General features: G+C 44.2%; 1 protein-coding gene across 2 annotated transcripts; it reads right to left on the reverse strand.

Moving 5' to 3' along the window:
* Positions 1–6,097: 6,097 nt before the first annotated feature.
* On the reverse strand, positions 6,098–43,538 carry LOC128843802 (phospholipid scramblase 1-like). Of its 2 annotated transcripts, XM_054040921.1 has the most exons (9): positions 43,447–43,538; positions 28,606–28,635; positions 27,473–27,574; positions 24,128–24,297; positions 22,430–22,472; positions 20,739–20,959; positions 16,785–16,946; positions 15,407–15,568; positions 6,098–7,437 (listed from the first exon to the last, which is right to left on the reverse strand). In XM_054040921.1, the coding sequence occupies exons 2-9, from the start codon at positions 28,613–28,615 to the stop codon at positions 7,378–7,380; spliced, it is 930 nt and encodes a 309-aa protein (XP_053896896.1). In that variant the 5' UTR covers positions 28,616–28,635; positions 43,447–43,538; the 3' UTR covers positions 6,098–7,377. The 2 variants fall into 2 exon arrangements, with proteins under 2 accessions (XP_053896896.1, XP_053896895.1); XM_054040920.1 differs by lacking the exon at positions 43,447–43,538 and having other exon boundaries at positions 28,606–29,268.
* Positions 43,539–72,089: the final 28,551 nt, after the last annotated feature.

The following is a 72,089-nucleotide window of genomic DNA, read 5'->3' on the forward strand; positions in this document are numbered from 1 at the left end:
TCCTCTTCCCTTGGACTGAGCATTCATTTCTTGAGAACTCCAATGATTACCAATGACTCGCAGCTGTCTTAGGTGAGTCAGGCTTCATTGGGATCTAGCTGTTTCCTTTCTACTTCCCTGGCCTGACAGAGCAGTTTCTCTGGGTCCAAGTTTCCCCTAGATCAGCTTTGATTCTTCAGCTTCTGCTATGACATGATCAGCTTGGCGAAGCTTTCTCTTACTAGGAACACAGAGACAGGGAGTGTCATGGCCACAAGGGTTCCCTCTTGGGGCTAAAAAAAGGGACTTGGTTTATTTCCTCAAAATTCTCTCATAAGAACTGACATGTTCTTGCTCTTAATAGATGCCCTCCTATAATGTACACTATCTAAAAAAGTACACTTTCCCCCATGCCAATCAATTAGCAATAAAGCTGATCTTGCTCAAGCCAAAAAGTTAACGAGGTTTAACCTATTTCCTTATAATGCATTGATTGTCTTTGCTGAAACTGAGATTAAGGATATTTTCTGGGGGGGGGAAAAATCACACCAGATATCTTTCCAGGTACTTTACAGAGACTGTGGTTCCATTAAATGATTGCATTTTGGCCTATACAGCTGGAGATAAAAGTTTACACTCATGATACAGCTGGAGAGGTCATTAAAAGATCTAGAGAAATCCATCTGTGACTCTCACTCTATAAAGGTTTTATGTAACAGTTTTATCTAACCAAGATGGAATTGAATAACACATTGCAAGCTGAAAATCTTATAATGCTTTCCAAAGCCTGGATTTATGAACAGGGAGATAAAATGGATTGCCTTATGGTCTGGCTGATAAGAAAGAGAAGAGCTCTAGATTTGCTGCTGATATATTATAACTAGATGTGGTTAAGGGTTTTCCCCCCAAATGAAGTTTGTAAAGCATGATAGTGTGATACCTGGGATGAATTTGACCTATTACTTTCACTGGAGTTATGTCAAGGATGAATTTGGCCCTTTTTGCTACCAAAAGGTTCTGGAAGAATTTAAGGAATGAGTATGTTTTAACAAAATTATTGGAGACCAAAGGGTGATTAAGAAATAAGCATTGTGGAGAACTGTCATTTCTGCTTCTGAGAGTCTTCACACAGGGAAAACCCAAATACTGATTTGTCATTTGACTAAAGAACTGTTCTTTGTCTATTTGCAATATACAGGAAATAAGTAGAGACTCATTTCTTAGGTAATTTAGTAGGCTCTTAGAACAGCTTTGATGATGCCGTTTGCGGTTACACATAGGCTTCAAAGCCATGGCTACTATAATCCAGTTGAAGTCAAGGGAGTTACACCAGAGATAACTTTTACCTCTGATATCTTCCAAGAATGTTGGGTAGTAATAAATGTATCAATCATTTATATTATAATGGTATGAATAAATGTATTCTTGTCTATATATGTATGAGTTCAATAAATGTTCTTGATATTAGCCTAATATAGCTACAGTGGTCTAGCTAGGAACTTGGATATTTGGGCCCTTTATTCTCCTTATATGGAAAAGCCATTGCCTACGTTGTATATGAGAGGATATTCTGCTGCCAGCTGCATCCCCCATATAGAATTAGGAATATTCTAACAACATAAGCATCTTGAGCAAGTGTTTCTGCAGAATAGGGTCCTTAGCTGCTGTTATTTAGGGTCTGATTGTAATACCCTTATTTATATGGAGTAGCACTTCACTCCACAAGTAGTCCAGTAGGGCTAGTTATGAGGTAAGGTGTTAGTCAACACAAGTAAGGGTATCACAGTCTGGTCCTTAGCAAACTTATTTAGCCAATGTTCTAGCAGGCATAAACAGAATTCCAGTGAACAGAACTAAGAATATAGCAGCAGAACAAATTTAGAAGACAATAAAGGATTTAATTAGATAATGGATGGGATTTTCAAAGGAGCCTAAGGGAGTTAGGTACCAACCCTCGGTTCCTCTGAAAATCCTAGCCCTTGACTACTTTCTTGGGGTATAAAAGGAACTGAAGCAGTTGGATGTTAGCGTCTATGAAACGACACTGATGTATTTAGCCACATGAATCCCCCCCATAAGTCTGCCTGTACGTACATTTCCTTGTTCAGGCTGTCATAGAGATTGTGCCTACTCCCACTGAAGCAACTGGAATTTTTGCCATTAATTTCAATGCAAACAAGATTGAACCACTAATGTCCTTTTGCCAATTCATATAATACTTACAAATTATAACATCTCCTAAAACCAGTAATTTACAACAGAGTCAAAATATACCTCCCATAATATTATGTACAGATAAAACTACAGTATTATAGTATCACACCTGAATTTGCCTGAATTTACCAAAAAAGTAACTAACTTTAGAAGATATACTTCTCATCATTTAAAGTTCAAGCTATGCAAGATACTCGGCGAGAGCCACTTGCCCACAAAATGAGACCCTAAGTTTTCATGGTAGTTCATAGGGAGTGAGTGTAACTGGGTAACTTTCACTGATAGTTGTACCACTACATCTCTGTGCATTGCTTTGAAAATGTAACCTATTATAAAATTCAACATCACATCCTTTGTGCCATCATGTTACTATATCAAAAGAGAAGATTTTGTTATTTTATCACCATCTTGGGGTAGATAGCTTCCAGCATCCGGTGACTGGAGAGGATAGTTCTATTATTACCACCAGTCTCAATAATGTTCAAAAAACATCACGTCCTAGAAGGAAACATACATTAGAAAGGTATCATTAGATGTGTTTAGAGATACACTGTAGGTCCTTTCCCTGGACAGTTATATTATTTTAGCCATTGCCACATGTTGCTACTCCCAGTTTGATTGGCCATTGTTGGTATGTGTATTTGTAGTGATTGTGGTTATTACATAATGTTTGTACTGCTATCAGACACCATAAGTAAGTGGCAGTGGCATTCTGAACCCCCATGCAGGGCACAATTTTGCACGAGTTTGTGATTGCAACACAGGCTAGTGGAGATACTAAAGTGTTTGATCCTACATTCAGATACTTTACACCATGGAGGGCAATATACGTCCCAAGATTGGAAAGGTAGGACCAACACAGCATTTGAAACCTTTATTAAATGACTCTGAGTTCAGATTGTAAGATTTTTTGGGGCAGGGACTCCCTTTTGTGATGTGTTTGTATAGTTCCTAGGACATTGGTGCCCCGATGTACGACTGGCATTACCACTATATAAATGAATAATAATGGGATATAATTATTAGGGTGAATATTCTGATGTAATAGAGTCATTTGCATTGCACTGACAACATAAACCAGCCCTGACACCTGCTTAACCAGGGACAATCTCCTCACTGTCAGAGCCAACACACAGCTTCATATACCTCTCAATTTTGCTACTACCAGCACAACAGGGAAAGAGAAGAAAGGCTGGCACTCCCTGTGCTATACTGAAACTCATTGGGGTTTTGGTCCCTGTCACTCTTGCAGCCAGCATAAAGTGATGTAGTGGACCAGGCCAGGCAGGGCAAAGGTAAGCTTAAAGCCACTTTTGCATACACAACCCATGGTCCTCTACACAGCTTAGACATACTTCAGCATCGAGCTCTGGTGGTGTTGTGTGTGCGTGTGTGTGTGTGTGTGTGTGTGTTTTTAACAGTTTAAACCTAAACAGAAATAGAAAAGTTAGGAATCATTAAAGGGGACCAACACTGCTAAGGTAAAGAAACTGAAGTGTAAAGGCTGTAAAAACAAGTCAATTATATTGGGATGACAGCTGGCAGAGCTCAATAAAGATGTAATTCAGGTTGAAATTGAAAAGAATAAACTGGAGTTTGACTTTCATTTAACATAAAACAAATATTTATGAATATGATGATAAAATTGTAAAATTATTTGCTTTGGTGGTGCATTCAACAGGTGCTTCTCCACTTTATATTATGGGAGCAGTATCATCCACTTAGTTAAATAAAAAGGAAATAAATACCCTGTTAATTCAGAGAACAAGTGGAGGGAAAACATTACTGCATTCAGTAAACATTCTTTTCAATATTATCGATAATAGAAATCACAATCAAGAGAAATACATTCTTCTTTTAACTGCAGCATTTAACAAAAATGGATGAGCTACAGACGAATATTATGAATAGTCCTACTAGTGAACATGTAATACCAGGCATGATTACAGAATGATCATGCTGCAAACCACCTCTTGTGGCTTGCCAAATAGCTAGTTAATTTTTAAAAATATATTTAAAAGAAAATTTGCTACACCGATACTGGCACTAAATCAGAGATACATTAGTTTTATTTCCAGTTTGTTTTCCTCTTTCCCTCCTTCTCCTGAGATAAGCAAAATCATCATTTTTTCTAAAAGCAGGAGAAATCCAGCAGACCTAAATCCTGTTGCCCACTTCTGTTACTACTGAATAATGAATAAGAACAATTGTAAATAATATGAGCCAGGAACCTGGCTCTTGCCTCTATATTCTCTGTGGATGGAGAGTTACACTTGGAGGACAGCTAGTAATGCCTTGATGTAGAAAAAATTCCCAAGTGATGTAAAGCTGGTGTAGCACTCCTGGTTCCTTCACTCCTGGGAAGAAATGAACTGAGATGCAAGGCAGCGCACTCAGGCAATCCTCACCCAGCAGAATGATCCCTAGGGGAATACTCTATATGGAGTGATTTAGAACAGTCCTTAGGCTGCTAAAAATTATGAAGGGGAACATTTTGTCCTCCAGCTAACTCCAAAATTGAGAAGGCTTAAAGCCACATTTTCCCCCAACCTCTGTGGGTTGGCTCGACCCAAGTATCTGGTCCTATGATTTAAGCATCAGAATATATATTACATTGGATAATATAGCAGGCATGCTTTATTTTGGCAACATCAACAGCAATGCTGAAAGAGTTTATTACACGTTTTTAATGTGACAATGCTTGAAGTGATGCTTGTGCAGCACCTTCACTCAAAGAGGAAAAGACATCGGGGCAAGTTAGGTGTAGCTACCTGTTGGCTGTGTTAATCAGTAATGATTGTACGGAATATTTTTGTAAGTATACACTCTGGCGCTCATGCAGGAGTTAAAACAAATGTACACTCATCAGATGTAAACATCTGCAAAACTACTTCAAACCCCTTTATCCTACTTCAAAATCTTTCTAGAAACTCTTATTTACCATGAAGCCTACAAAGAATGGCTAGATTGTGGATGTGCTGAGATCACAACCTATCATGCTCATGGTTTCCTTGTACTCCCACCTCAGTCTGTCTGCATCTTTTGTGCCTTGTCTTATATGTAGATTGTCAGCTCTTTGGGGGCAGGGACTGTCTTTTTGTTTTGTGTTTGTATAGGACCCAGCCCACTGCATCCTGGTCCATGACTGGGACTCCAAGAGGCAAAGATAATACAAATAGTAAAAAATAATAATATGGGCACTATGCAGAGGAGTCCTTTGGCTCATCTGCCTTTTATTATTTCAGCAAAGTCATTGGCACATTTAAAAAGGTTGGATAACTAAACAAAAGGAATGTGGTTTGAGAAAAGTGAACAAGTAATTAGAATAGGCTTGTCACTAGTATCACATAGAAGGAGGCACTCACACAAAAATGCCACCCTTAGCATGTAATAAATATTTGGGACTGAGAAGCAAGTGTGTGCTACTCTGCCTGCCAGTGTTCGGGAAGAGGAGTAATGATATTACCAGAGCAAAAAGAGAGAGAAATCATTCATTGTTCCTAAATATATGGAGTCAAGTATCCGGGGGTAGCCGTGTTAGTCTGTATCTACAAAAACAACAAGCAGTCTGGTGGCACCTTAAAGACTAACAGATTTATTTGAGCATAAGCTTTCGTGGGTAAAAACCTCACTTCTTCACCATGGAGAGCAGGGAGTTACTTCGCAAGTGGAGAACCAGTGTTGACAGGGCCAATTCAATCAGGGTGGATGTAGTCCACTCCCAATAATAGATGAGGAGTTGTCAATTCCAGGAGAGGAAAAGCTGCTTCTGTAATGAGCCAGCCACTCCCAGTCCCTATTCAAGCCCAGATTAATGGTGTTAAATTTGCAAATGAATTTTAGTTCTGCTATTTCTCTTTGAAATTTTATATATATATATATATATATATATATATATATATATATATATATATATATATATATATATAAATAAAAATAAAAATAAAAATATATGGAGATATACCTATCTCATAGAACTGGAAGGGACCTTGAAAGGTCATCGAGTCCAGTCCCCTGCCTTCACTAGCAGGACCAAGTACTGTCCCTGACAGATTTCCCCCCCACCCCACTTTTTTCTTTTCTCTCTAAATATGTTTACCTATCTGCCTTGGTCCTAGGATCAACTGTAGTTATTGTGCAAATGAAAGTGGAGGATTCACTCTAAAAGTACAAGCTGCCAGACACGTATGTTTCCATTATACTACAAAGAATCAAAAGTTCATCAAAATAAGATGAGTTTAAAGGCCACTATATGATCTAACTTTTAAAACAGTTAAAAAGTGGTCTATCAATAACTGTAACAAATTTTAACCCAGAACACCAAAATCTCTCTCATGTTCTAGGTAAGTGGGAAAATGATACTTTTAAAAAGGGGTTATATCTGCTTTAATCTTGCTTGGGTAAACTTAATTTTGAAAGACCTCCAGCTGTATACAATGTCTTTAGGAATCACATTTGCCAGTATCACAATGACACTAGACAGTTAGCACACAGTTAAATTACAGTGAGGCACTCTACTCCTGTTGGGCAACTTTGCATCTGAATTGTGAGATGAAGATGAAGATAGTGGAAGAAATAGACCTTTCATTTATACCTCCGCTCTCATATAATGTTCTCTATAATATGATTATAAAATCATAGATTATAAACATCAAAATATGAATGCTGATATCTATTTTATCATAATTAAACAAAATATAGGATTAGTGTTTAATATACAATATATAGATATTACAGAGAACTGATTTTATATATATATAAAGCATTGCCAATGTTGAATATTAAAAAATCTGCCCTTGTTGTAGGATCAACTGTAGTTTTGTGCAAGTGACAGAGGATTACTCCCAATGTTTCTGTACTATAAAAGATCTTCTATGAAGTGCTCACAAGAATAAAGAAATCATTTTTGCAGTTTAAATTCCAGTCAGGGAAGATTCACAAACATTTCACATTATTTATACAGGATTTAATCTGTATTTATATCAGAGGTATAGAATTGTATTTGCAATATCAAAACAATAAAATAGGGCAATAGAAACCCTAAGTTACAAAAGAAACTAGCAATAAGCAAAAGATCCAGAGATGTTCTATATATACTGCACTTTTGTAATGTATTTTAGAAAAAGAGCACAAAGCAGTGTGAAACTTTTCTCTGTAAGCATGTTTTAAATCCAACAGTAGATTCTACTGCCACACTCCTGCTCGCTGGTTCTTGTCCCCAGTTTGTTCAAAAAACATGAAATCCTAAGCAGCAAAGAAAATGAACAAAGAATTAGATAGTTCTAAGAGGCCATTTATACAGATCAGAGTCATCTTAATGCTTTTAGAGATTATTCTGAGAACTAAAACTTCAGGGTTTTTTTTAATTCTATTCTGCAGAAAATACAAATTAATGCTTTCTTCCCCTTGGGTCACTTGATGCAACCTTCAAAGTTTACTTTCTTAAGAACACATGCTGTGTCAGTGATAAAAGTACTGATAAGGATTTCTGAACCAACATAGTTGCTGTGTGCTAAATAAAAGTAGCCAAACATAAAAAAGTTTCTTTTTAGTTGGGGGGCGGGTGGAAGGAGAATGCCCCGCCTCTTAATTTCTTTCTTGACGAGACAACTTTTACACAAGGATAATTCCATCTTTCTTTCCTAATTTACAGATGCTTTAATTATATTCGGTGTGTGGTGGTGATGGTGGTGGTGGTGAATTTCTCCTTGTAACAAGGTGTGTGTGGGGGGCCAGGTGGCCTAGTCGTTGGCGTGCCTGACGTCTGGCCCCTTATTTCCCTGGTTAAGGTGCCTCAGTCTTTCGGGCAGTGGGGATAGGAGGACCTGGGCACCCCCACTCCACCAGGTCCCAGCCCAGGGCCCTGTGTGAGCGGACCACTGAACAGGGGGTTCTCTGAGGAGGGATTCTAAATCCACTACTCTGGGCTACTTACTACTAGAGTCCATTTAGTTTGGCCCCGATAGTCCAATATGCTGGGGTGGCTTGCCTCCCGGGGCACCCTCTTATGGATCTTGGGTGGTGCCCTACCAGAGTTCCAGGCTCTTTCGGGAGGGGCAGCCATCAATTTGGTACTGCCAAACTCCACAATGTCTCTGGGCTGCAGTTACACAGTTACTTCAGATGCCGGAGGCTCCCAGGTCTCCTCCACCGTCTCCCTTGGCTAGGAGACAGAACATGCTCCCTGTTGGCTGCCTTGGCCAGCAGGCTAGTGCTCCTGTCAAGTAGGGCAGAAGCTAGCTTCTGCCTCTTTGCCAGTCAGCCCTGAACTAGACTAAACTCTCTCCTTTTTTACCCCCTCCAGGCCTGGCATTGGCTGCAGGTATAATAGGGCAGGGCTAGCAGGGCTCAAAGGTTCTCCTTAACTCCTGCTGTGCTGGCAGGCCGTATCTCTGCATGGTCACACATTCCCACACCCCTATAACCTCATTTGGAATCTGACCTCCCCAATCTGGTCTCCTCCACCTTGTGGAGGTGTGCTCTGCCAGCCTGGTGTTGTATGTGGAAAGAAAAGGGCTGGAGGGAGAGGTACCATCACATAATTCAGGGGTATTATCCTTCATGGCCTGTAGTCATTGGAGAGGGGAATGGTCAGTGACTAGCATGATGTGAGCACTCCGAAGGTAGTGGCAGAGTGAGTCGATAGCTCATTTTACTGCCAATGCTTCCTTTCCAATCATGGAGTAAGCCCTCTCCCTTGTGAACTGCTTCCAGCTGATATATAAGATGGGGTGCTCATCACCTTCCACTACTTGGGATAAAACGGTCGCTATGCCCACATCCGAAGCATTGGTCTGTAGCTTCACCTTGGTGAAGTTGAGGCTGTACAAGATGGATTCTCAGCAGAGCTGGGCTTTCAGGGTTTGAAAAGCCTCCTCACAACCTTTGGTCCTTCTTTGGACTGCCATTCTTGAGAAGATCGGTAAGAGGGGCCGCAATGGTTGAGAACTCAGGAATAAATCAGTGGTATCAGCTAGTCCTAAAAAACTGCACACCTGTTTCCTCGAGGAAGGCATAGGGCATGGTCTGGAGGGCATGAATCTTATTGACCAAGGGTTGCACTTTGCCTTTTCCTAAAGTGTACGAAAGGTAGGTTGTCTCATCCTTACCCAGGTGACATTTCCTTCTCTACTGCAAATCCAAGAACAATCTAAAGCAAAAGGGAAGAAGGGTGGGTAGTGAAATACAGATAGGGATCTCACATAGTGAAGAATCTCTCTTTGTCTTCGAGTGTTGGTCCCTATGTGTACTCCACTGTGGGTGACAGACAAGCAGTACTCAAGTAGGAGGAGGATGCAAGGTTGCAGGTGGCAGAGCTGTCTGAATCCCCACCATCCCAAAGGATGCATCAGTGGAGGAGTCCTGTACTAAAGCATATCACCTCACAAATGTGTGGATGGAACTCCAAGTAGCTGCTCTGCAAATGTGAAGCAGAGGTACATCCAGAAGCAACAGCACCAGTATTGCTTGTGCTCTTGTAGAATAAGCCCTCACCCCATGAGAAGGACAAATATTAGGCAGCTTATAGCAGGGTAAGAAATAGACCAAGATCCATTTAAATATCCTCTGAGAAGACATAGCTTGACCTGAAACTCTTTCTGCTACAGCAATAAACAATCTGGGAGATGTTCTGATTGGTTTTGTCTCTTGTAGGTAAAAGGACAAAGGCTGGTCTACACTGAGGCTAGGTCTACACTACCCGCCTGAATCGGCGGGTAGAAATCGACCTCTCAGGGATCGATTTATCGCGTCCCCTCGGGACGCGACAATCGATCCCGGAATCGATGCTCTTACTCCACCAGTGGAGGTGGGAGTAAGCGCCGTTGACAGAAAGCCGCAGAAGTCGATTTTGCCGCCGTCCTCACAGCGGGGTAAGTCGGCTGCGATACGTCGAATTCAGCTACGCTATTCACGTAGCTGAATTTGCGTATCTTAAATCGACTCCCCCCTGTAGTGTAGATGTACCCTGAGAGTTTACATCAGCATAACTACTTCTCTCAAGGGTTTGAAAAATTCACACCCTTAAGAGACACAGCTATACCAACCTAACCCCCGGCGTAGACAGTGCTAGGTCGACAGAAGAATTCTTCTGTTGATCTAGCTACTGCTTCTCGGGGAGGTGGATCATCTACAGCAATGGGTGAACCCCTCCCGTCGCTATAGCGAGTGTCTACACTGAAGTGCTGCAGAGGCAGAGCTGCATCACTGTAGCATTTTAAGCCTAGACATACCCTAAGGCTCAGCACATGTCGAGGGAATGAAGTCTCCTCTCTTCTTCAGATGCATGTGGGTTTTTGCGAGGGGAAAACAACCACAGGTAAGTGAACTGACTAGTTCAGGTGAAACTCTGAAACTACTCTGGGGGTGAACTTGGGATGTAAAAGCAATGGGACTTTGTCTTTAGGGAATATAGTGTAAGGCAGATCTGCCATCAGTGATCTGAGCTCAGCCAGCCTCCTGGCTGAGGTGATGGCTACCACAAATGCAATCTTCTCCTATCCATTAGACATGGATCACATATCTAGTGGTTCAAAGGGTAGCGAGCACTGAAAGAACAAGATTTAAAGTCCACTGAGGAGTAAGTTTCCTTACTGGCAGAAAGATTCTGAGTAGACCCTTCCAAAAACTGGTAGTCAATACGTGAGCAAAAATTGAGTAACCATGTGAAGGTGGGTGGTACACACTGATTGCTGCCAGGTGGTTTGTAAAGAGTTGTTGGAAAGACCCACTCTTGAGGGGGAGAGGGGAGTCCAAAATAAGGGGAATACCTGCAATCTCTGGGGTTATAAGTTTTTGTTGCTCCCACAAGAGAAATGCTTCCATTTTCAGTGTAGTATTTTCTAGTGCAATTTTTTTTTACTGGTAATAAGAATGCTTTGCATAACTTCAGAACACAAATGTTGTAGAGTTTACACCCATCTAAAAACCAAGCCCTGAGATGCAGTGCTTGGGAGATGGGATGCTTCATGCTGCCTTTCCTCTGGGTCAGGAAATTGGAAGAAGACTGAATGTTGATCAGCGATAGAAACAACATGAATCAGAGACTTGGGAACCAAAACTGTCCAGGTCACTGGAGGCTGATGATGATGACTTGTGCCTTGTCTTGACAAAATATCCCCTAAGACCTGAGGTAGGAGTGGTAAGGGAGGGAAGGCATAGATGGTCTGACCATGGAAGGAGGAGAATGTCTCTCTGAGAGTAGAAGTCTATGGCTCCTCTGGAGTAGTATATTGCAATTTGTTCATTTGAGAGGCGAACAGGTCCCTTGCAGGGGTTCCCCACAGAGCAAAAATACTGTCTACCATGGAGTCTTGTAACTCCCATTCGTGGTTGACAGCAAAGTGTCTGTTGAGGGAATCCACCAGCACATTCTGATCCCCTAGAAGGTAAGTTGCCAACAGGGTGATTTGATTGCTGGTGTGATATTTCCATAGGGTGACTGCTTCTGCACACAGGGGAATGGATCTCACTTGTCCTTGCTTGTTGATGTAAAAATCAGTTGTCATATTGTCGGACATGATGAGGATATGGTTATCTTGAATCAATGGAAAAAAGGCTTTGCAAGCTTTCTGGACTCACACTTCCAGATTGCTGATGTGAATCCTAGTCTCTTGTGAAGTCCAAGTGCCCTGCGCTGCAAGCCCTCCAGCCTAAAAGAGATGCATCCATAATGATATCCCGTCTAGTGAAGGGGAAAGGAATGGCATATCCATGCATTCTTCCTGGGGATTCCTCCATCATAGTAGAGAGGATGTTACAGTAACTCCTCGCTTAACATTGTAGTTATGTTTCTGAAAAATGTGACTTTAAGCAAAACAATGGTAAGCGAATCCAATTTCCCCATAAGAATTAATGTAAGGGGGGGAGGGGAAGGTTCCAGGGAAATTTTTTCACCAAACAAAAGACTATATTATATACTCAGTATAAGTTTTAAACAAACAATTTAATACTGTACACAGCAATGATGATTGTGAAGCTTGGTTGAGGTGGTGAAGTCAGAGGGTGGAAGAGAGTGGGATATTTCCCAGGGAATGCCTTACTGCTAAATGATCAACTAGCACTTGGCTGAGCCCTCAATGGTTAACACATTGTTGTTAATGTAGCCTCACACTCTACAAGGCAGCACAAATGGAGGGAAGGGAGACGGCATGGCAGACAGAGACAGAGAGACACACCGTGTGTGAGAGAGAGAGAGAGACAGAGATGCACATTGCCCTTTTAAGTACGCTGACACCACTCTAAGTACATTGCCTTTTTAAATAGATCAGCAAGTTGAGACAGAAGCTGCTGCCAGCAAGCTCCCTCCATCCTGAGCCCTGTTGTGTCCCCCCACCCACCCGCTCTATAGAGATGGGGTAAGCAGGGGGGAGGGAGACACCCTAACATTAGCTCCCCCACACAGCAAGCAAGAGGCTTCCGGGAGCAGCTCCAAGGCAGAGGGCAGGAGCAGCACATGGCAGTGGGGGGAGGGACAGCTGAACTGCCAGACATTGATAGCCTACTGGGTGGCTGCCGCACAGGGAACTTAGGGGAGTGGGGAGCTGATAGGGGGGCTGCCGGTCCACACTGGTTCCAAGCCCCTACCAGCTAGCTGCAATGGGCTGCTCTTTCTGCAAGCAGTGGACAAAGCAAGCAGCTGCCAAACAATGTTATATGGGAACATTGCGCAACTTTAAACGAGCAAATTGGCTGCTGGTGTTAGGGTTACCATTCGTCCGGATTCCCCCGGACATGTCCGGATTTTTGAACTAAAAATAGCGTCCGGGGGGAATTTGTTAATGTTCGGACTTCCCCCCACCTCCCCATGCAGAGCACACGCGGCTAACAGGGCAGCCGGATGGTGCCACTTACATGGGGCTCCGACAGCGAGAGAGAGTCCCTCCTCCACTTCCCCCTCCTCCCCCTGCAGCATAGCTCACTCCCTCCCTCCCTCCCTGCATTCGCCTCCGGCAGTCTGGAGCTCCTCCCCCGCTGCTGCCCAGCGTGCTGGAGAACGGCTCAGACAGTTCCTGAGCAAGCTCCCAGAGAGACCTTAGGCGAACCGAAGGCCAACGACAAGGGAGCCAGGGGGCAGGAGAAGGGGCAGGGAGATTTTGGAGGGGGCAGTCAAGAGACAGGGGAGTGGGTCGGGAGTTCGGGGGGGGGCTTTCTGGGAGGTGTGTGGATAAGGTTTTGGGCAGTCAGGGTACAGGTAGGGGGTAGGGTCCTGGGGGGCAGTTTGGGAGGGGGTCTTAGGAGGGGGCAGTTAGGGGATAAGGAACAGGGAGGCTTAGGTAGGGGGTGGGGTTGTGGAGGGCAGTTAGGAGCAGGTGTCCCAGGAGGGGGCAGTCAGGGGACAAGGAGCGGGGGGGGGGGTTGGGAGTTCTGGGGGGGGGGCTGTCAGGGGGCAGGGGTGGGGAGAGGGATCGGAGCAGTCAATGGGACAGGGAGCAGAGGGGTTTAGATGGGTCGGGAGTTCTGGGGGGGCTGTCAGGGGGTGGGGAGTGGTTGGATGGAGCATGGGAGTCCCAGGGGTCTGTCTGGGGGTGGGGGTGTGGATAAGGGTTGGAGCAGTCAGGGCACAGGTAGGGGGTAGTGTCCTAGGTGGCCAGTTAGGATGGGGGGGAGGGTCTCAGGAGGGGGCAGTCAGGGGACAAGAGGCAGGGAGGCTTAGGTAGGGGGTGAAGTCTTGGGGGGGCAGTTAGGGGCAGGGGTCCCAGGAGGGGGCAGTCAGGGGACAAGGAGCGGGGGGGAGGGTTGGGGGTTCTGAGGGGGGCGGGAAGTGGGTGGGGCAGGGGCGGGGCTAGGGCAGGACAGGGGCGGGGCTCCTCCTGTCCTCTTTTTTGCTTGCTGAAATATGGTAACCCTAGCTGGTGTAAGTTCTAGAGATCATCCCTTTTATTTGTCCTGGGCCTGCTGATTTGTCCAACCCCTGATACATTGAGTTCTAAAGCAGAAGGGAGGGGCAGCTGTAGCTCTAAAGTACTACTCTGGGTATCCACAGGCCTGAGCTTTTTTGTACCCTTATCAGCTTTTTCAATCCTGCCTCTCTCTTTAGCGTGGGGATAGAAGCAGAGGGGTCTTCAGCCAGAGTGGGCAGCTGTGACCAGTGCCTTCATTATGTCCATCATAACCAGGTTCCCTAATCCTTCCTGGCTCCTCTCCTGCCCAGGGAAGTTGCACTGTGACCCCACATATAATGGGCTAAGGAGAAAATTCACTTCCGGTCACAGATGTAGATAAACTTCCCAAAGAGAAACTTGATTAAGGAGACACTTGGAGAGAAAAGAATATGGGTTAAAGCAGGAGACTGACTTTTTTCTTTTTCGTCTTTAAGTTTCCTTGGCCTAGTTTTCTCTCTGGAGCCTGTAGGGGCACCAATCAATATAGCATCTCAGAAGGGGAAGTGAAGCTGAGGGGAAAAATTCACCAAAAGATGGAATAGTCCTAGGACATTGCTTGGAATTCAACTGAATTGTTAAGCAGAAATTTGAAATAAAATGTTGTTGGCATTTTCTCCAGGAAGGAAATCTAGTTAATCTTGCCTGTCACTCAGGAGGAGATAGAGAAAACTGGAGGAACTACAGGGGACAGGACATTACAGCTGCCCCCAAACTGAAGTGCCCACAATGAAGAAAAACAGCTTTTTTATTGGAGGGGGGAAGGTCTGTATCTGTGTTGGAGGGGGATTTAGTAGCTAAACAATAGCTGAGCAACAATCTTAAGAAGCCTGTGGATGAGGTATTGGAGTGGGCACTTCCTTAACTTTCCCTCACTTCACAGAAATCTGAAACCCTGTTCTTTGACATGGCCTGGAATTTAAACGTTGATTCCCATTCTTCCACCAACTTTTTTTTTTTCCCTTGCCCACCCACAATCAGAGAAATCGACTAGCTACACACATGCAAAACATAAAAACACAACAAAAAACAAAACAAAAAAACAGCACACACACACACATACAATTTGTTAGTGCTTTACAATTCCTTGTGCATTTTGGGTCCCATTCAGCAAAACACATAAGCATATGATTAATTCCAACCCTATACCAATGATTTGCGTAAGTCCCATAGAAATCAATGGGACTTAAAATACATGCTTACATGCTTTGCCAAATTGTTGTCTCTAAGCAGGGCTGCTTCCAGTATTTTTATCTGCATGACAATGTCACACAAAACAACATAGCCAAGTAAGAAATGAGCATATATTCATTGTTTTGAATTGTCAGACTTACGATGAGGAAGCAAGCACCAATCATAACAGCTTTCATCTTAACATCAAGATCCATTGGAAACTGGATTCCAAAATTATCAGCATCTGTAAATGCCTCTCTTACAAATCCAGACCACTGCTTAGAAATTCTTCCGACTACAGAACTTTCATCCATCGACTTCACCTAGTTTGAAATAAAACAAAGAAAGTCTGCCACCCATAATAAAAAAGATTTTGTGTGATCATTTTAAATGCTCATTCAAAAACTTCAGGATATTCACATTTACATGGGTTGTTATATGTCCTACAGCATGTGGTATTCAATATTGTGATAATCTCCACTCTACATCAGTAAATCATGGGCTCAAATCCTAGGCTAGAACTTGGACTCATATTAATGCTAACTACACAGTGCAGCACAGTAATGGAGAAGGTTGCAGGGCTACACTGTTAGAAGTGTTGTAAATGAAGGTTCCTTCACCCAGTGTCAGTGTCTACATGGAAATTAAAAGATTACATGATAAGTTTCCGAAGTAGGGGACAAGACCTATGTCAACATGATGTCTTTTGAAAACTGGTTTCTGTGTTCAAAGCCATGTAAAATGGCTATTCCCAAGAACATAATGGCTAGTAAGTTTGCTTAAATGATCTTGCAAACCTTTGCTTATGATTACTATACATTGTTTTAAAATAAACTAGTATCTGGAATATGAAAATAGGATTCATTAACTCTTCATTAGTTTAAGAATTAATTACAGAATTAAATAATTTATAATAAAATTACACGATCCACTTATGCTGATCCATTTTGATCATTTACATCAATTACTGGACAATTAAGTCAGTGGATCTAGAAAGTTGTAATTTAATTAATAATACTTAAATATACAGTACTAAGGGAAAATTATGTACTGAATTTATTCAAAAGTGTATACTGAATCTATTTTTACTACCTAAAGTAAGATAATGTAATGATATTTTCCACTGTTATTTCAATAAACATTAAAGAGATTTCAACACCACAACAGTGAAACAACTTCAGTATATTCAAGGTACACTCTAATTGGCACAAAAAGCTTCACTTCAACAGGAAGAAAGGGGGAAAAAGGACAAAATATTACCTAAACATTCAATATCTCATGGTTTGGTAATCTGAAAGTTGATTTATTATGACAATGGTTGAAACCTGGGTTATTTACTAAGATAATTGTTTTCAAAGATTTTCATATGCAAACAGTTGGACTATCTAAACACCAAATGTTATTACTGAAAGCATTACAACTTAGTTTTGTGGGAAATGGTCCATTAATAACAATAAGACCAGTTACAGATATTAAACTATTAGGAAAACCACTAATTAAAAATAGAAGAATACAAACACTTTAAACAATGTTACCTACCTCAAAATTAATATCCGCACAACAGCTGCATACAACGCATGGGCCAATGATTTTAAATACATCTATTTTTGCTTCATTTTGAACAGTAAATTTAGGCAGACAGGGGTGCCAGTTTTGTTTTATGTAGCCAACTGGTGTACCTGGAGGGGACTGAACTTCAAGCTTCAAAAGAAAAAAACAACACCATCACAGAAGTGGGATAAAAGTTAAGTATCTGCATAATTATTCCAATGTGTTTTAAATGCTTGTAAAATCATCTTCAGTATAGAGAAATACTGTAATGCAGAGGATGGGTTATATATCCTACAGGAACTGTAGCACTTTAAGATGTCGACATAGATTACATTCTAGATTACATTCTTGGTGTGCATGTGCCCCCATGCTCACAAAATCAAATTCTTTTGAACACCAGTGTCCATTGTGGCAGATAGATTACAAGTTGGCAAAATCATAACACTGTTCCTATAAATTTTATGCTCGGTCTCAGAGGGTCCTTGTTGATCATGAGTAAAGCTATGATTTAGCCAGGGGTATTTTTAGGAAAAGTCATGGGCTCTCTGAGTAACAGCTAGTGTGGCTGGCCCCAGGGACTGCCTGAGCAGCGACCGGTGCGACTGGCTGCAGGACCGCCCCACCGGCTGGCTGCAGAGCTGCTCCAGCAGCGGCCAGTATGGCTGTCTCTGGGGCCACCTGAGCTGCTGGCCCTGGAGCCAGCTGCTTGGGGGGCCCTTGAGTCGGCAAAACTGGCTGCTGCAAAGTCACAGAGGTCATGGAAGGTCATGGAATCCATGACTTTCGTGACCTCTGTGACAAACACAGAGCCCTAATCACGAGGCACAGGGAGGTGAAGTGGTTTAAGGTGTTCTGGCTAGAGTATGCTAACATATGGAAGAGACATGCAAACCACATGGTTCAACCTGAAGGAACTGTGAAGTGGTTGAGACCACCTTGCCTCTCATACTCTAAGCTACAGTAATTGCAAGGGCTCCCACAATAGACACTGCTATTCAAAAGAATCTAATCACATGTTCATGTGCACCAAGAGTGGAATCAGCATGGGAAAAAAACCCACTTGAAGACTACAACTGTTTCTTAAATGAATCAAGTAGATTTGTCTGAACATTCTGTGAGAACTGTCACACATGCTACCATAGTTTAATAAGAAAAAACAATGTTCCCACCCGCCACAACCTCCCAACCCCAAAAGCTGCTGGACCCATAATACTACAAAAAGCAGTGAGTTAAGTTAAGCCAATGGAAGCTTTAACTTTGTCCTAGTAGGAGATTTAATAATGGTTTAATTATAGGAATTTCAATATTGTTTTAATCTACCTGAACAGTATTAAAACTGAGATTTTGCTTAATATAAAATAATTTTACATTCCATACTCATGTAGAGTTTAACTGCAGATCACTTTATTTGCATATCTATATATAAACTGTATCTCTGTATCTCCAGGAGATGCATACAAAAATTTGTAGCAGAAATGGAGGGCAGATTGTGACTCTAAACAGAAGACCAGCTTACTGTGTAGCCCATTAGAGCTAGCTTAGCCTTTTATTTTACTTAGCAGTAACACAAGGAACCTATGGGCTTGTATCCTATAAGACACTGGCTTAAGCAAGTTAGCATAAGTAAAGTAGGCCTTGTGATTCTGTGTAAAAGAAAGGTGACCATTTATATCACTGTTACCACTAATACACAATTTCCGTAAGTCTTGTACAAAGTATGTCATGTAAGGTATCAATAGAAAAAGTTATGAATTGCTAAGTATGATTAACTTGTTTATATGCATATATCATCTTTGTAGCTGAAGTTCTGAATATTAGGTAAGTACTTGTATCTTACACATGTGTTGTATTCCTGGGTGACACCCCCCAGATCGATTTGCCCTTGTGATTCTGCAAAGCATGTAAGGACTTGTGATAAGGACTTGTGACCCTGGACTCCATGCACTTGGACTGTGGGCTTTGTTTGGGACAGTAAATTTCCATGCACATGACAAAGGATATAAAAGACCTCTGAGACATCTCCATTTTGCCTCTTTCCTACTCTAATTCGCTGGACTGTGGATTTACAACAAAAAGGAGCATCTTGAACTATGGACTGAGGACCTTCCAATCTTTTGGAAGTTACCAGAGAGACTTTACAAGCAAGCAGTCTATTCCATCACTACTACAGACCTGATATAAGGACTTTGCAATCATTTGTATGCATATGTTCTATTAACCATTTATAACTCTCTTTTTTATTATTATTAAATCTTTAGTTAGTTTACTAAGGATTTACTGACAGCGTGATATTTGGGTAAGATCTGAGATACATATTGACTTGGGATATACGTCTGAGCCTTTGGGATTAGAAAGAACCTCACATATGGTTAAATTCGTTTTCAATAACCTCTCACTATATTAGATTGGATTGTTTGGATGGGAGCCAAGTGCTGGAATGCCTAAAGGGGACTGTGATTGGCTTCTGGTTAACCAGTAGCGTACTGGCAGAAGCTTTTTTGTTACTGGTTTGGTGAATTTGATTATAGAATAAACCACCAATTTTGGGGGACTGTCTGTCTTATTTCTTGCAGTCTGCCCTGAGTGTGGCATTCTCAGTGTGGTCTATCCCAGGCACCTGGTCACAGGTCTATGACCCTTAGCATAGATAAAATAGCCCAATGGTTACCCTAGATTTTGGGGAACTGGGAATAGCTTGCTCAAGAGAAGGAGTTGGTACATAATGAAACAGGGTAACCACAGGAACACTGAACTGATACTGGTATTGGGTATTTTAGGATAGAATCATTGGTAGATGTTTAACCACAAACCTGCTTTAGCAATAGGTGACATATATGATAATGAGTTAAAAGGCATTAATATGTTAACCTATAGGACAAAGGCACCCCAATATTAGGAGTGTAAGGAAGTTAGATTTGGACATGGAAGGCTGGGCATCTGAATGAATATTCATGATAGCGCCCAGACCCTATAATAACTAAGCCACCATGTAGCTGAGGTAAGTTTTCCATCACTGATAACAGTGAAGAGCTGAAGGGTCAATCACCGACCTTTGGGGTTCTGGACCATCAGATTCATTTGGCATGTCAGGGACAAGGCTGGTCCTTTGTCTCTCACCACAAGGTTCCCAAGGAAGGATGTGAATATATACAAGTACATGAGCATATGCAGGAAATGACACCAAAGATATCCCTAATACTGTATTACTACTACTTGTGTATGTGGTTTAGAGCTGTCTTGTCTTTACGGATTGTTTTAATAGAAGTGGCTAAGGCTTTGCTTTGCCCTCAATGTGCTTTGCCATACATCCTGGGGTTCCCTACAAGATATTGAACTTGTTAGTTTTAATTCTGTGGAGCCTGATTCTGGGACGAGAACCCTATTATTCCCAGCTCATTAAATCAGTATCAATTGGCAATCAATACAATTGTTATTAATCATTAAAAAGGATCAGGCAACAACTATACATCATTCAATTAGTAGTGTCAGATTCCTACAATGAGGGTCAGGTCAATGGTTTATGAACCTGGTAATTTTTTGTCCTCCTTTACTTATTATCAATATTCAGAAAGCTAAATTCACTTATAATAATCAAAATTTTGAATTAAGTTGGTTCCTCATTAGGGTCCAATCCTAAAAAAGCATTGAACAACCACTTTTCAGGGAAGTCACTGATGTCTACAGGAATTTAGGTCACTTCCCTAAATGAAGGATACACAGCATTAAGCTAAGCCCATAGCAAAATGTCAAAAAAATCCATCAAAAAGGAGACAAAAGTCATGAGAGAAATTTTCAAAAACCTTCAAAGAACAAACAAATAAATAAATCACAGATTCCCACAAAATTACAGATGAAGCTAACCTTGTTCCACCTCACCTCTTGACACAAAAGAAAATCTCTGAAAACTTTTACAGGTGCAGGAAAGAGAAAGGAATATCTCACCTCTTGCAAGCAGCAAGGACAACAGCATGAAGAGCATCTGAGAGGTCTCTGCAATGTTATCACTTCTTGACCCATATTGTCAACGATCCTAATGGTGAAAGGTCGTGATGGTCCACAACAATTTCGAGTACAACAGTCATTTTCCTCCGCTGCAAAATATACTCTTTGCCCCAAGCTGTTTTTGATTTCATATTTATTGTTAGTTTCAAAACCGGTAAGAACTGAAAATTAACAACATTAAAAAGCTATTTAGTTGATACACTAAATACAAGTATTAACAGAAATTGCAGAGGCCTCAGTCAGGGTCAGGAACCCACTGTACTAATCCCTACATAAACACATAGGAAAACATGGCCCTTTCCCTGAAGATCTTACAATCTAATAAGATTACTAACATGGGGGAAGGGGGAAATCATATAAGAGATACATATATATTTTCAATGTATTATTTTATTGTATTATTTTTTCATTATGAATAAGTTGCTAACTATTCCCATTTTCCCTTCAAAACTAATTAATGTGAATGGTGAGTTCTTTTAGATATTATGGCACAGGTGAGACTTACGGTATCTCAGGATGGAGAAGGCCTTATGATCAGTTCAGAAAGGGTGTTCCACAGGTGAGATGCAACAGAGGTGTTTGTGTGAGAAGTGACAAATGAGCAGACAAGACAGACACCACTGTCACAGTGGATGTGGCAGTGGGGAGCAATGCAATAAAAAACAAAAGTAGACAGCTAGGGAGGGATAGAGTTGTGAATGGCCCTGACAATAAGAAAAAGAAGCTTTAAGTTGATGTGAAACAGCTGGAGCCAGCAGAGGGATCCGGAAAGCAGCATGATACTGTCAGAAGCATAAGCCAGCAAGATTATTTTAGCAGATGTGATTTGAATGGACTGGAGGGGGGAAATGTGTGTGGAAGGGAGGCCAGTGAGTAGGTGGTTACAATAATTGGGATAGGAAATGATGAGGGCCTGAACAAAAGACAACAACAGATGGATCTTAGAAATGTTATAGGATGAAAAGGCAGCAAGACTTGGGTGTAGCCTAGTTGTAGAGGGTAAGAGAGAAGGTGTCAACAACATCATCAATATTAAGGGCATGAGTGACATCAGGATCATGATGTTGTTAAACATGGCAAAGAACAAGCAGAATGGAAAGGATTTGGGAGAAAAGATCAGTTAGCTAGCAGCGAGACTTCCAGGAGGAGATGTCAGAGAGATAGGCCGAGATGTAGGATTAGATCGAATTAGACAGATCAGAAGTAGAGAGGGAAATCTGTAAAGATGATAGTTTGAAATCACATGAATGAGTGAGATTAGATGTAAAGATTACACTTTTAAATTAGAAACTGTCACATTTTTATATATCAATTTGTATTTTTTTAAAAGTTCAAATAAATTATGTTTTAAGTTTGAGATACTGAAAGTAAGCAACATTTTAAGAATCGGTGCCACCCCCTCTCTCCTTCCCAAAATGTTCTATGGTAGGAAATTGGTTAAAGATATAAAAGACAAAAACCAAATCAATAAAGACCCCATCATTAAAAAACAATGAATAAATGAAGATTTTCTATCATTAAATAAGACTGTTGTTTAACAGTCATGTATAATTACTTTATATAGGACCACGGTCATTTAAAATATCTCCAGTATAATGATCTTCCATTTAGCAGTATCGCAACGTACATACCTTCCAGAAGCTCAATCTGCTGATGAACTAATATCTGGTCAATCTGTTACAGTGGTTAAAAAACAGTTTCGAATAGAAGTTAATAAATGAAAGTTATAATTAAATTTAAAAAATAAAATCTACAAGTATGTCCGCTTTTATTTTTCAAAAATTAGATTTCAGGATACAAAATTATGGATCAATTCATAATTATAACATTAGATCATCTACATCAATTGTGCTATAGAAATGGCACCTTAGAGACTAACAAATTTATTAGAGCATAAGCTTTCGTGGACTACAGCCCACTTCTTCGGATGCATATAGAATGGAACATATAATGAGGAGATATATATACACACATACAGAGAGCATAAACAGGTGGGAGTTGTCTTACCAACTCTGAGAGGCCAATTAATTAAGAGAAAAAAAACTTTTGAAGTGATAATCAAGCTAGCCGAGTACAGACAGTTTGATAAGAAGTGTGAGAGTACTTACAAGGGGAGATAGAGTCAACGTTTGTAATGGCTCAGCCATTCCCAGTCCTTATTCAAACCGGAGTTGATTGTGTCTAGTTTGCATATCAATTCTAGCTCTGCAGTCTCTCTTTGGAGTCTGTTTTTGAAGTTTTTCTGTTGTAATATAGCCACCCGCAGGTCTGTCACTGAATGACCAGACAGGTTAAAGTGTTCTCCCACTGGTTTTTGAGTATTTTGATTCCTGATGTCAGATTTGTGTCCATTAATTCTTTTGCGTAGAGACTGTCCGGTTTGGCCAATGTACATGGCAGAGGGGCATTGCTGGCACATGATGGCATATATCACATTGGTAGATGTGCAGGTGAACGAGCCCCTGATGGTATGGCTGATGTGATTAGGTCCTATGATGATGTCACTTGAATAGATATGTGGACAGAGTTGGCATCGGGGTTTGTTACAAGGATAGGTTCCTGGGTTAGTGGTTTTGTTCAGTGATGTGTGGTTGCTGGTGAGTATTTGCTTTAGGTTGGGGGGTTGTCTGTAAGCGAGGACAGGTCTGTCTCCCAAGATCTGTGAGAGTAAAGGATCATCTTTCAGGATAGGTTGTAGATCTCTGATGATGCGCTGGAGAGGTTTGAATAAGGACTGGGAATGGCTGAGCCATTACAAACGTTGACTCTATCTCCCCTATACTGTAATATAGGCCTTTGCCACACCATATTACCCTTCCTAGTGTCACTATTTCTGATACAACGATGTACAATAGAGCAGTACCCATTCTCATTTAATCTTAAATTCTTGGCTAAGATTGCCAAGTTGGATGTCAATTAGTGGTGGACACTTGTTTGCTAAAACTGGGACTATGCAGTGTTGTTGCAGCCATGTTGGTCCCAGGATATTAGAGAGACAAGGTGTGTGAGGTAAAGCTTGGCTCTCTCTCCAACTAAAGTTGGTCCAATAAAAGATATTACCTCAGCCACCTTGTCTCTGTAAAACTGGGACTAAGAGTACTTTTTCAAAATGGGCCACTGAGCAGCCATAAAATGGTAATATGCTTCAATTATGATGGTCCTGAGATAGATTTTTAACCTCTGACCTAAATGTAAATGGCTCTGTATCCCCAATACCAATCATGTAAGCCACTTGATTTCCCAAAGTAGATAAAAAGGTACTTAAATGCGCAGGTATCTATTAGCTTTGCATTTCCATGGGAGTTTAATACAGAGAAGAATGTAGGTACCTGACTTAGGTATTCTAATCCAGGTGGACAGTTGAGAGGGGGAGGAGGTGCTTGCATCCAAGCTGCCCCACTGGGCCCAGAAGGCTGATTTTGGACTGGCGGGACCCCAGGTCCATATGGAGCTCCTCCTGGGTAACCCTGGAGGGCATAATTAGCTTGTCCTGGAGCATCTAGTTTGTGGGAAGAGAAACAAAACACAAAACACACAATTCTGAAAATTAGATTTTAAAAAAATAGTTTCAACACATCAACAAATACACTTCTGAAGTTCTAGCATTTTTAAACTATTGAGAGCCTTATAGTGAAACTACATTACATAATTAGGCTTGGCAGAAATCAACTTATTTTATAATGTCAACAATATTGACATGTATTTTAAGCATTTTTCAATTATTAATAATTTACGTTTTCACAGTTGTGCAAAACTATGGGTTGTAAGCTTTTTTTATTTTTATCTATTTAAATTTTTGGCAGTTGTGGGAAGTTATGGGGAGGTTAGAGATTCAAAAGTTAAAGCTTTATAACCAATAAAACATAAATAGAAAAACTCATGTCAAAATATACAGAGTAAATATCCTTAAATCAAACTCCAATAAGTTCTCAAGGAGCATTTTTCTTACTCTGCCTATCTGCACATTTCTATTATTATAGATGGAAATATTTTGTCATCAGTTTGTGTGCATAGGGTGAAATGGATGTTTAATGATAAAAATCTAATCCTTCCAAGCTCACTCATAATTCAGTTCAGTGATCCTCAACCTCTGAAAGCTGGAGAGCCACTACAACAGCAAACTTTCACATCATGATAATGAATTACATCAACAGGTCATTATTTACCACTGCAACTCCAGAGCTCAAACTTCACAGTAATATTAAAGACACCGCTTAACTATTATTTTGTGGCTCTTTGACTGACACAGTAGCTCCCCTCTCCCTATCTTCCTTCTGGCTGTTTGCAGCATATACAGGGCACTTTTCTCTCTCCTTTCTAAAAAGCTGCTTCTCTCTCTCCGTCTTCCAGCACAGCAACAATCTGTACGGATGTAGTTATACTGATACAAAGGTCATTGTATGGCTTCAACTATATTGGTATACTTAAAGCAATACAACTTATGTTTAGACAAGGTCATAGAGTAAACAGGACTTACAGGGAAGCCACCAGAGGATAGAACACTGACAGGGACTCAACAGATCTAGCTTCTATTCCCAGCTCTGCCATTGGCCTGCCTGGGTGACCTTAGGCAAGTCACTTCACCTCCCTGCACCTTAGTTTCCCCATCAGTAAAATGGGGATGATACTGACCTTCTTTGTAAAGAACTTTGACATCTACTGATGTAAAGTGCTACACAAGAGCTAGATATTTTTATTATAATAAGACAAAATATCTGGAACCAGATATTTTACACCCTTCACATTAATATGAAAAGAAACCCCTCTCCCACATATACCAATTTCATATAGTAAGACAGCTATAAATAATCTACAAATTAAATGTAATAAAAATGAAGCTGCTCATTTGATCTCATCATTACAATTTAAAAGGAATATACAGCAAATGAAAATAGAGTAGATTTGAACATGGAAAAGTATTTGATAAATGGCTGTAAGACTGCCATGTTGTGAAGAGCAATTTGAGAACTTTTAGAAAAAGATTTTCTATAGTTACTTATTTGCACTTATTTTAGAGATAGTGTGTGTCTATAAAAGTCAGTCTGAAGCTTTCAAACATGTACTGTAGTCCTATATATTTAATTATTTTTGTCTAAACGGTGTCAAAAAGTTTGTCATATTGTAAATACATACACAGAAATAATTAAATAACTACATAATGATTTTAGCTATATTATATGAACAATCTCCCATTTATTTTATTTGCCCACACGGAACTCAGTATAAAATCAGATTCAAGTCATGCCGTTTAACACTTAACATTGTGATAGGCCCACTAGATGGCGCACACAGTATATATTTATGTTCATGGATTAAGATCTCTCTGTATCTGTAATATAAATTCCACACTACCAGAGGAATGTGTTATCTATAGCAATGCTGGTAGTATATAAAGATTTATTTATAAAGATAAAATTGAACAATTGTGTACAATGTTCATGGAAGTTATATCTAAGAACTAAAGAAGATTCAAATGTAGCATGAATTCAACATCAAGCTGGTACAAGTTTGTCCAGCTACAGAAAGTAAAAAGTTTAAGCTTCTTCCTCTACAATGAAGCAAGAATTATATTGAAACTATGAAGGATGTTCATGCAGAGTTATTCACGCACTCTACTGTTTGCAAGAGATATTACCACAAACACAGCCTTAGTAACAGCTGGTCCACCCAAATGTTTTGCATGTTAGCTTTTTATAAATGTTAGCTTTTTATAGAACTTGAAAAGGGCATCTTTTCCAGTGAAACTGTGGATTACACTACAGCTAATAGCAAGTAATTACAATCTATAGAGAAGATTCTTAACTGGTATGAGTATGACAATGTGTGTTTGTACTTAATATCAGGCTCAAACAGTGGAAGAGCAAACTACCTTGATCTCAGAATTTAATTTTTCTTGTTCTAAAAAGAACAAACTTTTTTCAGTCTCCACAATGCATAATCATTATTATTTGCCAAGTGCTGACAGTGTTTACAGAATGTGAGAGTAGGGTTGCTCAACCACAAAGTGCATAAAATCCAAAAGACAAGCAGGACAGGCCAATATAACTCAATACTTAAGACATACAAGATATCACTGAGTGTGAAAGTTCAAGTCAGAGGCTTTCTTACATTTAAAAAAGCAAAATAAAAATTCAAACATTCATATTTCAGCAAATTATTACTTAAAGGATTATTTGAAGTGGTGTGTTCTGGGGGGAAGATTTGAATGTAGAGAGGGAGGTCACTCAGTAAAGAGGGAGAGAGAAAAAGTGTTAAGCTTCTGTGACAATGTGGAAGAAGGGGCAACAAAGTGGGAAAAATCATGAGGGTATTCAGATTGGAGGCAGGTAAGACAGAAACAGTAACAGAGTTGGAGACTATAACTTCTCCAGTTTTAAATCCAGTTCTGAATTGCTAAAGAAAATTAGAAAATCGTCCCTACAACAGGGTTTTCCTGCAGACAGGAGATTTTCTGACTATTTAATTTTCCTTTATAGGTAGCATGTTACCACAGTACTACAAATAAAGGAAAGAACAATCAAGCTTTTCTACAAAAAATAGTAAACATTTCATCCCGGAAAATTAATAGCAGGGGAATTAGTTCACAGGTGGCTGCCATCTTGGAACACAAACTTTTTTCTGGGGACAAAACAGAGGAGTTAATTTGTATAGCATATCATAATCAAATAACTTACTTTGGAAAGTTTGAGGTGCGTACTGAGGATATCCATAAGGAACTTGATTTCCTGCATAACCTGGAGGGTAAGTGGGATTTGGAAATTCAGCAGCTTTATTTGCTGGAAGAAAGAAACAAATATTCTTTTTTTTTGTTTTGTCAAATTAAAAAACAAATCTATAAAATGAACTTATTTCCTTTAGATAAGAGCTATATGAAAATTAGACATTGTGACAGGTTTGCTGTATTTAAACAATATGAAATCCCCTTAAAAACAGAAGGCCTGTTTTAAAAAAACGCTAATGAGAAGTTTTACATTATGAAAGAATCAGAACAATTTAGATGCATTCAAATCCCAAAAGTGCTGAAAGGAAACAGGTACTGTAAACTATCTAGTTAGGAGGTTAGTTAATTCTTATTCCATACCAGCAACTTCCTTATCGGTTTCTCTTGTAATACTCAAAATAGAAAGTTCTTGGTACCATTCTAATTCAAATAATTACTTGCGAACACAAGCCAGCATTCTCCTCTATAGAGAAGGAGAATTAAATGATTCTCCCCATTCACTCTGGTATAATTTTTTCTCACTTAATTAACAAGCAGCTTTGCAGGTTCAGGTCCTTGAGATTTTTTTAAAATAGTCCCTGCTCCTGCCTTGTATCATTTCACATTTCACCCATTATCTGCTCATCCAGATAACTTAGGCCTGATAAGTATTTACACTGATCAATGCAGTTGACATGTGGCTACATGTCACAAGGATGTTAAGAGGGATTTAAACATCTGTGTTGAAGCTCATTTATTCTAAGAAGCCCTCCCACTACTACTGTAGTAATATATATTGACAGGTTTCAGAGTAGCAGCCGTGTTAGTCTGTATCCGCAAAAAGAACAGGAATACTTGTGGCACCTTAGAGACTAACAAATTTATTAGAGCATAAGCTTTCGTGGACTACAGCCCACTTCTTCGAAAAAGTGGGCTGTAGTCCACGAAAGCTTATGCTCTAATAAATTTGTTAGTCTCTAAGGTGCCACAAGTACTCCTGTTCTTTTTTTAATATATATTGCTAATTTGGCTGTTTAGTTTAGACTCCTGTAAGTGATCCAGATATTAGAAGACATTTAACCGATGTTAATGAAATATTTTACTCACGTTTTTCCATAGTTCCGTTTACAAGTGTGTCTGGAAAATAAGACATTTGTTTCATGTTTTGAAAACAAAAAAAGCCCTCTGTTACACAAAGGTTACAATTTTTTCCAATCTTCTTAGCTTAATAGATTTAAGTATTAAGATGGCTTTTCAATCATGTTAAGACACAGACTGACATGGCTGAAGCAGTGTTAGCTGGCTATTTGGTAGCAAGCGGTGAGCCTAAGTTACAACACAGCCAGCTAGCATGAAAAAGAAAGAAGAAAAAAAAAACCAGACATCTGTATCACCCTGCTGCTCCTGTGACCAAATTTCAATAAAATTGCTAATGAGGAGGAGAGACTAGGAAATGAGTGGAAATGTTTGAAGTATGAATAAAATGGGGGGGGGGGGGAACCATTTATATTTGGTCCTGCTTCAGCATAGGGGGATGGATAGTTGACCTCTCAAGGTCCCTTCCAGACCTATATTTCTATGGTTCTGTCTTTTTCAGATAAGAACATAAGAATGGCCCTACTGGGTCTGACCAAAAGTTCATCTAGCCCAGTATCCTCTCTTCCGACAGTGGCCAGTGCCACAGTGGACAGAGGGAATGAACAGAACAGGTAATCATCAAGTGATCCATCCCGTCACTCATTCCCAGCTTCTGGCAAACAGTGGCTAGGGACACCATTCCTGCCCATCCTGGCTTATAGCCATTGATGGACCTATTCTCCATGAATTTATCTAATTCTTTTTTGAATCCTGCTATGGTCTTGGCCTTCACAACATCCTCTGGCAAGGAGTTCCACAGGTTGACTATGTGTTGTGTGAAGAAATACTAAGAAACAATATACTATGAAGGAGGAAATTCCTGCCTGGTTGAATCCACAGATAAAGAATCCATTCTAGAAAAAAGGGTGAAGAGCTGCAGGTAATTTGTAAAACCCTTCTACTGTTAGATAAGATACTACTGGATTTAATGGTAGTCCCTTTCATAAGTATAGGGAATACATACTCAAACAGGCAATAACTTACCTTCCAGTGAAAGACAATGGAAACTTTAATTACATCCACTGTAACTTGAAAGGGAGGCAAATATTATTTTTTGTAAAAAAAAGGAATTCCTTCAACAGAATTAATATAACAAAAAAGTTTCAGCAAATAGAATTCCAATAGTGTGAATGAACCTGGCACGCACAAACACGTCACAATTTATAATAGTACTGATACTAATCTTTCTATCGCATAAGCCACTTCATGAACTTTGGACTTGTGATGTAAATTGTAATAGCGACTTTATTCCAGTATTTATATGTCTCTTATCCTCATGATATCCAAAGTCCTAATAGTAAAGAGCATTACATAATCTTGCTATCTTGACACTTGGGTAAGTGAAGGCTGGTGGAGCAGGCTAGCTAATTATCACTTAGCTAGTTACAGGGGTATAAAAACAAAGAATCAAAATCAGAGTCCACCTGTGTATGGGCCTTTTCTCACTAGGATAGTCCGAGGCCTTGTTCTTAGGCTAAGGCCTTTGGCTTAGCAGCAGGGGCAGCCATAAACTGGGAAGCGTACAGTCACATCCTCAGATTCCAAACCAATCACATTGAAATAAGGTGGTATTGGGCTGTTAGGAATACAATCGTGTCCTGATAGTGCCCATCACCAACAGATAAACATGGTTAAAGAAAACTTAGTTTGATAACATCCTGTCTGGCAAGAAATCATTTATCATTGGTTGTGAAACACTCATTTCTGTACTGTTTTATCTTTATGGCCCCCATTTTTCTATTGTTAATCTGTCTGGTTTGCTAATTGTTTCTGTCTGCTGTATAATTGATTTTGCTAGGTGTAAGTTAATTAGGGTAGTGGGATATAATTGGTTAGAGAATTATGTTATAATATGTTAGGATTGATTAGTTAAATTTCAGTAAAATGATTGGTTAAGGTATAGCTAAGAATATTACTATATAAACTGGGGTCAAACAGGAAGTGGGGGAAGGGAAATTGAAATCATTTTTGCGAAGGGGGACACTGGGTAAACACTTTGTGCTTTCAGAGCTGGGAAGAGGGACATGGGATAAAGGCTCTGCAGCATCAGAGCTGCATGACAAGAACCAGGGAAGTGGGATGAAAAAGACAAGAAAAGGAGTTCCACAAGCACCTATTCACTAACTAGACTCCTTCAAGAAAAACACTGTTACTGAAGGAGGGAGTTTGGAGGAAACTCATTCTCTCCAGGGTTCCATTTTGCTCAAAGAAGCAGTACCTATTCACTCAGACAAAGCACTAAGTGCTACTGTGTGAGCTGGAATCCAGGCAGAGGACTTGAATCCCCACTGCTTTGCACAGTGTGTAGTCTTTGACACTTGTATAAAACAAGTGTAAAAGTGCTTCCACTTTGCACAGGTGTAAAGGACTAGGCAACATGGAAGGCAGAGATTCAGAGCAAGCAGAGTGCTACTCAGTGAGATTCCCCATAGTCCTGGTGACAACAAGCACCTGATGAATAATTAGAGGATTTTTTCCCGGCATTTCAGAAGTCCCTGTGGTCTTTGTAGTTAACCACACTACCACTTCCTTCAATGACACATTAATACTTTTGTTGCTGTTAGTGTTGAACCATCGATTAAGCAAGAGATGATATAGAGATCCATGTAGTAACTCAGAACTACAAGTATATCTTGAGAAAGTTTAACAGCTAGTTTGTTTCTTCTCCTCCAAAAATTAAATATCCCTAGACAGTCTGCACCTGGATGAAACTGAACCCAGGCAAAAAAGACACAGTGTTCCTAGAAAGAGGCCATTTTGTATAGTGTTAGGCACGTGACATCACTGTTCTTGTGAGAAAACAGTTTAGGTGCCTAAACTCCAGGAGAGGGTTCCTGAATGTGGACCCAAGCTGAGATAGGCACCTAACTCTGGGACTTAGGTGATAACCCTTCTGTCAGCATCCACTATTGGCAAGCTTAGGTGGCTTTCATTCTTAGATGCCTCTCTCTCCTCCATGCACCATATAGGGAGCTAGATGCCTAACTCAGGGTTTGTAGATTCCACTGGGTAGTTAGGCACCATGACTGAGAAAAATGCCAACTTCCACTTGAGGCTGTCTGGTAGATTGCGTCCAATTCTATCAGAGACAAATCTGGCTATAGAACCCTATACATTTGTGAACTCTAGGCTCAATATTGTAATTCAATCTGGGAATGAAGTCATATAACTTTAATAAAACAAGTATCAAGGGGTAGCCGTGTTAGTCTGTATCTACAAAAACAACAAGGAGTCTGGTGGCACCTTAAAAACTAACAGATTTATTTGGGCATAAGCTTTCGTGAGTAAAAATCTCACTTCTTTGGATGCATCCCTCTCCCTTAAAGTGTGTTTTTAGTTAGATGCATCCGAAGAAGTGAGGTTTTTACTCACGAAAGCTTATGCCCAAATAAATCTGTTAGTCTTTAAGGTGCCACAAGACTCCTTGTTGTTTTAATAAAACAACCAACCAAATAAGAATATTCAAAAAGCTTTAACAGGTACAAATTGCAACAAATCATTTGCTTAAAAAACAAACAAAAAAACCCCACCAGGTCACCATGAACACATGATCCTGGTGCTCCATTTCCTACACTGGTTCCCGACAGAACAGAGTCCCTTCCCCATGATCTTAATATTCAAATCTCTCCATAAGATCAGCCCTCGCTGCCTAAAAGATCATTTCTCTCTCCATATTCAGGGCCTTCATCAACAGCTGTTCACCTCTAGAGATGTAACCGTTCTGTGACTAGAAGAACAGAACTACTAAACTTGGCTACTAAACATGTGAGATTTTGGATTTTATTTTGCCACTCCCAGTGTATTAAGAAACCTGCAAAACTAATCTGGAACAGGTGGGTTAATCATAAATAACTATCCCATTTACTCTGAATCTTAACATACTGTTTTGAGTCAACTAAGAGGACTGATACTATTTTCTAGATAGTGAATGAGAGATTAGTATACATATTTGAAAAAAAATTATTTGAAGTGCAGTAAATATTGTAACATGAATGCCACAGATAAATATGAAGTCAGTAACCTAGAATATGACCTCTCTTCTGTCCAAAGATATGAATCTTCTTAGTTCAGGCTCACGTGTGCTTAGCATTCAAAATTAAAACAAGACAGGTCTGATGCACAGGTGTTTAAATCCCAGTGTCCAATAAAGATCCCTGGTTAGCCTCCAGCTGTGAATTTCTGCTTTCTACATTATCCAGCTTGTCAGAGAGGTATTAGCAAATCTCCTCCTCTCCCTTAAAGTGTGTTTTTAGTTAGGGAGGGCTGTTGCTAAGAAACAGACTGGCTCTAATCAAGTCCTGCCTATCAAGCTGAACTGCCAGAACAACATGCCCTTCTGCTTTCCAATGCAAATTAAAACCTCAGTCTTCCACATATCAAGGCACCTGTTTAATTCCATTGTCTTACTCAAGCAGAAACATTATTGATGTAATGGTCAGCATCAATTAGTACCAATATTGTTCTCTGACCATTGGAGGGATCCGCACTTCCAGTACTTAACTATATTTCCAATAGACAAATTAGCCCAAATGCCTCAGAGACATTCAAAACATTTGAAAGAACAGTGGAGGAAACAACTGCATTAAGAGAAATCAGAAGAATGGAATGATATTATTTTTAAGTGTACTATGAAATTTATCAAACAGGGAAATAACATCCCCACATTCTTTTCTTCATTTCCTATGCATGAACTGCACTTGAAAAAAATAACAAAAACAAAAGAAAAACTTTCAGCAAAATATTTGCATATGTTTCCTCAGACCATTGTTTTATCATTATTATGTAGACGGATTCGGATATCAGTTATCCTGGTGTAAGTCAGGAGATGCGCTCTCTAGGTTGACATTAGCAAACATAAGATCAGAATCTAACCGTAGATGTATGCAGTCAGGTGCAGTACAGGATTTTTCCATGGGCAGCGTGTCTAATAGGCAGGGGAAGGCTGTGCCTCTCCAAACAGCCCCATGTGGCCCCGCCCATGCTCCATCAGGAGGCCCCCTCCCCTCTTGCTGCTAATTGGCCCCAGGCCCCAGCCCACCAGGCAGGCTGCTCCTCTTCCAGGGAAGCTGGCTGGGGCTGGGTCTGGGTCTAGGGCAAATGGAACTTGGGGTAGCTGGGACTGCCCAGTGCTGGGGGGCCCCTGGCACTGGGGCTGCACCACCCAGTGCTCCAGGGCTGGGGTGGATGAGGGGCCACGTGTCTGTTGCAAATGGGGGCCATTGGGGTGATATATATGGGGTATGGGGTGTTTGCTGGGAATGTACACAACACTTGGGGACACAATTGCACCAGCATCTGGCACAGTTACACACATCTATGTGCCATTGGGACTATGGTGTACAAACAGATCTGTGAAACTCATTGCTGCGCACAATCGAACCAGTGCATACTACCCATTCCATACAAAGTGGTCGAGCTGGTTTGGACAGTACCCCATTTTCTGTGAATATCCAGTGGACTCATGATATGGACAAAGGCATGTGAAGACTGCAGGAGCAGAGCTCACTGAAACTGCCAACAACTGGACACATTTAAAATATACACTTAAGGGTGGCATTCACAGGGTTTTAACCCTGTCAAAGGAGGAGAAGCAGTGTTTTTAGTGGTGGCCAGGATGTTGAACTATACTGCAGTGGTCAGGACTCTTGGTATTGCTGTGCATTATCATAATGGCTGGAGTATTGTTAAGTATATTTGTGTTACGTTGCATATGGAAACAGTCAAGAGGGGCACAACCCTCTAAAGAACAGCTATTAATGATAACCTATAAATAATGTAATAAGCCCTCCCGCCCAGTGTACTAGACAACCTTCTCGGGCCCACTATAATGGGAAGTCTGGAACACTAATTGGAACAGGTGTGGTATGCCTGTACGAGAGAAGGTGCAGGGCATTGTACTACACAAGGGGTAGTGAGACAGATGGAGCATCAACACATTCCAACTTGATGCCTGGCCCTATCAGGAAATGTGTCACCATATGTCCTATGCTTTTCCAGGGATACCTGGGCAGGAGGATCCCAAAAGAAAAAGAAAAAGGTGGAGTGTTAGATTATAGATATTCAGGCCTGCCTGTAAAGGCCTCTGTTTTAAGAACTTAGGTGTACTTTTTATCACTTAGCTAGTTACAGGGATATAAAAACAGAGAATCAAAATCACAGTCCGTCTGTGTATGGGCCTTTTCTCACTAAGATAGTCTGAGGCCTTGTTCTTAGGCTAAGCAGCAGGGGCAGCCATAAACTGGGAAGTGTATGGTCACATCCTTACTTTCCACACCAGTCACATTGAAATAAGGTGGTATTGGGCTGTTAGGAATACAATCGTGTCCTGATAGTGCCTATCACCAACGGATAAAGATGGTTAAAGAAAACTTAGTTTGATAGCATCCTGTTTGGCAAGAAATCACTTATCATTGGTTGTGAAATGCTAATTTCTGTACTGTTTTATCTTTATGGCCCCCACTTTTCTATCGTTAATCTGTCTGGTTCTCTAATTGTTTCTATCTGCTGTACAATTAATTTTGCTAGGTGTAAGTTAATTAGGGTAGTGGGATATAATTGGTTAGAGAATTATGTTACACTATGTTAGGATTGGTTAGTTAAATTTCAGTAAAATGATTGGTTAAGGTATAGCTGAGACTATTACTATATAAACTAGGATCAAACAGGAAGTGGGGGGAAGGGAAATTGGAATCATGTTTGCTAAGGGAGACACTGGGTAAATGCTCTGCGCTTTCAGAACTGGGAAGGTGGACATGGGGTAAACTCTCTGTGGCATTCAGAGCTGGGAACGGAACACTGGGGAACAGACTCTATGGGTGTATAAATATAAGCCTGACTGGTGTGAAGGGCTTCGGAATAAACTTGCTTGGAAACTAAACCCAATAAACATCGCATTGTCTGCGCTTAGGACTTCTGGTCTTTTGCTGCTTGCTGTCTGCATGACAAGAACCCGGGAAGTAGAGGGCTTTCCCTTCACCCTCCCAACAGTGGATATGATTTTTCTATTTTGTTTTTAATATAATTTAAGGCAACTGTCATCTCTTCATGATGAGGTCTAAGCAGCTCTCTCTCTTTCTATTTATGTCACAGAAAATACTGACACGAGCATATTTGCTTATGCCCACAAAGTAGTAACAATCTGCTCAGGCCCATGGAAACAGCAGGCATTAAGGCAAACCATTCCTTGGAGAGTTTACAGTGTAGAAAAGCAGACCTACAAAAACAAGCTGCTCCGGGGGATCCAGAAGGAAGTTTACCTTAGATATCTGGGAGTGACTTTGTTTCTTTTTCCACACACATTATGTCAGATCAGTGGTTCTAAAACTTTTGTATTGGTGACCTCATTCACACAGCAAGCCTATGAGTACAACCCCCCCCCCCATAAATTAAAAACACCTTTTTTCATATTTAACACTATTATAAATGCTGGAGGGGAAGCAGGGTTTGGGGTGGAGTCTGACAGCTCACGACCCCCCACGTAATAACCTTGTGACCCCCTAAGGGATCACAACCCTCAGTTTGCAAACCCCCAGGTTAGATTGCTTATATAGATCCTCAACCGCCTCTACTGCTGACAAGCCAGCACATTTCAGGAGGACTAAATTAACATGAAAATCAAAAGGATAATAATTAAATAATCAAGAGGGACACCTCTAAAACCTCTGGTCCCTCCACAAGCAAGCGAACAACTATTAAAAAAAATCTAGATGCCCCCAAAAGAGTGAAACATCCAAAGGAAATATCTTATCACCCCCATCAATGTCTCTGCATAGAAACCTGTGACGAGAGAAAGCTGAAACACCAAACTGCCCAGCTTTATAGTGTAGCTGTAGCCACGTTGGTCCCAGATAGGGTGACCAGATGTCCCGATTTTATAGGGACAGTCCCAATTTTTGGGTCTTTTTCTTATATATGCTATTACCCCCCCCCACCCCCTTCCTGATTTTTCACATTTGCTGTCTGGTCACCCTAGTCCCAGGATATTAGGGCGACAAGGTGGGTGGAGTAATATGGTCCAATAACAGATATTACCTCACCCCCTCTGTCTCAGCTTTACGGAGTAAAACTAAGACCAGATTTTTTGTAAATATATATTGTGACACTTCGTATCCCATGTGATATCCTATACCCCATATTCCTCACTTTTATATGGTTATGATATATTTTGTACAAAGTATATTTATGAGTTTTCAAATGAAACCTCAGAAATCTGCTGAATATTATCATCTTGTTGAAATGTGTGTAACAACACTGCATGTAAAATTGTGAGATTTTACTATATGATTGTTACTGAAATATGTTGTAGTTCTGGGTCATGCCCACAAACCAATTTCTCAGCGACAAAGAAATGCTAGCATGCCAGCAATGTACTAATGGGCCATTATCCTCTTAACTGTCTATTCTTCAGCACCAGGAAGGTGTAAACCAGAAATTTACATTGTATCACAGGAACATTTCAACCCTCACGTCCACAAGGGACTACAGGTTGCCTACGCCCCAGCAGGGGGTAATCCTCCAAGAGGGGAGAGAGTATAAGAATGAGAGACCATAACCTCCACCCCACTTCTCTTCCTCCCATCTCTCTGCTTATGACATCAACAACTTTAAAAGAACTGAACAAAGGTTGGAGTGGTCCCAGGCTGGAAGGAGACCCAGTCTGCCCTGTGAGCTTATGTTGAGAGAGACATTTTGCTTTTAAGTTCATTATTAGCTTGTGTTTTTATCTTTTTATTTCTTTTGTAACCAATCCTGACTACGCATCTATACTTATAATCACTTAAAATCTATCTTCTGTAGTTAATAAACTTATCTTATTGTTTAATCATAACTAGTATGTGTTTGGATTAAAGTGCGTGCGAAACTCCATTTGAGATAGAAAGGCTGGTGCACCTTTGATGAAATGAAAAGACATATTATGAGCTTGTACTGTCCAGGAGGGTACTAAGTAGTACAAGATGCACATTTCTGGGGAACAAGGCTGGGACTAAGAATTTGCGGATATCGCACTATGTGTAGTTCATGAATGGCTGGGAGAGCATTCATATATTTAACTGGGAGTGAATGTACATGCTGAAGGCTGCGTGTGAGCAGAACTTGGAGAGGTTGTTGTTCACCAGTAAAGCATTGCAAAAGGCACCCCAGTCTAGAGAGTTCAGAGGACACTGTTGTTCAACAGTCCAGATTGTACCCTGGAGACATCTCCCAGGTCAGAGCATGCATTTGCTATGTTTCTGCATGGAATTTACATCTCCAACCTTTAATATGATAAAAGAGTAAATAACTGAAAATGTCCCATAGAAGAGATAATTAACAGATTAAAGAAGTACATTAAACCCACTAGGAGTTTAGAGATAAAAAAAAAAAAACAAATTTGGAATTCACAGATTTTAAGGCCAGAAGGGGCTATTAGATCATCTAGACATATCTCCTGTAGAACACAGGCCATAGAGTTTCACCCAGTTATCCCTGCATTGAGCCTAATAACTTAGACTCATAGACTTTAAGGACAAAAGGGACCATCATGATTATCTAGTCTGACATCCTGCACATTGCAGGCCACAGAACCTCACCCACCGACTCCTGTAATAGACTCATGACCTCTGGCTGAGTTCCTGAAGGCTTCACATCATGATTTAAATATGTCAAATTACAGAAAATCCATCATTTATGCTAGTTTAAACCTGCAAGTGACCTGTGCCCTATGCTGCAGAGGAAGGCAAAAAACCTCAGGGTCTCTGCCAATCTGACCTGGGGAAAAATTTCTTCCCAACCCTAAATATGGCAATCAGATAGACACTGAGCATGTGGGCAAGACCCAGCAGCCAGACACATGGGAAAGAACTCTCTGTAGTACCTCAGAGCCCTCTTCGGCTAGTGTCCCATCACTGGTCATTGGAGATATTAGATACTAACAGTCGCAGATTGGCTACATACCATTGTGGGCAGTCTCATCATATCATCCCCTCCATACATTTATCAAGCTCCATCTTAAAACAAATAAGGCTTTTTGCCCCCACTACTTTCCTTGGAATGCTGTTCCAGAACTTTACTCCTCTGATGGTTAGAAACTTTGTCTAATTTCAAGCCTAGACTTGTTGATGGCCAGTTTATATCCATTTGTTCTTGTGTCCACATTGGTGCTTAATTTAAATAACTCCTCTCCCTCTCTGGTATTTATCCCTTAGATGTATTTGTAGACAGCAATCACATCTCCCCATAGCCTTCTTTTGGTTAGGCTAAACAAGCCACACTCTGTGAGTCTCCTCTCATAAGGTAGGTTTTCCATTCCTCAGATCATCCTAGTAGCCCTTCTCTGCCCCTGTTCCAGTTTGAATTCATCTTTCTTAAACTGCATATAGTATTCCAGATGAGGTCTCTCCAGTGAGAGTATAATGGTACTAATACTTCCTTATCTCTACTGGAAATACCTCACCTGATGCATCCCAGGACTGTATTAGCCTTTTTCACGACCACATCACATTGGTGGCTCATAGTCATCCTGTGATCAACCAATACACCCAAAGTCTTTCTCCTTCTCTGTCACTTCCAACAGACAAGTCCCCATCTTATAGCAACAAATCCTGTGGTTAGTCCCCAAGTCAATGACCTTGTACTATTACATTTCATCCCATTTCTATTACTCCAGTTTTCAAGGTCAACCAGATAATCTTGTATGATACTCCGGTCCTCCTCTGTGACTTTGTGTCATCTGCAAATTTTATTAACACACTCCCACTTTTTGTGTCAAGCTCATTAATAAAAATGTTAAATAAGATAGGTCCCAAGACTGATCCCTAAGGAACTCCACTAGTAATTTCCCTCCAACCTGACAGCTGACCTTTCAATATGACCCACTGCAGTCTCCCCTTTAATTTATCTATCTTTCAATTCTCATATTAATCCCATCTTCTGTAATTTTACTAATAATTTCCCATTGGAACTGTGTCAAATGCCTTACTGAAATCCAGTTAGATTAGATCTACTGCATTTCTTTTGTCTTAAAAAATCAGTTATCTTCTCAAAGAAGGAAATCAGGTTGGTCTGACATGATCTACCTTTTGTAAAGCCATGTTATATTTATCCCAATTTCTGTTTACCTCTATGTCCTTAACTACTTTTTCTTTCAAAATTGTTCCAAGACTTTTTACACAATTGAGGTCAAACTAATAGGCCTGTAGTTTGCCACTTCTTTTCCGCTCTTAAAAATAGGTACTATATTAGCAATTTTCCATTCTTAGGTTACAATCCCCGAGTTTACAGATTCATTAAAAATCCTTGCTATTGGTTTGCAATTTCATGTGCCAGTTCCTTTAATATTCTTGGATGGTGATTATCAGGCCTCCCCATTTAGTGCCATTAAGCTAGTTGAGTTTGATTTCCACCTTGGATATGATAATTTCTATATTCTCATTTCCATTAGCCACCCTGCCACTATACCTAAGCTCTTTATTGTCCTGATTAAAAACTCAGGCAAAGTATTTGTTTAGATGTTGGGCCATGCCTAGATTATCCACCCCTTCCTCAGTGTTTAGCAGTCCCATTTCTTCTTTTCTTGTTTTCTTTTAATCGATATGACTATAGAACCCTTAAAGTTCACCCTTTGAAATCAAGGACTTAGTTGCAGATCTATTTTTGTTTATCATTCCATTTAGTTTAAACTGAATTAGCTCATAATCATTCAAACCAAGGTTGTCTCCTACAACCAGCTCTTCTATGAGGTCCTCACTGCTCACCAATACCAAATCTAAAAATGGCATCACCTCTTGTTCATTCAGCAACTAGTTGGTGAAGAAATCTGGAAGCTATCACATCCAGGAAAATCTGGGCCCTACTATTATTAGCATCAGAGGGGTAGTCGTGTTAGTCTGAATCTGTAAAAAGCAACAGAGGGTCTCAAAGGTGCCACAGGACCCTCTGTTACTATTATTAGCAGCACTTGTCCTCTAGTCTAAATCTGGAAAATTGAAGTCTCCCATAATCACACAATTCCCAGTAGTATTTATTTCATTAAAAATATTAAAGAGGTCTCCATGCATATCCAAATCAGATTCTGGGGTCTATAACATACACCAAGCACTATCCTAGGGGAACCTCTGGCAGCTTTCTTCCCCAAAGTGATTTTGACCCAGACAGACTCTGGTTTATCCATTCCATCACTTCTAATTTCTTTACAGTCTACCTCATCATTAATATACAATGCCACTCCACCATCTTTATCTTTATTTCTGCTTTTCCTGAACGGCACATGCCCTTCAATTCTCATACTCCAATTAGGACTACTATTCCACCATGTTTCTGCTATCCTATAATTAGGGCCCTACCAAATTCACAGTCCCTTCAGGGTTGGGCACCTGACCAATAGCTGCTGCTTTTCAGCCCCCTTTCCCCCCCCCCCCCCAGCTCTGAAGGTAGCACAGAAGTAAGGGTAGCAATACTGTGACCCCCCCTAAAATAAGCTTGTTACCCCCTACAACTCCGTATTGGGTCATGTCAAGGCCAAATCCCAACTCTGTCACTCCAAGTGCAGAAATGGGGCCCGCAAGGATTTTAAAAAATTAATACTTGCCACTCCAGGCTTGTATTAAACTCCCAAGGTTACAGCTTTTCTCTGACCATGGCTTGGTAAATGCTGCCACCATCCAAATGCAAAATAAACCCTTTTGAATCCAGGAAGGAGCACTTGGGAATTCCTCCCTGTGGAGTACCCTCAGGCCCTTTCACCCCTCCTCCCAGGAAGAGCTGAGAAAGAAAACAAAGGAAATAAGCAGTGGCTACCAGCTAATTAAACAACATGCACAAACCTCTTAGGACACCAACAATCCAATCCTGTTCTTAAAAAAGGTAAATTTTATTAAACACAAAAAGAAAGAAAATACATTTTGAACTTTTGCTAGATTTTAAAAGAGCAATTCCAAAAATCAAGCACCCAAAATAGTTTTCTTGGGGGGCCAGCTTAAAGGTTACAAGCAAACAAAAGCATCTGGAGTTAGCACAGAGGAGATCCACAAGCCAAAATAAAGAAAATAAACCTGATTTTGTCTAGCTAAACAGCCCTAATTTTCTTACCTATTTGGGGGGGGGGGGGGGGTTCCAAATAAGTAATTCTAGGTATGATCTGATGAATTTTCATATCTGGTTCAAGCCTTACACAGCACTCCTGCTTATAGCATTGCTGCTCTGTCCCTGCAGCCCAGAGAATAGACAAAGGGAAAGTTTCTTTCCCAATATTTAAGAAGTTCTACTTTCCCATTGGCTTTTTTGGTCAGGTGCCCACTTTTTTTCCCTTTACCTGGGGGACTTTTTAACCCTTTACAGGTAAAGCAAGTAAAAACAGTTACCAAGAGGGATTTTACAGCTAACTGGCTGGATGGGTGCTCATCAAAGGGAGCTATCCCCCCCCTTTATTTATCACAGGTCAGGACCCCCAATTTGAGAAACACTGGTCCCCCCTATCAAATCTGTATAGTACAGAGTAAAAGCACACAAAAGACCAGATTTCACGGTCTGTGATGCATTTTTCATGGTCAACGAATTTGGTAGGGCCCTACCTATAATATCTATAATTTCACTTCCTGCACCAGTAGATCTAGTTCCTGCATTTTGTTACCCGGGCTCCTTGCAATACAAACATCTTAGTTGTTTCTGCTTGGCTTTGCCCAGATTCCTCACCTGACTGGGTATGGTCATTCTACTGCCAGTACAGCCTACCTACTAGCTTCATTTGTATTGGCACTTTCTTTCCGCTTAATGTCCATTCTCCTATCCACTGCTGTTCCTTTCTCCACTATTGTATTCTCCCTTTCTTGACTTTCCTCTCTGTCAATATTAGAATCAGGAGTGAGATTATGTGAGCATATCCCAACTGTTTCCCCTGAGTTCTCAGCTTAAAGTTCTTTTAATCAGTTATACTAGGGTGACCAGATGTCCCGATTTTATAGGGACAGTCCCGATTTTTGGGTCTTTTTCTTACATAGGCTCCTATTACCCCCCACCCCCGTCCCGATTTTTCACATTTGCTGTCTGGTCACCCTAAATTATACCAGCCTCCATCCCAGAAGTCTATTTCCCTCCTGACTCAGGGTGAGTCCATCCCAAGAGAATAGTCCTCTGCCCATGAATGCTTCTCAGTGGGATTAAAACATATATTTGAGATAGGCAACCTGAAGACCTCAAGAGAGGGAGACTCCACTACTTCCCTCGGTAGTTTGTTCCAACAGTTAATTTCTCTCAATGTTAAAAATATGTCCCTTATTTTTAATTTGAAGTTTTTGTTTTTGTTAACATCCAGAGATTGCTTCCATTTATACCTTTCTTTACTAAATGAAAGAGCCCTTTAGTACCTGCTATTTTCCCTGGTTAAGGTACTTATGACTCGCCTCTCAGTCTTCTTTCTGGCAAAGCAAAGAGATCAAGCGCTTTCCCTCTCTCACTAACAGGGGAGTGATGGGGTCCCTTCCTTCTGACAGATTGCAGAGCACGCTCGGGACGGGGGAAGCAGACATACAGATCACAGTCCACGGACAAGACGGGGCGGGAAGCAGGAAGTCCCAGTTCCCGGGTCTACAGAGACCACAGAGGGTCGCGAGGCGCAGAAGAAACGAAAGTGAAAGCTGTCGGTCTCCAGCATTGCTGGGGAGGGGGCAAGCCCCGCCATCGCCATCACCCGCGGGGGACAGCGGCCCCCTGCAGCCGCCCCTGGGGGTGAGCAGTACTCCGCCCTGAGCACCATGGCGGGCAGTTCCCCCCACTTGCCCCTGAGGGCGGGGCAATCCCCTCTGGCCGGGGCAGCCGGCTCCCCTGTGAACCCCTCACCTTCAGAGCCGCGTCCGGGTCCGGGTAGGTGGAGTGGAGCGCAGCGCAGGTACCCCTGTGTCAGTCTGCCGCCCGGCTGCACTGCACCGCCCCGCGACGGGATGGTCTGGGAGGGAGCAGAGAGCGGCCGCTGACACCCGCCCCCTCCTGCCGGCGTGTGGGCAGGGGACCGGAGAGGGAAATGTGGGGGAGTGCTCTGCCCCGAGAGAGAGTGGGGCTGGGGGGTCTCTGCCCCGGGGACACCTGCTGAGCATGTCTAATTATTATAAAGCAGCCAGGTCCGCTGCCGCTGGCCAATAGATATGCAAATATATGTTAATACGGGCATTTGTGGGCCTGTGACCCAGGGGCAGCAGGTTTGTATAATTTTTGGTGGTGGCCAGAACGGGTCCAAGTCCCACCCACCTAAGACTCTGGGAGGGAATTTGGGTGCAGGAGGGAGTTTGGGTGCGGGCTGTGGGCTGGGACAGGGGGTTGGAGTTTGGGGTGCTGGGTGCAGGAGGGGATCTGGGTGTGGGCTCTGGGAGGGGGTTTGGGTGTAGGCTCTGGGCTGGGACAGAGGGTTGGGGTGCAGGAGGAGGTGTGGGGCTGGGCCAGGAATGAGGAGTTTGGGGCACAGCAGGCAGGCTGCCCTGGGGCTGGGGTGCAGGGTGGGGCTAGAGAGGAGGACTCTCCCCAGCCCTCTCCCTGCCAGCAGCAGCGAGCTTAGGGGGTCTCCAGCATAACACTCACCCAAGCCCCCCCAGGCTGCTGCTCAGGAGGTCCAGCCAAGTCGCCTGCTGGGGGCAGGGCTGCAATGCACTTCCTCCCTCTGCAGCAGCTGCCTCAGTCTGCCTGCTGCGTGGTTCCCTTGTAGCGGGCCACAGCAGCGGCCAGCGAGGGAGCGCATCATGGGGCTGCAGGGGGCAGCCACCTGCTGCCTAGGGCAGGCAGGGACACTCGGGAGGGAGGTGCATGGGGGCAGCAAGTGGGGTATGGGGGCAGCAGGCGGGGCCGGGGGAGAGACCCGGCCCCAAACATTGGTGGAGCTGGGCCCCCTGATTCCTGAAGTTGCTGGAGCCCGCGTACCATGGGCCCATACAACTCGCCACCTCTGCTGTGACCTCAGCCCATGAGGGCCCCGTATAAGCCAGTCTCCTTGGATTGCCTGCCTTGGCATCTCACTAGTCTTGACCCCGTAAGAGCCTGCCCCAAAGGACAGCCAGTGTGGGCTCCTCAGCCCTATCCCCTTCCAAACTTTTTGCCCAGGCCTCGACTGACTCTCTCTCTCTCTCTCATTCTGCCTCTTTGTGTCTGTACAGCACTTAACGCAGTGGGATCGCAGTTCTAGTTATGATCTTTAAAAGAGCCAGAGAATCCAGGAAGTCCATTAGAGATTTTTTTATTGCTGTGAATTTGGGGTGGCATGTGCTGGGATACTATGGTGATGGACAAACTCTAAAATAGATACTGTAATATACATATTGAATAATCGTGTAACAACATTGTAGAGGTAGCCAATCCCTTTCTTGTTTCTGGGCGAGAGGACAGTTGGTGTAGAGTAAACCTGCTGTCTGAATTCCATAACCAGAATTTGCTACTATACCATGCAAAGATCGGAAATTCTAAGGGCAGGAAAACACTAAATAAAATGTACTACCTGTTATAACTTGGGAATTGAGGGAGCTAGGGGAAATGGTTTCTATTTCAAGGTGCAGCAAACAAGTCCTCAAAGATACCGTACAAATTATATACACCATATATGCATATTTTCTTTCTGCCTTGTTTAGTTAGGAGTGTCAATGCAAATGGCTGTTCTTCAAAAATATCACCTGATGTGAGTACAATTGGCTGAGTTAAAGAGTAAGAGACATTTATACAGAACACATCACAGGACACCGCCAATACCAACTGAGTAACTGAGACCACCGACCAGGGAAATAACCCACTTCCTTCCCTGACGAACCAAGGGACACACCCCACCCATGTACTCATTCGCTACACAGATACTGACTTGGACTCCTTATACATTCCATGGGTGGGGTACCCGAGCCCTCTTATCCACTGACACTTGAAAAACTCTTGCACCTCAATCTGGGTCTATGCTGGTTATGTGATTATGTATGTATCTCTTCACCCTTGCAACCAACACCTGTAATCCCTCATAACCCAAGCCAGACCCCAGATGTACAGTACCTTCCCTCTTAACTTGTGTATATTTAATTTTAAACATTCATTTTAAAACTGATAGATTGTTGATCAGCATCTCACTACTGAAACACTTAATGTTTGTTTTTCCAGTGTCATTTTTAGCAACTCACTTTGACCATTGACATGAATTATATGCCAAATAATTTTTAAACATCATAAAACTGTATAGATAAAATATACTACACAAAGTAAAATGTAAGTATTTCATTTGAAACCATGCAATTAAGTCAGCCTGTCTGTTTTACTTTTCAGTAACTCCCGTCTCTTCCACATTATCAAGTTCAGTTTTGACTTTACATTGGAATTTGGAAGCACTGAGTTGTCTATCTTAATATGGTATTCTCCTTTCAGATATTTTAAACCGACATCAGAGAATTTGCCTAGCATATCGTCTTGTATTCTCTGTATACAATTCTGTGGCAGTGTAGGACTGATAAATAAAATTGTTTTTAATTGTTTACTTTATTAATGTAACTTCATAAGTAAAGTTTTATGAATGAAACAATATTCATTCATAAAACCGGTTACCCCAATAACTGGCTAATTAATAGTTAAGATGCTCGTTAAGAGCCAGAGCTGTTTAGTCAGCTGCCTTTGTAAGTTTCACTATCAATCCAATTCCTGCTTAAATCACTAAGGGTACATCTACACTACAGCGGGGAGTCGATTTAAGATACGCAAATTCAGCTACGTGAATAGCGTAGCTGAATTCGACGTATTGCAGCCAACTTACCCCGTTGTGAGGACGGCGGCAAAATCGACTTCTGTGGCTTTTTGTCGGCGGCGCTTACTACCACCTCCGCTGGTGGAGTTAGAGCGCCGATTCGGGGATCGATTGTCGCGTCCCGATGGGACGCGATAAATCGATCCCCGAGAGGTCGATTTCTACCCGCCGATTCAGGCGGGTAGTATAGACCAGACCTAAGACTTGCACTGTTTCAGTATTGTAACTTCTGTTCACCATTTATTACACTTGCCTACAGTGTAACTTCTGTTCACTGTTTGCCATATTGTAATTCAAACCCCATTTTAAAACGCTTACTCCATTTTGTAAGGGCTTGCTGCAACCTTCATTTTTGCAAACCCTGCTGTAATCTTATTAGTTTAGTTTAGATGTGTGAATAAGGTATGTATGGATGATGGAATCAACCTCCAGCCCCAGCCTGTCCTGATTAAATAAAGTTCAAACACCAATGGCTGAAGATGCAGACAAAAGCCCTAACAAAGTAAGAAGAATCCACCCTAAAAAGAAAGGTTTCAGAGTAACAGCCGTGTTAGTCTGTATCCGCAAAAAGAAGAACAGGAGTACTTGTGGCACCTTAGAGACTAACAAATTTATTAGAGCATAAGCTTTCGTGGACTACAGCCCACTTCTTCGGATGCATATAGAATGGAACATATAATGAGGAGATATATATACACACATACAGAGAGCATAAACAGGTGGGAGTTGTCTTACCAACTCTGAGAGGCCAATTAATTAAGAGAAAAAAAACTTTTGAAGTGATAAACCTAAAAAGAAAAGGTACAATAGAAGGAAGATCAAAGCCAGGTCCCAGGCTGAAAGTCATGTCTGCAATTGACGGGTGATCAATCACCAAACCCAGAGGCAGCGTGACACAGCAAGACCTATAGACTCTGGATTCAAACTAAAGCCTACAAAAAGGATGGGTGAGATGAAAAACTTTGGAGGAGGGTAACATTCTGTTGCCAACATGGAAGGGCATCGGTGCATGCCCAACAGAGACCCAGCTCGTCCTTGTGCCCAGCTTTCCTGGCCAGTTAGCCGCCACAAGCTACGAACCCAAGCTGCAAACTCAAGCCACAGACTCAAGCAGGACTGGTAACTGTGCAGTAGCTGCAGAACATCTGATGGATGTGTGTGTGTGTGTGTGTGTGTGTATAGGTATTAGATATAATGTGTGTGTATAAGGATTAAAATATTAGTTATTGGTTATAAATCAAATTGTTATCATAATAAATGTGGCATCTTTATCTTGTCCCCTTTAATAAGATCCTGCTAGTTTTTATTGGTATAACATTTTGGTGGAGAATTGTGAAAGGGGGAATATTGGTAAAATGCCTCAGTTATTGTAAACATTGGTGTGCACACCACCAAGTAAACTTAGCATAATACAATCTGGTTAACCAAACCTGCTGGCCTCCGGATAGGTAGCAGAAAAATAACTAATATAAGGTATGATTTCAGAATCTAGGCTGTGTCGCTCGCTGACCGGTGTCACGTGTGATGAGGAAATTTAATAAGCTACGATTTCAGAATCTAGGCTGTGTCATTCACTGAACGATATCAGGAGCGACAGGAAAGTTTGAACAAGCTTTTAAAAATGTTCAAGAAAAGGTGCATACACCCTCGGCCGTAGCATGCCTGAGCATAAGAGGAGAACTTAGGGTTTCTCGCTCTGCCCCTGGGAGGGGTTTTTATTTTTGGTGTATGAACCTTCGGTGGTAGAAGGCCGAGCAATACAGAGGGAAGCTTAGCGTCTCTCCCTCTGGCCCAGAGTGGGTTAAAAACATAAGATACAGATCTTGTTCTGTTAAACCAAACTCTGAAAGATATAGGAGTTTGGGCAGTGTAGTGTGGTTTATGTTTGTTTGTTTTGTTTTTTTGTAAGTAATATTGTGGTAATTTCACAATTTTGAAGAAAATGTTTAAGGAATGGGACCATGGGACCAGAAAGGGTAGGGGCTAGTTGGAAAGCCTACCCCCCTTGCTAAATTGGTAGTGGAACAAAGCTTGTGCCCATGGAAAGGAACGGTTTATTGAAAAAAGCAGGATCGGGCCCAGGCAAGCAACAGATAGAAAAACTGGAAAACAGGTTGGGTACAGAGAGTTAAAAGAGCACTCTCAAATCTTACAGCAGCAGTAACATCAGGAGAAGAAACATTTGAGACCCCAGAAGGAGGCAGACCTTTGGAACCGCTCTGAAGATTGGGAAGGGGGATATTTTGAATATTTGGGTAAATTCCTCCTCCCAGGGCCAAAATGCCATTAAAACAGTTAACAACAGTGCCTGCTTCTGCCTCAGATCTCCAGGCCATGGCAAAATGGCTGGAGATTTTAAAACAGAAAATTTTTTCTAGATGGAGTGTTAACGCCCTTTTACTGAGAAAAAGGGAGGATTTACACTCACAAGAAATGCACCACTTAATTAGCATTTGTGCAGTCCCAAGTACCAAACACACTGTGGCAGAGACCAAGCAGGTTCTGCCATGGTGAAAGCACTGTGCTAATTTGTTTCCAAGCTTCTATCTTTCAGGCTCTGAACCAGAACATCAGGAGAGCTGGTACCAGCTGAAGAGTTATAAAATACCATGGTTATAGTGTCATAACAAAGTCTGTGTTCAGTGTTCTGTGTTGCATGTTCTGTGTCTGTCTCTAGTGGTGTCCTGTGCTAGCATTGGGTCCAGAAAAAGAGGAAATACTACACTAGACAGGGCAAATGTCTTTTCCTCTCTCTACTTCCCCCATGTCCATCCAATTTATCAATCACCACTTGTGTCCAAAAAACTTTGGTCCCCAATGCATCAGGTTTATTTTTTGTTGGGTTCTCTAGTAGTCATTTTTTTGTTAATTTTTGTTATTAATACATTTGTATTGTTAGTTACATTTGCTTGTATTGTTAATTCCACACTTTCCTCTATGAACTCTGGTTCTACTTCCCCAAGCCCTAAAGGGTAGTTCTTGGGCCCCCATAAAAGACGGTTACTCACCGTTGTAACTGTTGTTCTTCGAGATGTGTTGCTAATATCCATTCCAATTAGGTGTGCGCGCGCCGCGTGCACGATCGTCGGAGAATTTTCTACCCTAGCAACACCTGGTGGGTCGGCTGTGGAGCCCCCTGGAGTGGCGCCTTCATGGCGCTGGATATATACCCCAGCCGACCCAGCGCCCCCTCAGTTCCTTCTTGCCAGCTACTCCGACAGTGGGGAAGGGGGGCGGGTTTGGAATGGATATGAGCAACACATCTCAAAGAACAACAGTTACAACAGTGAGTAACCGTCTTTTCTTCCTCGAGTGCTTGCTCATATCGAATCCAATTAGGTGACTCCCAAGCCTTACCTAGGTGGTGGGGTCGGAGTAAGACATTGCTGTGTGCAAGACCGCTGACCCAAATGCAGCATCGTCTCTGGATTGCTGTACCAGTGCATAGTGAGCTGCGAATGTGTGGACTGATGACCAAACTGCAGCTCTACAAATGTCCTGGATCGGAACTTGAGCCAGGAAGGCAGTCGAGGAAGCTTGGGCCCTCATAGAGTGAGCGGTGAGGTGCGGCGTCGGGACACCGGCCAGGTCGTAGCAAGCACAAATGCAAGACGTGATCCAAGAGGACAGGCATTGTGAGGAGACCGGTAAGCCTTTCATCCGGTCGGCCACTGCAACGAAGAGTTGTGTCGTCTTTCTAAACGGCTTTGTGCGGTCAATATAGAAAGCCAGGGCCCTGCGTACGTCCAAAGAATGCAAACACTGGTCTTGGCGAGTAGCGTGTGGCTTAGGATGGAAGACCGGGAGAAATATATCCTGGTTCACGTGAAACGGTGAGACCACCTTGGGAAGAAAGGCAGGATGTGGGCGAAGCTGCACCTTGTCCTTATGGAAAACCGTGTATGGGGGCTCGGACGTAAGCACCCTGAGTTCAGAAACGCGCCTTGCTGAGGTGATGGCTACAAGGAAGGCTGTCTTCCAGGATAGGTACAGGAGTGAACAGGTAGCCAATGACTCGAATGGAGGCCCTGTGAGCTCGGAGATAACCAGGTTGAGATCCCACGTTGGAACGGGCTGGTGGTGTTGTGGGTACATCCGGTCTAAGCCCTTGAGGAATCTAACAACCATCGCGTTAGAGAATACCGAGAAAGCGAGTTCTCCTGGGTGGAAGGCCGAAATAGCGGCGAGGTGGACTCTGATTGAAGATATCGCCAAGCCCTGCTGTTTTAGGGATAGGAGATATTCCAGTATGAGAGGAATAGGCGCCTGTAACGGGGTCGTGGCTCGTTGCTCGCACCAACAGGAGAACCGCTTCCACTTGGCTAAGTAAGTGGTCCGTGTCGAAGGCTTCCTACTGCCCAGCAGAATCTGCTGGACAGACTGCGAGCATTGTCGCTCCGCCTGGTTCAGCCATGGAGCAACCACGCCGTGAGGTGGAGCGATTGTAGGTCGGGGTGACATAGTCAGCCGTGGTCCTGAGAGATGAGATCTGGACACAACGGAAGTGGGATCGGTGTTTGAACCGAGAGCTCCAACAGTGTGGTGTACCAGTGCTGCCTCGGCCAAGCTGGAGCGACTAGAATTACTCGTGCTTGGTCTCTGCGCAGTTTGAGCAGTACCTTGTGGACCAGAGGAAATGGAAGGAAAGCGTAAAATAGGTGGTCTTTCCAGGGTAGAAGAAACGCGTCTGACAGAGAGCCCAGAGCTCGCCCTTGTAGGGAGCAGAACGCGTGGCACTTCCTGTTGGCTTGAGATGCAAACAGGTCGACCTGGGGAAATCCCCACCTCTGGAAAACGGAATAGATGATGTCTGGGCGAATTGACCACTCGTGCGTCTGAAAGGACCTGCTGAGGCGGTCCGCTAGCGTGTTCTGGACTCCAGGAAGAAACGATGCCGTGAGATGTATCGAGTGGGCGATGCAAAAGTCCCACAGGCGAATGGCCTCTTGGCATAGAAGCGACGAGCGTGCTCCTCCTTGCTTGTTGATGTAAAACATGGCCGTGGTGTTGTCGGTGAGCACTAACACACAGCGGCCATGTAGGAGATTGAGAAATGCTTGGCAAGCCAGGCGCACCGCCATCAGCTCTCGAACATTGATGTGCAGGGCTAGTTGGGGTGCGGTCCACAGGCCCTGGGTATGGTGTTCGCCGAGATGGGCACCCCAACCTAGAGATGAAGCGTCTGTGACCAGGTGCAGAGAGGGTTGTGGGGCATGAAACGGCACTCCCTCGCAAACCACTCTGTGATCCAACCACCAGGTGAGGGAGGTCGAGACCGAGCTCGGAACCGTGACCACCATGTTCAGGTTGTCCCGATAAGGACGGTATACCGATGATACCCAGGCCTGAAGTGGGCGAAGCCGAAGTCTGGCATGCCTGGTTACGTACGTGCAAGAGGCCATGTGACCCAACAGGGCGAGGCACGTCCTCATTGTGGTAATCGGGAAGGCCCTGAGCTCTCGAATGAGGCTTGTGACGGTATGAAAGCGATTGTCTGGTAGAATAGCTCGTGCACGTCTGGAGTCTAGGACTGCCCCAATAAATTCTATCCTCTGGGTTGGCTCTAGAGTGGATTTCTGTTTGTTGAGCAGAATGCCCAACTCGTGGAATGCGTGTACTATTATGTGGACGTGAGCTTGAACTTGCTCCCTGGTGCGGCCGCGTACCAGCCAGTCGTCTAAATACGGGAACACCTGTATCCCTTGTCGACGAAGGTATGCTGCCACGACAGCCATACATTTTGTGAACACTCTTGGGGCTGAGGATAAGCCGAAGGGAAGGACTGCAAATTGGTAGTGCACCTTGTTTACCACAAATCGCAGGAAGCGCCTGCGAGGCGGGTAGATTGCTATATGAAAGTATGCGTCCTTCATGTCGAGGGCGGCGAACCAGTCTCCAGGATCCAGGGAAGGGATAATGGTCCCCAATGATACCATGCGGAACTTCAACTTTACTATGAATTTGTTGAGTCCGCGTAAGTCTAAGATGGGTCGCAGACCCCCTTTGGACTTGGGGATCAGGAAGTAGCGGGAATAAAACCCCCTGCCCCTTAATTCTGGTGGAACCTCCTCTATGGCCCCCATAGACCGGAGCGTAAAAACCTCCTGTGTAAGAAGTTGCTCGTGAGAAGGGTCCCTGAAGAGGGACGGGGAGGGAGGGAACAAAGAAAACTGGAGAGCGTATCCCCTCTCCACCGTGCGAAGGACCCAACGGTCCGAGGTTATAAGGGACCAAGCACGGTGGAAATGGGAAAGGCGATCCCGAAAGGAGGGAGCTGGATCCTGGGTGGTGACTGGGGCGCCGTCCTCGACTGCACCTTCAAAAGTTCTGCCTAGGGCCTGAAGGTGGCCTAGGCGGCCCCTGGTTCTGACCAGGTTGAGGGCCGGTCAACCTTCTCCTACCACCTCGTCCCCGCCTTCTGGCGGAGTCCTGTCTCGGGCGAGGCGGGGGGGGGTTAGAACCTTTGAGGCTGGGGCCTAAAGGGTCTGCGCTGGGGTCCTGGAACATGCATCCCCAGGGAGCGCATGATTGTTCTCGAGTCCTTGAGGCTCTGCAGCCGAGAGTCCGTCTTGTCCGAGAACAACCCGTGTCCCTCAAAGGGTAAATCCTGCAGGGTTTGCTGCAGTTCAGGAGGCAAGCCCGAGACCTGGAGCCAGGAGACTCGCCACATGGCGATACCTGAGGCCAGCGTCCTCGCAGCCGAGTCCGCTATATCCAAGGAGGCCTGTAAGGAGGTCCGTGCCACCTTCTTACCCTCCTCCACTAAGGCCCCGAACTCTTCCCTGGAGTCTTTGGGGATCAACTCCTTGAACTTCCCCATAGAGTTCCAGGAATTAAAGTTATAGCGGCTCAAGAGCGCCTGCTGGTTAGCCGCTCTAAGTTGCAGCCCTCCGGCTGAATATACCTTACGCCCAAACAAATCGAAGCGCTTAGTGTCCTTCGATTTGGGCGCTGCAGCCTGCTGACCGTGGCACTCCCTTGCGTTCACCGATGACACCACTAGTGAACACGGTTGGGGATGAGTATATAAGTACTCATAGTCCTTGGAGGGGACGAAGTACTTTCTTTCCACCCCTCTGGCTATGGGTGGAATAGAGGCAGGAGTTTGCCATATCGCAGTGGCATTAGCCTGAATCGTGCGAATCAAAGGGAATGCCACCCTGGATGGGGCATCCGCAGAGAGGATGTTCACAATCGGGTCCTGTACCTCCACTATCTCCTCTGCCTGGAGGCCCATATTACGTGCCACCCTACGTAATAGGTCCTGGTGTGCCCGAAGATCTATCGGGGGCGGACCTGTGGCTGTTGTGCCTGCCACCGCCTCATCTGGGGAAGATGAGGAGGATGCCTCAGGTGGCAAGGGGTCTAATGGCAGGTCCTGCTCCAAGGGTCCCTGAAGCGGAGCGTCGCCTGCCCCTGGGTCCAGGACCTCAGGTGGTGCAGGCACGGGAACCTCCATGCCCCCGGGGGAGGGCGGGAGATAGTGGCCTCTGGAGCCCTGTGCTCAGAGCGTGCCGAGCGAGAGGCTGATGGTGGAGCCCCCTGCGCCTGGTGATATGCCCACGGGGTCCAGAACGACCAGTGCGTAGGTCCCTGTGCGGGGTCCTCCGCCACCTCCTGCCAGTGGCCCAAGTCAGCCTCAGCAGCCTGCCCCTGAGGGGAGTATGCCGATCTCGAGGCCCCATCGGAGGAGCGAGACGCCGATCTCGAGGGCCAAGGCAGTGCCAATTGCACCGAAATCAGTTCCGGATGATACGGTGCCGCTCGGTGCCGGTCCGGAGATGATCGGTCCCTGTGCGGTGCCGGTGAGCGGTACCGGGATCGGGATCGGTGCCGATGACCGCGTTGGTGCCGAGATCCTGATCTGGACCTGGATGAAGACGACCGCGAGTAGACACGGTGCCAGGAGCGGCCCCTCGAAGCCGAGCATCGCTCGTACCGGTGCCGGGAACTACGCCTGGAGTTCGATCGGTACCGATGATCGTAACGGTGCCGAGACGTAGAGCGGTGCCGCGACGAGGATCTTGGCCGCGAGTACAACCGGTGCCGAGGTGATAGTTGGCGCCGGGACTGCGAGCGGCGTCGGGACCTGCTTCGCGACCTGGAGCGGTGCCGTGAGTCCACGCCCTGAGATGGCGGGTGCACCAGGGCAGGCTTGCCCCTGGATTGTACCGCGCGAGGAGGCAACGGTGCCGGTGGTTGGAGCGGTGCCGGTTCCGTGAGAGCAATAAGGTCTCTTGCCGTCGCAAAGGTCTCTGGGGTCGACGGAAGACAAGGCTCCACCACCGACTGAGGTGGTGATCCCGTCCGCACCGGACTCAACGGCCACAGAGCCGGAGTCGACGGCGTAGCAGGCACCTGCTTTTGGTGGTCCAAAGGTGGACGCGGCTCTACCCCCGGCACCAGGGGAGCCGGCGTCTTCAGGACAGCAGTCTCCTGCGCCTTGCGGGATTTTTTATGTCCCGGAGACAAGGATCGGCGCCGAGGCCCTTGTGGCGGGTGCGGTGCCGAAGGAGGCCGGTGCCGTGAAGCCTTGTCTGACTCTGCCCGCAGTGCAGTACTGGTTGGTGCCGCAGGGGCGCTGCGCACCGAGGCGCTCGGTGTCGGGGCCGGACGCGCCGATGGAGGGTCCGGGCTAAGTGCCGCCTCCATGAGGAGTTGCCTAAGCCAAAAGTCCCGCTCCTTTTTGGTTCTCGGTCTGAAGGCCTTACAGATTTTACACTTATCTGTCTGATGGGACTCTCCTAGACACTTCAGACACGAGTCGTGCGGATCACTCGTGGGCATAGGCTTAGCGCAGGACGCGCACGGCTTAAAGCTGGGAGCCTTGGGCATGAGCCCGGCTATGTGCCGGGGGGAAAAAAGGGGAGAGAACAACCCCCTTAACCCCTGCTAACTATCTACAACTATTAAAAAGTAAAATGAACAACTATCTAACACTATACAACAACTATAACTACAACTATCTACAGAATAACAGGATAAGCTAGGGAGAGTGGAGAACAGCTATGCCGCGCTCCACAGTTCCAACGACCGTCAGGGGCGGTAAGAAGGAACTGAGGGGGCGCTGGGTCGTCTGGGGTATATATCCAGCGCCATGAAGGCGCCACTCCAGGGGGCTCTACAGCCGACCCACCGGGTGTTGCTAGGGTAGAAAATTCTCCGACGATCGTGCACGCAGCGCGCGCACACCTAATTGGAATCGATATGAGCAAGCACTCGAAGAAGAACCTGTAAAACCTTGGCCCATGATTGTAGGGCCCCATCTTTCAGGTCCCAGAAACCTCTTAAAAACAACTGTTAAAAATAGAAAATTCTGCAACATTTTAGCAACTAAATGTTAGTTTAAGTCCAAATCAGCTTAACCTTGCATAACAACTGTGGTACTCCTACAAAATCTTATTTGTTGTGTGTGCTTAAAAAGGTCCTGACCTCAGTGACTTTTATTGTTTGATGGCTATTGCAGCATCAAACTTGGGCCTCATCTTGTTTGTCAATGTACCCAATTATTGTAATGGTAATGGTTTTATAATTGTTTGGTTTGTTTGCAACAGATCACCTGTGCCCTACAATAACAACAACTGCTGTAATAATCATAAATAAAGGGGCAGAGTGTTGTAGGAGCAGACCACCTGGTCAGCAGTTCTAAATATAATTTTTCATTCCATCATTGTCCTATTAGTAATCCTAACTGTTATGTTGGTTCTGCCTTAAAACAATTACAGAAAGTGTGACCCATTCAATACCCCTGGATTGAAGGGTCAAAAGGGGGACAATGTAGGACTGATAAATAAAATTGTTTTTAATTGTTTACTTTATTAATGTAACTTCATAAGTAAAGTTTTATGAATGAAACAATATTCATTCATAAAACCGGTTACCCCAATAACTGGCTAATTAATAGTTAAGATGCTTGTTAAGAGCCATAGGTGTTCAGTCAGCTGCCTTTGTGAGTTTCACTATCAATCCAATTCCTGCTTAAATCACTAAGACTTGCACTGTTTCAGTATTGTATCTTCTGTTCACCATTTATTACACTTGCCTACAGTGTAACTTCTGTTCACTGTTTGCCATCCATTATACTTGTCTATATTGTAATTTCTGTTTGCCATATTGTAATTCAAACCCCATTTTAAAACGCTTACTCCATTTTGTAAGGGCTTGCTGCAACCTTCATTTTTGCAAACCCTGCTGTAATCTTATTAGTTTAGTTTAGATGTGTGAATAAGGTATGTATGGATGATGGAATCAACCTCCAGTCCCAGCCTGTCCTGATTAAATAAAGTTCAAACACCAATGGCTGAAGATGCAGACAAAAGCCCTAACAAAGTAAGAAGAATCCACCCTAAAAAGAAAAGGTACAATAGAAGGAAGATCAAAGCCAGGTCCCAGGCTGAAAGTCATGTCTGCAATTGACGGGTGATTAATCACCAAACCCAGAGGCAGCGTGACACAGCAAGACCTATAGACTCTGGATTCAGACTAAAGCCTACAAAAAGGATGGGTGAGATGAAAAACTTTGGAGGAGGTTAACATTCTGTTGCCAACATGGAAGGGTATCGGTGCATGCCCAACAGAGACCCAGCTCGTCCTTGTGCCCAGCTTTCCTGGCCAGTTAGCCACCACAAGCTACGAACCCAAGCTGCAAACTCAAGCCACAGACTCCAGCAGGACTTGTAACTATGCAGCAGCTGCAGAACATCTGATGGATATGTGTGTGTGTGAGAATGTGTGTGTGTGTGTGTGTGTGTATAGGTATTAGGTATAATGTGTGTGTATAAGGATTAAAATATTAGTTATTGGTCATAAATCAAATTGTTATCATAATAAATGTGGCATCTTTATCTTGTCTCCTTTAATAAGATCCTGCTAGTTTTTATTGGTATAACAGCAGTTGCAAGAATAATTTGTTAAACTAACTTAATCTCATTGTATGGAAAATTATAGTAGTCCCTTGCCCTTGTTCCAATATTTTATGTCCCAAATATGAAATCTGCTTTAGATTTCTGTGCCTTTTCCTTGGCTGAATTATTTTTTTTTCTTGGACTAACACTCCATTGTGCATCAATATCCTGTTTAATGGCTACATCTGCCATTTATGTTTAGCTGTATTTTTCATGGTGAAGAAGTTTGCTGTACAGTTAGTGTATCTAAGGAGATCTGTCCAAAGCCTTGCTGTTCTCCAAGATTAGATTGGACTTTATAACTGTACAATATGCCTATGAAAAATGATTTTTTCTCTTTGTATTTGATTATATTTCATGGCTCACATTCACCACCACTTCCATCAAATAGGAATCTGACTTTCAGAAAGCTTTTTATTTCTATTTTGATTGCAATTTCCATTTTCTTCAGCTGTATTTTTTCCCCTTCTGAAATGATGCCTCATGGAATTGCTCTTGCTGGATCACCTAGAGCTCCTGGCTATATTTCACCGCCTCTACCAATGTATGTGGTTCAGATTAAGGTTAATTCATGCTCTCTGCAGCAGTCAGTGTCTCAATCTGTTAATTTTATTATTCCATATGCTTTCCTGTCTGTTCATTAATGAGTCAAATTCATATCTTTGAGCATTGCCAGTCACATATATTTGCTCTTTATTGCAAATTACAAAAATCTCTCAGGAGCAATATTTTTATAGGGATATAGTAAATCTCAATGTTTTCCATAGTCCTTTCAAAACCACCTTTATCATCTTCCTCCTATGTACAAGCATTGTGCACTTGCACTACTAATGGGAGTGACCCATGAAGAAAGCCATTGATAGTATTTTAGGTGCTTTCTTTGAAGCCTTTCTTGCAATGAGAACAGTTATCAACTTGTTGCTTAAACTGATGGAATTTTTCTGCAAGATTTCCCTGAAAAGCCAGGGCAGTTGAGGAAGTAATTGCTCCACCTTTTTTAAACTATAACTTCTGATATCATATAATATTTACTGGGTCATAAATCAGCCTTCTTTGGGAGAAAACTCGAGCATTTTTATGAACTGCATGAGCTGGCAACTCAGATTGAGACTGCTCTAGATTCTGGAAATATCTGATGCTCATTGGGCATATTTAAAAGCTTAGCAGAGATGTCAGCACAGTTATTCTCATAAAAGTGTTGCATAATCTTATTTGCAGAGTGACGCTGTAGTTGGAACAGGATACAATTTGTAAGAACAAGTTCTTACAACTGTTGTCATCTCTAAGTATTGCTTAATTTAGTCACTGTTTTACAGAGTGGCTTTTTTGATATGTGAAACATTTTTCATATTGATGGTCAAACCGCTATAGCTAAGGATGAGAAGATCTTTCGTTTCTTGGGCACTTTTTTGAGTGACTTATCTAAAAACAATTATTTGTTTATAGTATACATTTTTCATTATCCTTCTTTTATACTTGGGTAATGTACTGTGGGAGCATACAAATCAGGAGTGGTATCTATAGCAGGTTTCAGAGTAACAGCCGTGTTAGTCTGTATCCGCAAAAAGAAGAACAGGAGTACTTGTGGCACCTTAGAGACTAACAAATTTATTAGAGCATAAGCTTTCGTGGACTACAGCCCACTTCTTCGGATGCATATATATGCATCTATAGCAGGTCGTTCTTTGTCACAGGGCAGCTCTGTCGTGACCCAATGAACCAAGTTGCCTAACCAGTTCAGGTGGTTTCACAGTCACAAACACACACCAAGCTATTTATCTTTCACCTAGGTGTGTATTGATTCTTCTCGTATGCACTAATACTGTGCAATGCAGGATTACAGCAAGGATAGGCTTCCCCGCAGCTCTCATTCCTCGGCACAGGCGCACCCTCTGAGCTGCCATTGCTTCCCATTTCCTCCCCTGATATTCTCCCAATTATCTCATTAGCCCAGTGATCATCACCCCATGCTCACAGTCCCCCACAGTGTATAATTGCCCTCAGCTGTGCCAGCAGTCTTCCCCAGGCTGCAGCAATATCAGTGATCAGGGTGCTGGTGATAGCACCCTGTCAGACTCTTGCTTGAGCTAAACGAGGTAAAAATATATTGTGGGGAAAGACAAGGGACAGACCCCTTTTCTCTCTGCTCCCTGAGGTACCTTTTTTGTCCCTCCCCTTCCACTGCAATCAAATTGTCTAGATTTTAATAGCCATTTGGTAGGAAGAGCTGTTATTCCCAAATGGAAAGACTTGTTGTCTACTGAGCTTCAGTTTATCACTTTCCCCCATTTTCCTTCTTTCTATGATGTTTAAAATTAATGCAACAGCAGGTAGCTTGAATAATTTGTTAATTGTGCTGTTTAAATAAACCTTTGATCTTCCACTTTGAGTAGAGCAAGAAGTATGGCACTTTTTAAATGCCAACAAAGCAGAAGGCTAACCTTGACAAGCTTAGTGTCTTTTCACCAAAGTCAAAATCCCACACAGTAAAATGAGGATCTAAAGACTTTTTTTCTCCATAGTACATTTAGTCACCATTATCCTCCAGTTAGAAAGGCTGAGCAATAAAAATAGAGCATAGCCCTGTTTCCATATTATTCCATATTGAAAGGTTTACTGAGGAGCACTGTACTTTGGACATCCTATGAGAATATCCCTTCAACCTCTGGTTTCAGAGTAGCAGCCGTGTTAGTCTGTATCCGCAAAAAGAACAGGAGTATTTGTGGCACCTTAGAGACTAACAAATTTATTAGAGCATAAGCTTTCTATGCTTATGGACTTATGCTTATGCTTTCTATGCTTGGACTACAGCCCAGTTCTTCTTTCAACCTCTGAAATTCACACCCTATATTAATAAAAAGAGGAAGAGATTTTGTTGTTGAATGGTTCATGTCCTTTCCAGGTTACACATACATATTTCTACAAAGGGCTGAATTGCAGTCAAGGGATAGGAGAGAATGTCCTGTGTGGAATATATCCAGGATCCAGAAGCAAAGAAACAGCATGTGTATGGGATTTTGTCATTTCAGCAATACAGCATGGAGGAAATAATCCACAGCATTCTACTAGCTAGCAGAGGGAAGGGGAGAAAAGCTAAGAATAGAAAAACTCTTACAAACACTATTATGTAGTCAGGTGTTCCTTGTTTAAACAGTAGACAACCACAATTTCACTGGCATGTGATGGATGAGAAGGGCAAACAAGTGTTATATATTCAGAAAATATATTTACCTATTGACCTGGCATTTAGATTAGAAAACTATATAGTCCAGATGGAGAGGAGAGGGTTAGGAGGAGAAACAGGATGGTCATTACTGCTCATGGTAGCTCTTAGAGAAAAAAAAACCACAACACTAAAATACTTGAAGTAGTTTGTGAATTTCACTAATGCACCTGACTAATGAAGGAAGGAACATGCAAAGAAATCTCAATATCAGCAAAACAAAGACAATTATCAGGAAAGTGAACCTGATAATGCTGGCTTCCAGGAAGGCTATCTGGGTGTCCAGAACCTCTCTTTTGATTTTATTAAATCATTTATTGCAAAAATTTAGGCATATAGGTATATCCACTTTTATGCTAAAATGACCCCACCCCTCAGTAAAAAAAAAACAACATTTCTGTTTTAAACAAACAAAATATTCTGGATAGTAGAGTTTGAATTACTCTGTACTTCTACAGTAATTGCTTGTACAACATGCAAGACCCAAATTGAGTAGGCAGAGAAATGTAAGCTGCACTGGTTGAATTGGAGTCTGTAGCGAGGCCCTATTGGTATCAACCGGGAGGTGTGCGGGCTCACCCGCCCACTTCTAAAGGCCCCTCCCCCAGCCTAGTGGGAGGGATCATTGGACCCAGGAACCAAGTAATCTTGGGGACAACTAATGAAAAAACAGGGAGTGAAGTGAGGGTCAAAGGTTCAAAATCAGGGTACCAGATGGGGACACCGAGCAGAGAACCCCGGACAGCGCCCACTGCTCCTCAAAGGTGTCGAGGGAGCCAGCGGATGCTGCCCAGTGGAACTCTGCCCGGAGATGTGAGACCGGGGAAGTACTGAAATAGGCCCCACAGTCACAGAGCACCCCCTCGTCCAACATCCTCTCCCTGGTATTATAGATGGTAAGCTTGGCCAAAGCCAGGAGGAGGTTGACGAGGAGGTCTCGCGACTTAGTGGGGCCACAGATAGGGTGTGCGTAAATGAACAGGTGTGGGGAAAAGTGCAGCCAGAACCTCAACAAGAGGTTCTGGAGGAGCCGGAACAGGGGCTGCAACCTGGCGCACTCGAGGTGCGCCAGGGTCTCCCTCATGCCGCAGAATGGGCAGGCCTCGGGAATAGGGGTGAACCGCGCCAGGTACATGCCTGTGCTCACGGCTCCGTGAAGGAGCCACCAACCAATGTCCCCGGCGGGCCTTGGGACTAAGGTGGAATAAAGGCTGGCCCACCGGGGCTCCTCACCCTCCACAGGCGTTAGATAGTCCTGCCATTTGGTGTCAGGGCGGGACGTGAGGGTGAGGAGATGCAACGTGTGGAGCACGAGCGTGTACAGATTGTCTCTGGGTGCGGTTCAAAACTGGACCAGCTGCAGAGCGTGCAGCCGGCTCGGATTATGGGAGAGGGGGAGCCGGGGGGGCTCGCAGAACAGGGGCCCGATAAAAAGGTCCGGAGGGTCCGGGGTGAAGGGTGGGCAGGGAGCGCCCTCTCGCAGGGCCCGCCACAGGAAGCTGAGAGAAGGAGGCGACAAGGCAGTGCCCACCTCCTGGAGTACACGCAGAGGGGTCGCAAGGGTGGAGAGCCCCATGCGCCGGCCAAGTGCACGGGGATCCACCCAGTCCCCCTGGTGTAGTCCAGGAGGTCTCCGACCCTGGTGGTTTCTGCCAGGACCAACCTCCGCCTCACCGAGGGAGACTCCGCCACCTGCACACGGAGATCGGGGTTGTGCAGCAGGGGCTCCTTGAGGAGGTCCGTGCCCTCGGTGGCCACAATGGACCCAGTCGCAGAAAAAAGCTTCCAGGTCAGGAGGAGGTCCTGGTAGAAGACTGGCAGCTCCGAGAGGTCTCGCGGAAGACCTCTCGGGTGAAGAAAAAGGAGCTGCCGGTCATATCGGAGCCCTCGGAGGCGGCAGAGGAAGGCGTGCGCTAACGTGCTCCACGCCGGACTACCTGCACCATAAAGGAGCCTCTGCAGGGCCTGGAGGCGGAAGACATGGACCTGGCTACGAAGGCAGACCAGGCCCTGTCCCCCCTCCTCCAGGGGAAGACTCAGAACCCCTGCAGAGACCCAGTGCAGCCCAGGCCAGAAGAACTCCAGGGCTATCCTCTGGAGCCTGGCCAGGAGTCCCGGGGTTGGGCTCAGGGTGTTGAGCCGGTGCCAGAGCATGGACAGGATGAGCTGGTTCAGCACCAGCGCCCTCCCTCGCAGGGAGAGACACCGGAGCAGTCCTGTCCATCTCCGCAGCCGCTCACCCACCCTGACCTCCAAATCCTGCCAGTTCTCTGGCAGAGAAGGATGCGTGGCGGAAAGATAAACGCCTAGATAGAGCAGCGGACCCGCGCTCCACCGGATGGCTTGAAGCACGGGTGGGAGGGAGCTCGCCTGCCACCCGTCCCCGACCACCAGGCCAGAGCTCTTGACCCAGTTGACCCGGGCGGAGGAGGCCGCCGAGTAAACGGCCTGGCAGGCCTCCACCCGCACCAGGTCCCCCGGGTCCTGGACCATGAGGAGCACGTCGTCGGCGTACGCCGACAGGACCAGCCGCAGCTCCGGCTCCCGAAGCACCAACCCCGCCAACCTCCGACGGAGGAGGCAGAGGAAGGGCTCGATCGCCAGAGCGTACAGCTGGCCCGAGAGGGGGCACCCCTGCCATACTCCCCGCCCGAAGCTGACCGGCTCGGTCAGGGTCCAGTTGAGCCTGACCAGACACTCCGCCTCAGCGTACAGCACCTGGAGAAAGCCCACAAACTGGGGCCCGAAGCCGAACGCCCGCAGAGTGCCCAGGAGGTACCCGTGGTCCATCCTGTCGAACGCCTTCTCCTGGTCCAGGGACAGGAGGGCGAACGACAGACCATCCCTACGCCCCAGCTCTAATAGGTCCCGGACCAAGTACAGGTTATGAAAGATGCTCCGGCCCGGGACGGTGTAGGTCTGGTCAGGATGGACCACGTCCGCCAGCACAGACCCCAGCCGCAGCGAGATGGCCTTCGCTACGACCTTATAGTCCGTGCCGAGGAGCGAGACGGGACGCCAGTTCCGTAAATCGCGGAGGTCCCCCTTCTTCGGCAACAGGGCGAGCACGGCTCGCCTGCACGAGAGAGGGAGGATCCCGCTTTGCAAGGACTCGGCCCAGACGGTGACGAGGTCTGGGCCAAGGACGTCCCAGAACACGCGGTAGAACTCCATGGTCAGCCCGTCCATGCCGGGAGATTTGTTGGTGGGCATGAGCCGGAGGGCTTCCGAGAACTCGGCCAGAGAGAGAGGCAGCTCCAGCCGGTCTCGGTCACCCGCGCTGACCGTCGGGAGCTCGGTCCAGAGCACCCTGCGGGCCTCAGCTTCGGTCGGATCCGGGGAGAAAAGAGCGGCGTAGAAGGCCCTGGCCCTTCCACGCATCTCCTCCGGATCCGTGAGGGGGTAGCCGTCCTCCGCCAGGAGGCAGGTGACATGCTTTTTGGCCCCTCTCTTTTTCTCCAGGGCGTAGAAGAAGCGGGAGCCGCGATCCATCTCCCGAAGGAGACGGGATGCGGGATCGAACGAACGCGCCCTGGGCCTGGTGGTCTTCCAGGGCCCGGAGTTCCTCCCGCTTCTCCCGGGAGGCCGCGCAGAGGGGTGGATCCTCGGGGCCGGAGGCCAGACGCCTCTCTAGCTCTAAGACCTCCCGCTCCAACTGCCCTATCAACGCATCCCTCCGCTGTCTGGCGCCCCGGGTGTAGTCTCAGCAGAAGAGCCGCGCGCGGACCTTCCCCACGTCCCACCACCGCCGTGCCGAGGGAAAGGCGTGCCACTGCCCCTGCCAGGCCAGCCAGAACTCCCGGAAGGACGCCACGAAGCCCACGTCCTCCAGCAAACTATTATTAAAATGCCAATAGGCCGGCCCCGGCCTCTCAGAACTGAGAGAGGCCGTCATGGTCACCAGATGGTGATCCGTGAACGGGGCCGGCCGTATGCCGGAGGCGTGGGCCCAGGCCAGATGAAAGCGTGACAGATAGATACGGTCCAACCGGGAGTGGCGCGACCGGTCGTCCTCCACCCGGACATAGGTGAAGGTGGTGTTGTCGTCCGGGTGGTGGTCGTGCCAGACGTCCACCAGGGAGTGATGGTCCACGATCTCCCTGAGTCTGTAGCGAGGCGGTGGGATACCCCACAGCCCCACTGAGGGCCGAACCACCCCTAACACCAACGTGGGCGGAGCCACCGGGTCCGGCGCCCGCCCCTCAGAGGTCTCAGCGCCGACCCGGAAGTATAAAAGCCCGCCTGCAGAGCTCAGTGGAGAACAAGCCAGCGGAGAGAGCAGACGTCTGTGGCCGAGCTCCCGCTTGGGAGACAGCAGCAAGCCGCGACTGGCCTGCTGACTCACCAGGCCAGCCGAGTCTACTCCTCGCCCGGTACCCGGAGGAGGACTGGCTGAGCCTGCGCCTTTCCAGCTACCCCGAGGAGGAGCCGAGCCTGCCCCTTTCCTGCTATCCCGAGGAGGAGCCGAGCATAGCCTTCGCTACCTACCCGGAGGAACTGATGCTGGTGGAGAGCACCGAGGACACTAGTACGGCCCAGGTACCCTACGAGGGGGAGTGTGGAAGTAGCCCGGGGGCAGCCGACCCCAGTCTGGCTGCAGCACTGCCAGAGCCTATGTCAGTGTGTTGCGGCCAGGATCCCCACTGACAGCAGCGAGTTGCCGCTGCTGCTAGAGCCCCAGGCTGGGACACAGTGGAGTGGGAGGGCCTGCGTCCCCCCTGCCGCCCACTCCTTGGGTGGCAGACTCCCCCTTTCTCCTGGCCTAGAGAGGCTGGGACCTCTTGCTCCTTGACTCAGCCCCTGCTTAAGGGCCTGAGCTCCAGACTGCGTGGTTGCTGCCCGCCCTGATTGAGGGTCCAGGGCTTTTTCTGACCTGTTGGCTCAGCCCCTGCTTAGGGGCCTGAGCCCCTAACTGCGTGTTTGCTGTCGCTGGATCAGGACTGACGGCGGACCAGAGCGAGCCCCGCTGAGGACCGAACCTTGGCAGAGACTATTACAGAGTCCCTTAGTTTATGTCATAAGACATGGGGAGTACACTGAGGAGGCTGCCTAGCAGAGCTTACTTAATCATGGATCTCAATAGGTGACAGAATTTGTAACATCTATGGTTTTGGTTCTTGGGGGACTGGGTGTTACCAATGTGAACAGAGTCTTATCTGAGGCCTCAAGAAAACTCCAGGATTTGCCAGTAAAAACATTGGAATCACTATGAAACTCACTTTTCAAATTTCAATGATGTTATGAACAACACTAGCATACTCCATGGGGCTCTTGGCAGTTACAGGACCCACCAATGTGCTGCTGCCAATACTTAGAACTTTCTGGAAGAGTTCAGGTTTTAAAAGACTTAATATAATTCAGAATTTAGAAACCCCTATTGGAACCACTTGGATATACCCTATTCTCACTCTGCACTGCCAGTGTGTCCTGAACATTTGTTTCTAAGGACAGAGGGAGGCTTTGAATGCAGATAGGCAAATGGTGTAATAGAATTTTTGTTGAAAAGTATTCTGTGTAAGATCGGGGATCTGCCATTTTGCTAATCGTACATATCCAAAGAAACTGTCTAAATCTAAATTAAGACAAAGGATGAAGGAAAGGAATTATTATTCCTTTTATTATTATTTTGAGAAACTAAGGAACAGAGACATGATCACACTGGAAATCTGCAGGAGAGTGGGAATTGAACCAAGATCTCCTAAGTAGCAGTCCAGTGCGCAAGACTAACTTCCATTTTTCAGTAAAAATATCTGATCCCTGTCACTATGATAATCAAAACACTTATTCGTGGTATTTAATTAGTTCTATATTTATAAAACATTTGCCTCTCTGGTAACAAGGAATAACTTGGTTTGTTTCATTTTGCAATGTCAAGTCACTCACCTAGCCTGCAGACGACAAGTCAATTACCTGGTATAAGTAATTTTTTAAATGCACTTTTGGGAAAAAAATACCTAGGTGAAGCAGAGTTTTCGTTTTGTAGGTCACTTTGTAAAATCAGCACCTGGATAATAGAAATGTACAGCTTTGAATTCCAAACAACAAAACATTGAAGCCCTTACTTTTAAACATACACTGATCTTTAATGCCCCCTAACTGCTACTAACCAACCAACAGGAAAAAGGGGGTTGACGATCACTTAAATTGGAGAAGTAATCATAGCTGTGAACCTCACCCATCTTCAATCTTTTTTCAAGGTACAGAATCATTAAATAAGCGCAAGGAACAAGGCCGACTCCGACTTTTTTGCTGCCCCAAGTGGCAAGAAAATAAAAAAAAACGATTGTGCTACCGCCAAAGTGCTGCCGAGGAAGACAGGGAGCGAAGGACCCACCGCCGAATTACCGTGGAAAGCTTACATGGACCGATTGAGCTGCCGTCGAAGTGACAATGACGACCTGCACGTGCCGTCCCAACAACAGATGTACGTGACGCCCCTTTCAATTGGCTGCCCCAGGCACCTGCTTCCTTCGCTGGTGCCTGGAGCCAGCCCTGGCAAGGAAAAACAACTAAACAAAGCATCTTTGAATGTTTTCCAGCAACAAAGCTTTTGCACAAAGTTGGTTTCAAGCTTTGACTTGAAAAGAAGGGGGAGGGGGAAGGAGAATTTTACTGTTGCCAATCAGAATCTATTAAAAAAGTCAGCACTGCAAATAAGCCAGAATAAGCAGCTTATTGGAGGGGAGGAAAAGAAAGGGGAACAACCCAACATAAATAAGGGACATTACAGTTTACAGCATTTAGGATTAATGCATATTTGGCACCAAGACTTGAAAATGTAGCTTGTGCAAATCCAGTTTTCTGCTAACTGGCTACTGATGTTACAAATAAATATGCAAAGGGTAACCTATTGTACTGGAGTATTTGAATAAAATATTTCCTTTCCCTCTTTTGCTTTTTGTGTCTTCTATCTAATATGTACACAACTTATCAGAAAGAGGAGAGGCTGTGATAAGAATTCAGCTGTCAGCATAACTAGGAAAGAGGACCATTCTATTATGTTAAGAGATTCCAAAGACTTTGGAGGTTTGCCTATAGAGGGACACCCAAGAAAACTAAGGCAACCCAACTAAAGGTATGATGTCAATTAAAGCACACTAATTCTCCTGTGACATTGTTATTAACAGAATCCCTTATTTCCTTTCCCCTTAGCTATGGAGAGCCGGGGGGTGGGGGTGGGGGGAGGCTACAGTCTTTTTGATGGTATTAAAGATGGTAATAACTGTCCTTTGTGGAAAAAGAGAAAAAGTTAGTTCAGGTGGGCTAAAGCTGCTATTGTTGCTGCTGTTGTGAAAATCTTATCTTCTTTCCTAGAATATAAAGACACAAAAGGGCAAAGAAAGAAAAATACAGCTTCTGTCTTTAGTACTGACTCTCACATGCAAACTTAATGCTGGAAAAACACAGGCACAGTACACAGTCTTATCACCCACTCTGACAGCTGACAAACTTGTACCAGCAATGGGCTGTTTGAGACATGGCTTTTAGGTGCTGCTCTGATCACAGGCTCACAGCAGTGTTGTGAGACAGACAGGCATGGCCAGCTACCTCAGCTGCTTGTGAAGTGGAAGGCAAAAAGAGAGAGAGGAGAAAAAGATGAAATAAGGTAGGGAAGGGAGATATGACAGCAACACCCAAAGTCTCAGAGCCCAGGCGGTGTTTAGGATTTAGTCGAGCCAGTGGATGTAGCAACGTCATCTGGGTCCCTCTCTCCAGTCCAGTCTAGTCAGGACATGTCTCAGGCTCAAGATGAAGACCCAAGGGTGTTGCAGTGGATCTTGGGCATCCCAGGAGTTGTTGGGGTAGCAGCCATGATGGTGAAGCTTGCTTCTTTCAGTTCACCCATCAGCCAGCCAGTTCATTTGATCCTTCCACAGAAGTCTCTTTAGGGACCCCAAAAGGTATTCTGCTCACCAGTTAGGCCTAATTTCCTATACACTTCTTCAGGTCCATTGATTTCCCATTCCATACTTCTGTCATTTACTAGGTATGATTTCCACACAATCTTGAGCAGTGTTTCTCAAACTAGGGTCGCCGCTTGTGTAGGGAAAGCCGCTGGTGGGGCAGGCCAGTTTGTTTACTTGCCCCATCCGCAGGTCCGGCCGATCGCAGCTCACCTCTGCAAGCCAATGGGAGCTGCTGGAAGCAGTGCGGGCAGAGGGACGTACTGGCCGCCACTTCTAGCAGCTCCTATTGGCCTGCAGTGGTGAACCGCGGCTAGGGCTGGTGCAAGGAAGTTTCGTGCCCTAGGCAAAACTTCCACCTTGTGCCCCCCCCCCAGCCCTGCAACAGCTCCCCGCCCCCCCCTCCGCCCTGAGGTGCTCCCCCTCACAGCATTTCCCACCTCTGCCCTGAGGCGCCGCCCGGAGGTGCCCCCCCCGCGGCCGCTTCCCTCCCCCCACCCGGGAGCCGTGCGGCAGCTCCCCACCCCAGCTCACCTCTGCTCTGCCTCCTCCCTGAGCACGCCCCCCCCACTCTAATTCTCCTCCCAGGCTTGCGGCACCAAACAGCTGATTGGCGCCGCAAGCCTGGGAGGCAGGAGAAGTGGAGCAGCAATGGCGTGCTCGGGGCGGGGGCGTAGCAGAGGTGAGCTGGGGTGGGAAGCCCTGCAGCAGCTCCCCCCTCCACCCTGAGGCACCCCCGCGGCAGCTCCCCACCCCCCAAGCCCAGGGAGCCGTGCGGTACCTCCCCACCCCAGCTCATCTCTGCTCCACCTTCTCCCCGAGCATGCCACCCCCACTCTAATTCTCCTCCCAGGCTTGTGGCGCCAAACAGGTGATTGGCGCTGCAAGCCTGGGAGGCGGGAGAAGTGGAGCGGCAACTGCGCACTCGGGGAGGAACACTGTAAAAAAAATAAAAAAATTGGGGGCACCGCTTTTTAGCGCCCTATGCAACCGCGTAGTTCGCCTTAATGGTAGCACCGGCCCTGACCGTGGCCAGTGGGAGCTGCGATCGGCCGGACCTGCGGATGGGGCAGGTAAACAAACCAGCCCGGCCCACCAGGGGCTTTCCCTACACAAGCAGCGACCCCAGTTTGAGAAACACTGATCTTGAGTTATATCATTAGGCCTTTTTGTCACTCTCTCTCTTTTGTACCTTTTCCTATTAACAGTTGTTATAGGTGATAATATAAAATTTTCCACTTTTCCACAGTTGAATTCAAAATTAGCTAGGCCTGTCAGATCCCAATTATTACACAGGTCTTATGTTTTAACATCATGGCCAAAAACTAATAATTAGGGCTGTCAATTAATTGCAGTTAACTCAAGCAATTAACACAAATCAATGTAACTAGATTAAAAAATAGTCACCATTTTAATTGCACTGTTAAAAATAATAACATACCAATTTAAATTTTGGATGTTTTTCTGCATTTTCATATATGGGTTTCAATTACAACACAGAATGCAGTGTACAGTGCTCACTTTATATTTTTTATTACAAATATTTGCACTGTAAAAACAACAAAGGAAATAATATTTTTCAATTCATCTCATAAAAGTACTGTAGTGCAATCTCTTTATCATGCAATTTACAAATGTAGAAATTTTTTTTTATATAACTGCACTCAAAAACAAAACAATGTAAAACTTTAGAGCCTATAAGTCCACTCAGTCCTACTTCTTGTTCAGCCAATCACTAAGGGCTTGTCTTCACTACCCGCCTGGATCGGCGGGTAGAAATCGATCTCTCGGGGACGCGACAATCGATCCCCGAATCGATGTGTGTACTCCACCAGCCCTGGTAGGAGTAAGCGCCGTCGATGGGGGAGCCGCAGTGGTCGATTTGCCACCGTCCTCACAGCGGGGTAAGTCGGATTGGATACGCTATTCGCGTAGCTGAATTTGCATATCTTAAATCGATCCCCCGCCCCAGTGTAGACCTAGTCTAAGACAAACAAGTTTGTTTACATTTACTGTGTAACAGTTCACAGCAATGTTCCCCATGGCTTCTGCCTCTACTAGGTTCACAAAGTCACTCTGAGACCCTGAGGTTAATTACCACTGGTGCAGTTTATTCATTAGCTTGTTCCCACCACCATTTCACCATATACAGTTGGTCCTTCACCATCTGCAGGGAGGAGGGGAGAGCTACCTCCCTGCTTCTACTCCCTGCCTTTTCCCTTTCTTCTTATCCCCCACTTCCTTCCTCTTAGGCTTTTATACAGGTCCAGGCTAATTAGGCAGCAATTGTCTCTGCTTCCCCAATTAGGGCCAGGTTACCTCCAGACAGCTCTAATTTATTCCCCAAAACAGGAGCCAGCGGGACAGAGGGCTGAATCAGCAACCCTTTGCCCAGCACCCTGCAACATACTGCTTCTTATTTACAATGTCACCTGAAAGTGAGAACAGGAGTTTGCATGGCACTGTCGTGGCCAATGTTGCAAGGTATTTACATGCCAGATGTACTAAACATTTGTATGCTCCTTCATGCTTCAACTCCTATTCCAGAGGACATGCTTCCATGCTGAATTTAAATTGGCATTCTGGTATTATTTAACAGTACAATCAAAATTGTGATTAATCATGCTATTTTTTTAATCTTGTGATTAAAAATTGTGATTTTTTAATTGTTTGACATCCTTACTGATAATATCAAATGTCTTAACTGTCATGAGGAGTCAGTGCTCAATCTGAGCCCCCAAGTCTTTAGTATGCTTCTTAGGTGATGGCTGGTTGTGTTCCTGAGAAAATAATGATTTTCATGTTGCTGAAATTTAATGTAATTGTATTTATAGTATAATTATGTTTGGGCACCTACTATCTTAGATAAGCATCTCTTATTTTAAATCTAAATAAATAAAATAAAAAATAGCAGGGGGGTCACCAATAGGAGTACATCACCCTACCAATATTCTTCTTCAGTTGATAAGATAGTTTCACTGTCTTCCTTGTTATAGTGTGCAGTTTATGTCAGTCTGCAGCAACTCTGGTAGCCAGGTTGACAAAAAATTAAAAATAAACAGAAGTATAGAAATACCAGTCTAAGGTCCATTTAATTAGCACCGCTGATATTGCAGAAAATCCCTTTGGGTGTGTCAGCCATCACTGGAAGTGTTTAGTATGGTATTGAAAAAAAAATGTAAAAAAAGACAGATTAGAATGTTCCATGAGTACCAGTATGGTTCAATGCAGGCATCAGATATGCTGATGCAACCCTTTCTAGTCTCCATGGTGCAAATATGCTTTTTCCATGTACAATATGGCACAAATACACACGGAAAAATTACTAGCAAAGCCACAGTTTCCATCCAATTTCCAATGGGAAATTGCCGCTCATACATTTTTCTACCATAGCAGATAAAAAAAATGGTGACAGCCCAAATACAGGTACTTATCCGTTGATACTAGTAACCATCTATCCCATGTTTGTCAGGAGTCTACTGAAAAGGTGAACATGCAGCCTTAGTCTGATGGGAAAGAGTTACATTCATGTCCTGATACCTCACTGCATCCTTCTCACCCAGAACCTCCTCCCCACATGCACACAAAGAGAGATAGGGAAAAATACCCTATCAGACTACTCAGGTCTCTATATCCTGATCCAACAGGCCCATCTACCAATCAGTGAGCTATTTAGGGGGCAAATGTCCAAGGCATGT

This window comes from Malaclemys terrapin, chromosome 9, assembly GCF_027887155.1.
Source record: "Malaclemys terrapin pileata isolate rMalTer1 chromosome 9, rMalTer1.hap1, whole genome shotgun sequence".
NCBI lineage: Eukaryota > Metazoa > Chordata > Testudines > Emydidae > Malaclemys > Malaclemys terrapin.

Excerpts from the sequence above, each read along its gene's own strand:
- LOC128843802 (XM_054040920.1), bottom strand. The coding sequence starts at position 28,660 with ATGAAACAAATGTCTTATTTTCCAGACACACTTGTAAACGGAACTATG. Across the intron at positions 20,960-22,429 it reads GCAGATTGAGCTTCTGGAAG|TTCTTACCGGTTTTGAAACT; the intron begins GTATGTACGTTG and ends GTTAATTTTCAG. Across the intron at positions 15,569-16,784 it reads GTGCGGATATTAATTTTGAG|GTGAAGTCGATGGATGAAAG; the intron begins GTAGGTAACATT and ends ATTTCAAACTAG.